Source organism: Trichomycterus rosablanca, chromosome 16, assembly GCF_030014385.1.
Source record: "Trichomycterus rosablanca isolate fTriRos1 chromosome 16, fTriRos1.hap1, whole genome shotgun sequence".
Taxonomy (NCBI): Eukaryota; Metazoa; Chordata; class Actinopteri; order Siluriformes; family Trichomycteridae; genus Trichomycterus; species Trichomycterus rosablanca.
In genome coordinates this window covers 23,898,370-23,958,352 of record NC_086003.1, presented here as the reverse complement: position 1 = coordinate 23,958,352, position 59,983 = coordinate 23,898,370, and the positions used below count along the sequence as shown (strand labels likewise).

Genomic DNA, 59,983 nt, shown 5'->3' with positions numbered 1-59,983 from the left:
CTAACCATATCTGAAATGGGTAATCTTATTAGACTAATTTATCTAATTAGTTTGGAGGTAAATGTTTTTTTAGGTACTGTAAAGAGCCATTGAACATATCTGGATGTTGAGCACATTTATTTCTGGTAATTGTCTTGCATTATCGCAGCAGATCAAGGTAATTATTTTGTATAGTTATTGCCATTTGCCCTAAAAAAACAGCCAAGTTAAAGTAGCTTACATAACTAAAGCATTTGCAATTTGGCTATTTATTGTCCAGCATACTCAGTTAGCTAACTTAGTTGTTAAATGAACAAAGAGAAAGGTTAACATACTTTTTAACTAAGAGTGGAAAGACAATTGTTTGTTCACACCTTAGTGTAGAGCCACTTATGTTTTTACAGCATAATAAAAGGGGTTTGTGGCACCTCTCCAGGTATCATTTGTGTAATCTGGACCCCTCAACCCTACCCACCAAACAGAATAATCCTGGAATAGAATTTTACAGCTGTCTTGCTCCATCACTTTTAGACAGATTCTCTAACTGTTTTTTTTCCCAAATAGTGAATAATATGTATTTTACAACACATGTACCAAACACCATTAAGATCTTATGAATGAAAATATGGATGCTGTAACCCCAGGCAGTCATTTTTCCATTAATTGTACTTTCCTCTCCTTCTGTTGACCTGCTAAACGTACCAGGCTGGTTGTGTAAGATGGAAACTAATGGAGGATGCAGGCAAATTAACTTGATTCGTGCAGTTGATGTTGTGCCTGTGTTATTACACTTCCTCTTATGTCCCTAGGCCTTGCTGTGCTGCTTCTTGGAAGTCTTGGAGTCTTATTTGGATTTTGGCACCATCCTTGTTGCTGTTTATTGTGTCAACAGATTACCTGCTGCCTGCCCTTGTCTCTTTGGCACTAGCACGCGCCATCATGACACCTTATGTACCACTCCCTTCCCTTTGCCCTAGATCCACATTGATCATATCAACAGTAGTCCAACAGATTTACCAAGTGCCAAAGGGAATAAAAACACACAAATTCCTAACTGAATGGGGTCACTGAGGTGTATCAGCTTTTAAAAATAGTTTAAAAATAGTTTTTTTTTTAATAATTGTTGTCTCATCTGACAATAGAACAAGTCATAGAACATAGAGCAGTTACATCCAGTGTTCTAGTAGCTTCTAGTGAGCTCCAGTCACTTTGTCATTGTATATATACCATTGTTTTTAGCTATTGTGTAATTTCTGAGGGTTATTTTATTTGTAATTTATTTGTAATTTTATTTTTGTATTTTTTTACTATTCTGCGTTCTGATAAATAACTGTTCTGTGCTTTCTTACTGAGGTTTGGTGGATTACTAAAGTTTTAGAAATGGCTTTGTACTAGTTTCCGGAGTAATATTTTAATAATACACAATTAATTAGAGACTCAAAATGCAGCAGTTACAGAGATGGTGGGCTTTTGTATTAGACCACTGTGCCATTTGGCTGCCCAGAGTCATTTATTTATAAGTATTAATTATTATTCAAATTAAATCCAGTGGTTTTGATTTGTTGAATTTGTTGAACTGGTTGATGAAATAACTAAAAGGGTGAAAAATAAAGGGAACACTTAATCACCAGAGTATAACACACAGTCAGTTAAACTTCAGGGACTCAGTCTGTTCAGTTGAGCGATTGTCAGTTAATTTACCTGCTTTAGTGTTAATGAAAGTGACAACAGGTGCACAGGAGGGTCAATAGCAAGACAAGCCCTAAAACAGACAAATGGTTTTGCATTTTGCTAGTGTCCTTATCACCACTTAGCATGAGGCCGTACCAGCTGCCCATTCAGGTTGCACAGGAAGTCCAGATTCTCCAGGATGGCACATCCATACATGGCATTGCAAGAAGGTTTGCTGTGTCTTCAGGACTTGAGGACGACCACAAGGAGGACACAAAAACAGCCCTAAAATGACCTGTCTCCATGACCCATGAGGGTTAATGATTAACTGGGTTGGTGAGTTGGTTCTTATAGACCGCTGTTACATCATAGTCAGTTCTTAACAAACTACACAGTTTATATCAGTAAAGATCAATCATTGAGATCCGATGTGTGATTTAAGTGTTTCCTTCATTTTTGAGCAGTGTGTGTTCTCTAGAATGTGATCAGTTTAGGACAAATAAAAACATAAGTGGTAAGTTAATAAACTGATATTTAAAATACTGCTTTACTGACTAAAGTGTGTTCTGTTTTTAACAGAGATAAATAATGTGTTTGTGATTACAGCATGCACAGCACTGCTGTTAAATTGTCCTATAAAACTCATAAAAGTAATTTCTATTGCAAAAAGCTAAAATAGCTGCCTGTCTGAAGAAATAGTACAAGTAACTATAACAACATTTAGCAGATTTGGTGACAAGTCCTCTACACTGTTGGTTGACAGAAGTCTGGCATGCTGATATAGAGAATGCCATCTACATTTCAATTTACCATGCAAATCCCCATTTCTTGTAAAACCCTTTCCTGTAATTTCTAAGTGGGTTGTTTTAGGCTCCCCACATGTTTAATTTTTTTTTTGATAAACTGCCTCTTTTTTTTGGCTTTCTTTCTTCTTATCTGGTGCGGCCTGGTGTACGCATGTTGCAAGCAGGTGCAGTTGATGAAGCAGGTGAAGAGAGAGATTTATTGATTGTAATCATCCACTGTTAAGCAACAATTCTCAGAATAGAATAAGAGAGTCAGGCATGTCCTGTCAGTACACACTCACATGCTCGTTCTGCTGAAAAGTGAAAGGCAAGTAAGTGGCAGTACCACATCGACTCGAATCAATGGAAGAGTTTATGATTGGTACACTAGCAAGGGAGGCTTGTGAGCATGACTAAACATCATGATAAAAATGTTCTGTGGGAATCCAAACTTTTTGACAGTTGCAAAGGTAAATGTTAGTGTCAAACCACTGGCTGACCTTTATTTGCATAAGACTGACATTTAAGTGGTGTGTGTGTGTGAGTGTGACTGCAGGACAGCCTTGGGGCAACGTGTTCTCCTTTCACTGGGGGCTTGTAGGGGCTTGTTCCATAATTTTTACTGCTTTGCAGATCATAAACTCCTGTCAGATCAGGTCTACACTTGAGTGCACTGAAACATTACACTCACCCTCGGAGATCAGCGCAGCAATCTACTGTTGTTCTAACGGAGAGAATGCTACTGATAACTGAAAAACTACTGCTGATGAACCTTGCATCTCTGTGCCCTTACTCACCTCACCTCACTGACAAATTCATTTTCAAACGAAGTCATAGTCTTGCTTTAAATTTAGCATTATGAGATGTACATAGAAAAATGATTTTTTGTGAGAGAGGAGGGAAGTGGCGCATATTAATAACATTTTCTTACTGTATCAGTACATTTTGGAGATATTTTTACATCAGTAATAATGTTCTGTCAAATTTACTAAATTTTTATTTGCAGTGGTTTTTACACAAATGTCTTCAGTTCACATGTTGAAAACAAAACATAAAGAACTGCTTAGACAAGACAGTGTCTTGTCTTAAAAAATGAAATATTAAGTATAAAATGTACTAATTAAACAGTATGGAGTGATTAGTACACTTCTATTGCGTTTGGTACTATGCAGTTCAGAATGTAGCCTAAATTTCACATTTACAAACAGTGGATGTATTAAATGTATTAGTTAAGTTGTTTAACTGATTCTTAGTATTATTTATTGGTTAGAATTTCTAGAAAGAATACTTTAGTGCTGTCCTGTTGGCAAAGGAAAGAACTCAATGTTTGCTGCCTGTCAACCAGCCCAGTCCTGTTAACTGTAATGTTACTTATATTTGTATGATGATATTTGATAAAGCATCTTAACACATACTAAATAAAAACATCAAGTTCAGCTTGTATTAAGCTAAATGCTGCTAGGTACAGACATTTCTTTTACACTATCTACTGGACAAAGAGACACTAGGAAAACTTACTAAGAAAAAATTTGTTTCATTAGTTTGATGTACGTATTTGAGCTAACTGATGTAGCACAACTTATTAGGCATAGCACAGCCAGATACAGTTTAGCTGTAGAGGAACCTCACTGTAATCCTTTCTATGCCTCCTTATCAAAATAATTATCTGTGGTGTGTGATGTCTTAAGGGCACAAGGTTATAACAACATTAATTTGGGATGGTGCCACCAGCAGTGAACAGTAATTCAAGTACTTGTATTCACCACATTCTAATGAGTCATTATGAGGAGGCTAATGAGTCACTTCTCCAGTGAACAGGTACACTAAATGGCCAAAAGTATGTGTTGCCACAAAGATAAATGGATATAATTTGTTTTTATTATTTATCTTATACACCCTTTAGCGATGGGTGTGGTTATAAGACATAAACTAAATATATGGGAGGAGACGTCAGGTAGTTTAAACATATAGTGTATGAATGAAATGCTAGTAGCCAAGAAAAAATGCTTGCAATGATGTTTAAATATTTTTGTTTTTAAATTGGCACCTTTATCACATGTTAGCTAAAAAAAACTACATTTAACTGGGAGCAGTGGTCGTATAATAGTTAAGGTCCTGGACTTTTAATTGGAAGGTCATTATGGCTAAACTTTCACTGTTGGGCAATTGAGCATGGCTGTTAACCATAAGTCATTTGAATTGTATAATGTCAGATTTGTACATTACTTTAGATGAAAGTGGCTAAAAGAATAAAAAAAAGAATTAATAGATTAATAAATAATAAAAAAAACCTACAAGTTTTTAAAAACTGTTATTATAGCTTTTATTGCTTGGTCATGTTTGATTCTGCAATACTTTTTTTTTTTACAAATAATATTGGATACTTACTCATGTGCCACTTAAAAAAGCCATAGCTATAGGCAGAGGGGTTTTAAGTGTAGTAATCACCCCCCTCCCTCCATACAGCTGCAGGCTTTAACTGAAGGTCATAGCCCAGCAGAGTCGGTGCAATCTAAGATGAATGTGTCATCAGCATATGTAAATGTGTGTCTGGAAGCCGGTTAAAACACAGTGTTGTAACTCTGCGGATTATATGTCTATTTAATCAGCTTTCCAAAAACCTGTTCTGTTATTCTTTGCTGTACTTTTTAGTTTGGGCACTGATTCAAGTCTTATTCATATCATATATTTTCATGTGCAGGCCAATTAAAGTGTTTGTACTCTAAACTTAAACTTTTAGAGACCATTAGACCCCTGTTTTTAAAACATTGTATTGGTACTTCTTGTAACCAAAACATCACGACAAAGACAAAAGCAGAGATGTGCCAAAAAAATTGCTAACTTCTTCTTTTTTTGGTCTTTTTGTATTAACTAAATACCTGGAATGATATCAAGGTCATGGTGGGTTTGGCTTTGGGGATCCCCCATTTTTAGACATAGTCAATCATGTCTGTGCTAGCACAGATGAACAAGTCTGTATTTCAGTGATAGTGGTTGATTTATTCTAACATAAATCTGTTCAGATGTTGAAAATATCATGATAGTTAATTCATCAGACATATTAATTTTACATTAATCACAGGTCTGGGTGTTATGATCCTTACACTAAGTTATTTTTTGTATGGTCTTTGACACAATAAATGGCTCATGAAAAAAACAATTTGTATTTATTTTTGTGGTTGTAATTTTGAGGCATTTTGCAGCAACTATTTGACAAAATTGTAAGCCACTTTGGCTAAAAGTTTCTGCTATATCCCATAAATCTGATATTATTTTATTCATTTACAGCATTCAGCAGAGCTACTAACAGAAGTGCTTCCTTAATCAACATGTTGGACATACTTAATCATTCTGTTCACCCTTAAACTATAAATAAATTTTTCTTGACTTGCAGTTCAGACATCCTCTACTTTGCTTTTTTAAAACTCTGTTACGTGTCTCATGTTGCTCACAAATCTAATGAACAAGGTGCTAATTGTCTCTTTTATAGCTGATGTGGTGTTTTGGCAACCAATATAGTAAACCTTACCTGTCTGACTGTGCTTGTACTTGTAATTTACTTATTTTACAAACTTTTTCATGTGCTGTTTTAGCTGTAATCACCCCCCCTTTAACATGGTAAAAAGTTTGCGTAAACATTACATCCTTATGTACTTGTTGAAAAAAAAAAAAAAAACACAACCCGTAGGCAACAACCACGGCCATTACTATTAAGTTTGTTTCTTTTTCATACTATAACTCTCTCCACTTATTTGTAAAGGCTTTTCACTACAATTTAAAATGTGATTGCACCGGTTCACTTCGTGCATTACTACAGCTGGGCACTGATGTTGCCTGTTCACTGTCAGCGTTCCACATTGTGGGCCTTGCTCTGTCTACTGTTATATTCAACCACCAAAGATATTAATCCAAACTGTTATAGTAAAACTTTCTGGATTGTCATTATAATGAGGCAGAATTAAAATGTCTTCTTACAGAAACTAAAGGGGGCATTATGAAAAATTATAAACAGCCCCAGGCTGTTATTTCATTCAATATTACAGATGGCACTTTGCATTTGGGCAGGTAGTCTTCTCGTTAAGTGCCAAATCCACATTCATCCAGTAGATTGCCAGGTGGTAAAATGTGGTTCTTTATTGCCCCATGCTTTCCGAGAACACAGTTCCTTTGCTTTACACGTGGATTTGCACGTGTTGAGTTTAGACCTGCTTATTCATCAATCCATAAAGCACTTGATGAACAATTTATACGAGGGAAATACTTTTATGGCCACTTACATAATAGTAATGAGTATTACAACTAAAGAAAACAAATGTATTGCTAGCTGCTTAAGGATTTGGCAGGTTTGTTCTGTGAGCTGAGCTTGTGCACTTGCATGCGGCTCTAACTATATAAACTATATTAAGCTCTTCAGTGCTACCCAGTGTTTTTCTTCTGATATTTCTACTTGATTTCATTTGTTGCATTTGGTAACAACTGTTACTGTTAAGACTGTTATAATTACATTAGACTGCAAAACTTAAACCACTGCTGAGAATGTAAGCGTGAGGAGCCAGATCTGCTAATATAAATAGGAATGGAATAAGCTGGTCTGAGCTGGTATATGTGTGCTTGATTTGGTTGATTACTTTGTTTGTGCATTTCAGTTCAGGCATCACTGAGAGACCTACTGAACTGTTTCACCTGTGACTTAAATCCGTTGCAGTCTAATCACCTGTCAGTGCAGAGTTCATGGAAAAAGGGGGTTTACAGTCAGTGATCAGTTCTGGATTGTGCTAGTTTTTCTGTGTATTTACTCTGACTTGTTAGGGCACCTTGAGGGAAACCCGTGCGACTGGTAATCAAACATACGGGTAGAGAGCTCAGCTATATAGGGGCTACTGGGCAGGGAGTGAGTGTGAGACAGACTGGGGCCAGAACATATGTGAGACGACAGAAGAGCTGAGGTGACACTCAGTAGCATGTATATTTAGAAGTCACCAACACAGAATCATATTAGTCTACAATGTTTGGCCAAAAGTATGTGGACACAAATGATTTGTGTAAATCCTATTTATTTAAAGTATCCTCCAGTCCACCCAAAGAGGATGGGTCCCTGCTGAGTCTGGTTCCTCTCAAGGTTTCTTCCTGTAATTTTAATGGTTTTTTAAAAGTTTTTCCTTGCCACTGTCACCCTCGACTTGCTCAATAGGGGTTTTTGTCTGTTGGTCCTGGATTCTGTAAAGTTGCTTTGAGACAATGTCCACTGTAAAAAGTGCTATATAAATAAATTTGACTTGACTTGACACCCCTTCCAAAATTAAGTTTATGTGTTTATGCCTCAACCATTACACATTTAAAAATCATAAAATATATAATATACAGTAGACCCTTGAGTTACGAACGGTTTACAATACGAACATTTTGGGTTATGAATGAACTTTTACAACTTAACTTATGAACAAATTTCGGATTACGAACTGAAAAATTGCGAAACACGTGACGTCACGAACAAGTTGGCTTTGACCGTCTCTCTCTATATTTATACAGTGAGCGAACATTTGGACAGCGGACAGTGTTTTTTCGGTGTTTTCTTTATATTTTGTAAAATTCTATATTAAAATGTCCCCAGAGAAGGTGCAGAGAAAGCGTTTTTTGTTGTTGTATATTTACTCCTGCCAGTAGCTGTCACTGTGTATCAGACAGAGGGGACAGTGAGTAAGAGAGAAGAAGGAAGTTATTCTTTCGCGAAATTACACCTACAAAATACAATGCTATTGAAATAAAGAAGGAAATAATAGAGAAATATGAGAGTTGTTGTTTCTGGTAGATACAATGTATTATGGTGTATGGTACAGCACATGTACTGTACTGACATGTGATGTGTGTGTATGTACAGTACAGTACTACTGTGTATTGTTGTTTATTATTGTTTATTACATGAATGTCTATTCTATAATTTAAGATTTAACCTCCTGAGACCTGAGCTTTGATTTTTTCAATGCATTTTTTCTATTCCATTTGTTTTTAACATTATTAGTTGGGCGGCACAGTGGCTCAGTGGGTAGCACTGTCGCACACTGTCACAGCAAGAAGGTCCTGGGTTCGATCCCCAGATGGGGCAGTCTGGGTCCTTTCTCTGTGGAGTTTGCATGTTGTCATGTGGGTTTCCCCCGGGTGCTCTGGTTTCCTCCCACAGTCCAAAGACATGCAAGTGAGGTGAATTGGAGACACTGAATTGTCCATGACTGTGTTTGATATAACCTGAATCTTGTGTAATGAGTAACTACCGTTTCTGTCATGAATGTAACCAAAGTGTAAAACATAATGTTAAAATCTTAATAAAGAAACAAACTTTATTAGTTTTCTAGTACTTTTGCTACCACTAGATGGCAGACAAAAGTGTCCACTAATGGGGACAATCGGTCTAAGTTTAGCAGGTCAAGGAATAAGGCATAACAAAGCCAAAATGTAATGTCCTCATATGTGACCGCAGGGTCTCAAGAGGTTAAGGGCAAATATGCTTGTATTTATAACAAAAAAGACCATTTAAGACATTAGAGAGGTTAGGTAAGGGGGGGTTTGGGAGGTCTGGCACGGATTAATTCTATTTACATTATTTCTTATGGGAAAAATAGGTTTAACTAATGAACATTTTGACTTAAGAATAGCCCTTCGGTACCAAATAAATTCATAAGTCAAGAGTCCACTGTATAATATATGAAGGCAAATTTGGTGTGAAGGAGCTCCATTGGCATGAATCGGAAGATTGCAAGCCAGGTTTTTTTTTAGATAATGAAAGGTTGCACAATAAACACAATAAACAACTTCTTTATGGTGCATTTAACACTTTTATAAAGAAAGTGGATTAAATGTGCTTAATAAAGAGACTGTATATATTAGTTTCACTCAAAACAACTTGCCTATGGTGGATTTAATGTTTTTATAAGTAGACTTTGATCACTGGACAATTGTGCTACAGTTTTGCCAGTATCCATCAAAAGCCTTATTAAACATTTATTTAAATTGTGTTGTTGGTGTTATTCACACAGGAGCATAAAGGGTAAATGGAATCTAATTCAGGTTTATTGGAAACCAGGTATAACGCCTAAATAGGCTTCCACATACTCTGGATAAATATTGCACTTATTCATTTAAGGAGTGAGCTAAAAAGAACATGAATTAAAATATTTAACAGAAATCTAACAGGAATAGAGCTGGTTAAAGCCATGGAATGTGTAACTAATGTTAGGAATGAAATGACACTTTTTTGGTGTAACAAAACATTATTTAGTAATGCTTTTTAATGAAGTTTACTTACATGTTTAGTTTATAAAAGTGGCAGAATGACAGTTTATTTATCAATTGTCAGTCATCCACTAAAATGCCATAATTGCGACAGTTTTATTGTTGGAACTGAAATTAACACAGACCAACACATTGATGACAGACGGTTAAGCCAAAAAAAAAAAAAAAGAAAAAAGAAAAAAAGAAGTAAAGTAGTTAATCGTGAAGTAAAACCTAGATGTCACGTCTCATGACTGTCGCAGATTGATCATTACTATTGACAGGAAAGTTGTTCAGAGTGGATTTTTCAGACAACATCTGCTCCTTTAGATGCAGCCAGTTTTTGCCCACACCTGCACTTGATGGAGCTGCAGGGCATCTTTAATGGAACTGTTGCTATCTCTGCTCCATCAGGTCACGTGTTTACAAACAACTCTGGTTTCTTGATGTGACGTGTGTCAGTAAATACTGAGCACACTTACACTGTTGTTGGAAAATCTCGTAAGAATTTGCAATATTTTATTCTGTAGCCGGCCCAGGCAAGGTTAAAGTTGTTGTATCAATAAAGATAAAAGTGGGAGTGTTGTATTAGGGTTGGGCTACAATGTATGTATCTATGTAGGACCAGCACATGCCACACTTATCAGATTATCAGCAGATCCACAGTGAATTCAGACAGTATTCGAACCCTTTATCCATTAATATACACATAATCACTTAAGTGATGAATTAAAAACATTATTTTACAGTTTTTTAAACATTATTTGTAGCACGACCAACTCTCATGCTTCTATTAACTCAGTACTATTGTGGCCACTGTGGTCCTGGTATCTCTCAAGGGTTTAGATATTGTTAAATGTCCCTGCACTTATCTATGCTATGCTAAGGTTTAGAGGCTGTCATTATTTGTAAAATACACATTGTTAGAGAGCTGGGTCTAACCTTCTAATGAACAGACCTGCTAAAGAAAAATAAATAACCAGACTCAAAAGGGGCACCCATCCCCCACTGGCAATGGAAAGTTTTAGCTCTTCGGTAGTCCTCTGTTTAGCCAAGGGCCCACCCTGATCTTGATCTACATCATTCTGGCAGGCACATGACTATAAACATAAGGCACACTTTCTGTGTTGTTTAGATCCAATCAACTTGATAAGTTGAAATGGAGAGGCCTATTTGATGGTGTGGAGGGTGATGTGTTTTGGAAATAAACAGTACATGGAAGAAGGAGGGCAGGAATGTGTAAAACTGGGGAACCAGTTTTTGATAGGCAGGGAAGACAGCGACACATGCCACTCTTATCTCATCCTCAACACACAATGATTTATGGGCTGATGTTTTAATTTAGCCTTATTATTGGGATATTTAAATAATTAAGCTTTTTACTGGGGTACATTATAATACAACAAAGCTCATCAACATAATGAGTTACTTTAAATCACTGTTTTCTTTAGAACTGGGCTATTAAGTTTTATTCTGGCAAATAATGGTTGATTCAATTCTCTGTATAGCTTCAGTTTAAAAGTTTACATACAGTTGCAGGAGTCACATGCTGTCTGTAATTGTTAATTTTTTATGATGTAATAATTGCAACAATTTTTTTTTAATTAAAATTACTGAAAATATGCTGATACAAAAATATACATACAGAAACTTAAATGATTAAATTTGGTGTAGAAAGATCTGTGCCACAGTGGCATGGCCTTTTGCTTCCATGTCAGTGATTATAAATTAGACTCACAGTTTTGCAATTTGAACTAACTAAACAACATTAGGAAAGGCACACACATGGGTGTATAAGGACCAACAATTTACACTACATTGTCAGAACAAATACCAAGACATGAAGGTACTGTTTGTGGATCTCCACCATCATTACATTGTGGCAAGGCATAGAACTGAGCATAAAACAACATTTAAAACATTTAAACATTTAAACATTTACATTTAAAATGTTCTCAGGACCACTCTGACCAAAATAATTTTTGTCAAACTGGGTACCCTGGCAAGAAGGACCTTGGTCAGCGAGATTAAAAAAAAAGGTCACTATAAAAGAGCTCTAAAAGTTTTGTGCAGATATGGTAAAACCTATTGGATGGACAACCATCTCTGTAGGTCTCTATAAGGCTGGTGTTTATGGCTGTGTAGCAGACATGCATATAAAAGCTTGATGTTTAATTGATGGCACATAAAAGACTCTGGCAGCATGAGGTAAATGATTCTCTGATCAGCTAAAATAAAAAAAATATATGGTGGTGGCAGCATTATGCGAGTAGGGCTTCTCAGCAGTGGGGACAGGGAGTCTGGTAGAAATTAAGTGACAAAAAGCAGGAACACCCTTGAAGAAAACCTCCTCCAGATTACCCTCAGACTCATACTGGGGTGACATTTCACTTTTTAACATGACAATGAGCTAATGGGACAAGTCTCTAAATGTCTTTGAGTGGCTCAGCCAAAGCCCAGACTTAAACCCCATCCCACATCTGTGGAGAGACCTGAATATTGCAGTTTACAGTTGATCACCATCTGATGGAATTGACAGGATCTACTATGAAAAATGGGATAAATTGCCAAAATCTAGTTGTGCAAAGCTTGCAGATAAATATTCAGACCATCAGCTGTAGTTGCTGCAATAGGAGCTTTTACAAAGCACTAAATAAAGGATATACTGTATTATATACTAATACTTTTGTAAACAACAGATTTCAGTTTATTGTGTAGATTGTTGGGTAAAAATTGTAATTACAATAATTTCAAATCGAATCCACCACACAACTGACTGTGCAAAAAGTCAAAGTCTGAATCCTTACCAAATTCACTGTAATTTACTATAGTATTGGTGTGCTGTTTGCCATGTCCCAAGAACACCCAAACCTTACCTTATACTGAGAGGAAATTTAGAACACAGGTATAACTACAATCAAAAACAAGGTTTTTATCAAGCAACGACCTTAAAACCTGTAGCAATGTACACCATGCTGGACTATAGACCACTTTTTGTAGTTGTACTTGTTTCCCCTCAGCATATGGTGACAGTTGGGATTTCTTGTCCACCATAGAGAGAGACCAAAATGTCATGTGTTTTTTATGTTTTTTATGGGTACAGTCAAACTAACCCATGTTATATGAGCACAGAAAAGCCATTAGCTATAGTCTATCATAATTTCTAACAAGGAAGTAAGAGTCAATGCCCTGAAGTTACATTATAGAACCACAAAGTGAATACTAATCCTTATAATTTAGGTGTTATGTGTAATTTCAGCTGTAAAAACATAAGATTTATTACTTGTAATCTGGGAGACACATACACACACACACACACACACACACACACACACTATTATAAAGACAAATGTGTCTTTACTTTGGTCTTTTGTATAACTGTGGCTAAGATTTAAGTCCCAAGCCTCATATCCAAAATGTTTATTTTTAGCACTTTACCTTATAGGAACTAGCCAAATAGTGGTTGGCACTTTGATGCCAAAATTCTTATCTTGTGGCCATATGCTCTTTTTAAAAAGATCCATGCCAATCCATGCCAGTCCATGGCAATAATATATCCACTTATCGTAATAATATATCCACAAATTGTGGATTAAAGTTTGCTATGGCCTACATTGCCAGAGAAAGAAAAGTGACATGATGTTTCCCATGCTAGTTAAATGAAAGTTAGCTAATTAATGACGTCAGCATTTTAGAACAGATTTGTCCCTGGGAATTTTTCAGAACACATGCAAAGAGCCCTTTCTTACATTCATCAGTACGGCAACTGGATACATTTGAAATGTTTCAGTTCAATCTCAACATATTTCGAGATTACCACAATCTTTTTATGTGGAGTAAAGCGTTCAAAGATCATTGATTACTGATCAGAACTATGAATTTTGATTCCAATTATTAGAATATAAGAGTTATGATGACGGCAACGCCTTGTGTGCCATGCCCAAACTATCCATTCTGCTCCCGGTAAGATCATTAACTTTATTAGAGCAGCTGAATGAGGATGCACTGCAGTGAAACCCTGAAGTAAATATAATCTGGTATAGATTTTTCTGTCACAAGCTGTTAGTAAGTGAAGGGACTACACCAAGTACCTGAAAACCCAGAGGAACAAGTTTTGCATCATTTATCTTTTCCTACTGTTCCCCCTATTTAAGCGTGTTATTTAACGGATCTTTTGGCTATCCCCTTCAACCCCCCACCCCCACCCGTCATGTGGATGAGTGACTAGTAAAACAAAGAACTTCTTTCAGCTCCAAGTCATTAAAGCTCAATTATTGGCAATTTTATTTGCATTTTTGAAGTGTATGTTGTTTAGTGTATGTGTCATAATTACAAAGATGTATATTCACTAATAAGAATGTTAATGCAAACAAATAAATAACTGTTTTATGAAGAAAATAAACTAATAAAATCTGACTATAAAATACATTTTGTTTTGTTTTAGTTTATATTAAGTATCTATACAAAAATGTCAGTTTTATCTTTGTTTATTTTTGCACAAATACATATACATACATTATATCACAATAAAAAAATCACAAATACATTAAATTCAGTAAATATACATAAACATTTTTACAGTGAAAATACTTTACACATTCATGCTTAGCTGCAACCTAAAATAGGCAGTTGGAAATGAGAACAGAGCATGTATGGATTCACACAGCGAGTTAAGCAGGGTTCCTCACGTCTGCCTCTGCTCACTCAGGCATCAAGCCACAAGTGCCAGCTGGAAAACACACTTTAGTCCCTTTCAGTCTACACCTCGGTGCCTTCCCGTGGATACACTACGCTGCTGGAGTCCATGCCGGGGTAAAGGTGGCTACTGAACTGACTGAGGATTGAGTCACTGTAAATACCTGTGTAGTGGGAAGGTGAGGTTGAGACGGTGGACTGAGGTGGTGGAGGAACCTGGGCTTCCCACTGTGGCACTGTTGCATTTGGAGAGAATGAGCTGAAGCCCAATGTTGGAGAAACCCTGTGGGGGTCCAGGGACACACCCAGTGGCAAAGAGGGGAGCAGAGTAGACTCCCGCATGTTGCTTGATCCAGAGACCATGTCATTCATATGGGACAAGAAGCCGTTAAGACAGGGGGCTGAGCCGGAGGACACTGGGGGGGATACCCTGTCTGATTCATGGCTGGTGGTACTCTGGTCTTTTGGACTAGATGCAGCAGAGTCTGTTTCTCCATAGCCTTTTGAGTTTTCTTCAAGCTGGGAGTCGGACTTTCTCTTTCTCTTACGACGAAAGTTGCCATTGTCAAACATCTTTTCGCAGTTTGGGTCCAGAGTCCAGTAGTTGCCTTTACCTGAACACAAAATAAGAATATGTTATTACTTTAAGCATTACTTTCTTTGGTTCATGAAATACACTAAAATCCATTAATAATAGCTAAAAATTAGAAACACAATCTCACCTGGATCATCGTCATCCCTTGGCACTTTCATAAAGCAGTCGTTGAGTGACAGATTGTGCCGAATGGAGTTCTGCCAACCAGCCTTGCTCTTATTGTAGAAGGGGAAATTGTCTGCCACATACTGGTAGATTTGACTGAGAGTAAGTCTACGATTTGGAGCCCCATTTATTGCCATGGCAATCAAAGCAGAGTAAGAATATGGAGGCCTGACCATTTTCATCAGGTCCTCTTGAGAAGGGAAAGGAAACCAGCTGAAACCTCCTTCTGTGCCTCCCATTCCTCCTGCTCCAATGTAGGGTCTTTGCATTCCATAGGGTGGAAGTCCTGACCCAAGGTTAGGTGCAGCGTTAAGCCCTGAGCCACCGAACCACAAATAGGGGTTGGGGGCCGAGCTTGCATAGTCCACTAGGTCACAGGCTGCTGGCAGGTTCTGCTGTGGACTCGGCAGAGATGGAGGGCTGTAGAAGTTATCACTGTAAAGGCTGTATTCTTGAGTTTCCTGCCCCATGTTGTGGAACTGAGGTGACAGGACTTGAGGAACAAATGACGTCATGTTCACTCTGGTTCTTTCTGTTGATTTCAGTCTTTCCAGTTGAGTCCCACTGTAACTCCAGCACAGGCTGGTCAGGTGCACCATAACCACCTGTGTCACCTGGGGATTTTATACCTGCTTGGCTACACCCACTCTACTCTGATTGGTCCTCTCAGTACTACCTCACACCTAATTTGTTTGTTGATGAAGTTAGAGGTGTAGTGGAAAACACCTTTGAGATAACATTCCAGTGGTTCTTGGAAGTAAACTTAATTAGAAGTAAAAACCCATAAGTTTTTGAACAGGTGCCAAAAAATTTTTCCAAACCATTTTGAAGAGTTGCTTTTATTGCTTTAATGTAGCTCCAGAAATAGCTCCAGAAAAAAATTAATAGTTTTATTAATAATGTTGTTTAAAGCTGTAGATTTTTCAAGTGAAATAGACCTGTATATAGAAGATATACTTTATTTGTCATATATACATATACAGTTGTACAGTACAATGAAATTCTTTTTTCTCATATCCCAGCTTATTTGGAAGCTGGGGTCAGAGCGCAGGGTCAGCCACCTTACAGCGCCCCTGGAGCAGACAGGGCTAAGGGTCTTGCTCAAGGACCCAACAGTGGCTGCATAGCAGTGCCTGGATTTGAACCGCCAATCTTCCGGTTGATAGCCCAAAGCTCTACCCACTAGGCTACCACTGTCCCTCAGTGTATATAACAATAACTTTAAACACAAACTATTTTTTCAGTAATCAAGTTAGAAATTATTCCAATAATCTTTCAATTTGAGTTATTCTATTATGGTTGCTTTTAGTTTTTTATACCTAATTGTTTAAAAGGATTTTTTTACTTATATGGGCACTACCCTTGGTTAAACTATTTATTTACACCATTTAAACATGCACATAATTTTAGCATATAATATATAACAATAACCTAAATGTCAGACATTTTGTTAAATAAAAGCTACAATTTTGTTCATGTAATATATTTTATGGATGATATACTGTAGACACAAGTAAATTTTAGATAATTTTTAGTGTATAATTGAAGTACTTCATGAAATCTTCACAGTACCACTTGAAATAAAATAAATGAACTATTGTTGTTGCTATTATTATTATTTGTATTTTATTGTGATCATTATTATTAATATTATGTCTTTGAGGAGCAAAGATGGGCAGAGGGTCTCCAGTCATGTCAACAAATGCATAAGAAAGTTATTGAAATGTTCATCAAAGCAAGATTGAAAGAGATTTACACAGTTCTCCCTTTACTGTGCATAATGGAAAATATTAAAATAAAACAAATTAACAAAGACAACTGTTACAGTTAAGATGTGTTAGGGGCGACTTTTACTTTTACTTGTGTGTAGCCTATTATTATGTGGTTCCAAGTTCACTGCCTTGCCATTTTATCATTGGTTGTACAGGTATGCTAATTATTTTCATGTTGAGCAACAGAGCCCAGACAGGTTATATACCACAAACTAATTACATTACCAAAGTTAGGGGGAAAGTGTGATTAATTATTAATGTTTGTTGATTTCTTGTTTAAATAAATCTACTAGAAATGATTGTATACTGAAAAATGTAATTACCAAATATATAATGATTATGATTAGAATATGTAGGGTAAAATACTGATACTGATGATAGTTATATAGGTAAATTAGGTTTGATTAGCATTAATACATTAATAAAGGCATTATTTAAAAAGTCTAATCTGATAAACAAAATGCTTTGGTTTCTATTCAATCAAACATTTTATTTATCCTATTCAGGGTTGCGGTGGTTCAATTCACTGGGCAAATGGTAAGTAACACCCTGTACAGACTCCAGTCCATCACAGGGCAAACACACACAAATGCACAATTTTGAGTTGCTCTATTTAACCTGCCTGCATGTTTGGGATAAAACCAGAGCACCTGGAGGAAACCCACACAGAAAGGACCTAGACTGTTCCACCTGAAATGCAAATCCAGAACCTTCTTAATGTGAAGCAACAGTGTTACTGCAGTTGTAGCCTAGTGGTTAAGGTACTGGACAAGTAATTGAAAGGTCGCTGGTTCAAACCCCACCACTGCCAGGTTGCCACTGTTGGGCTCCTGAGCAAGGCCCTTAAGCCTTAATTGCTTAGACAGTATACTGTCACAGTACTGTAAGTTGCTTTGGATAAAAGCATTTGCTAAATGCCAAAAATGTAAAATGTAAATGTACTGCACCACCCTTGTTCTTTTTCTTCTTTGTCATTATTATTATTATTATTATTATTATTAGTTATACTTACAACAATGAAACAATATGGAAACAATATAAACAATAAAACAATATAAAAGCTGTTGTTAGTAATATAATATAAAGGTCTGATTGTTAAATCTACACAATGTTGCCTTCATGTGAATGATTCTCTTTATGTTAAAATAATGTACACATTTAAAATTCATACATTTAAGGTAACGCTTTTTAAGTTTAAATCTTTATCTCATGCCACGTGTCAGAATAGGCATGTAATGACCAGTTAGCGGGGACTTGAATTCATCCCTTCATTTAATTGTCATTCATTTATTTCTTTCATATACAGTAACCTGCTTATCTGTGAACTGAACTCCCGAGGTAATAGACACGTTGACGACATGCCCACCCCCAGCGACGGTGGCGCGCCAGGGCTCGTGCGCGCACATACAGACAAACAAACACGCGGGAGCTCCGTTCACCTGCTCGTGGAGGTGGCGCGCGACAGTGAGCGCGCAGGCGACGCGGATCCCGGAGCACCTGCAGATCCACGCGACGAGTACACATCAACACATCAACAGGTCATCTACAGACTCGGACACACAACAAGAATGTCGCGTTTGCAAATAATTCAGAATAATTTCCATAAAGCATTTTTGTCTTGTGTTGTTTTTATCCTTTCCGACGATTTGTATAATAAATCCGAAGTCGAACATCAAAAGAGCAGCGTGGTTTGCTAGCATGTGGATCATATCAATTACAAGTTAATACTAAACCGATGGGATATTTACATGGCCCCCAGCAAATGTTCTATTCTACCTGTTGATCGCAAATCTCATATGACGTTCTCATTTTATTTTGCTGACATGTTTAACAAATCACTTGTAACTGAATCGGCTTTGTGCAGACTGAGCGCCCAAACCCTGATGACAGTTTGATGGTTTCTCTGCAGGTCGTTTTCAACTGTCGAGATATAAACTGTAATAAGAAAAAAACTGAAATATTTAGCTTGCCAGCAGAGTCTTAGCAGTGCCTATCAAAAGCAATACCACCTAATAATTTTAACCCCTAATATTTTACTTCACTTTCCGTAAGTTCTGTAATGAATAACTTTACAACATTTTGACACCAGTACATTTATATTAAGTATATTTTTTGACATTTTGATATTTAGATTTTCAGAAAACCCACAATAAACTTGAGATGTCAATGAATTCTGTAATAAATTATTTTTCTTCAACTGAATGATTGGAACCAGGGGCGTAACTACCGGGGGGATGGGGGCAGGTGCCCTCCACGACATGAACTCAACCCCCCACCGCACTGCCCAATTGCTGCACATTGCTTTTATATATATGAAATTTGTTGAGGGGGCTCAAATGTTTTTTTTGCACCGGGGCCCATGAGCTCCTAGTTACACTACTGATTGGAACACATGCTACTTTAAAAATTCACAATTTAAAATATATAAATAACTAACTAAATAAAATGTATTGTATAGATTTTTTAAAAATATCCAGTCTTCTTAACCAGAAAAGTAACACAGAACCCCTTGTATGCAGTGCACTGGTAGATCAGTGGTTAAGGTGCTGCTGCTATAAGCCTCACCACTACCAAGCTGCCACTTAACCCTCAATTTCTTGCAACTGTAATTTGCTTTAGATAAAAGCATATGCTCAATTTTATCTAAAGCGGCTGCCGTAAATGTATTTTTATGTCCTTTGCTCTTTTCACCTCAATCAGCTGTTTTAATCACCCAGTTTTTTAATCACCCTGCCTTTGGTTGGATATTTGACCATTCTACTAGAATTGGTACAGTTTAGTTAATATTGGTGATTTTCTGGCATAGACTAAACTTTAACTTTTGGCTGCTCACATATTTAAGGGTCGTCATCACTGGATCATTCTGGACTGAATACCTGATTTGGCACAGTTTCATGTTCTTAATAGGGTTCAGGCCAAAACTCACCAGTCATACTTCATACTCCCTATCCCAAACACATTTAGTGTCAATGCAAAAATGGCAAAAGTTTAATAAACAGTAACACAAATTGTATACACATTTTGCATCCTACAAATATATCTCAAAGAGATATATCTCACATTATATATAATACATCTCACATTGCTCAGTGAGGTCAAAAGGAACCTAAGAGTGACAGCAAAAATGACCCACAAATATCAGTAAAATCACCACAGAGAAAATAAAAGGACAACCAGGCTTCAAAAGCCATGACTAGTATGGGGTGTGTTATTGGCATGGGTAATTAAGCATTTTGGAAAGAAATATGCTTGTTATATTAAGCCAATGCCAAGCCACATTGTACATGTGTTACAACAACTGGTTTATCTGTTCCTGCATGCATACAAAACAGAACAAAACAGATAACATCATGTCCTTGTTCTATTTTTTTTGCGGCCATCATATGTACAGTAGAATAAGCTTTTATATACAAAAACAAAAACAACCTTTGTTCTGTTGTCAATTTAAGCCATTTCAGAAATGGTTTCCTCCTATTGATTACTGCATTACAGCATTTAGAGATCCTGCACACCAATGCCTGATCCTCATCCCAGCTTTGAGACATGGTGAAGATAGCATCATATTTTGGGCCCCAGGGTCTGGACAGCTGGCAGAATTTTAGAGAAGAAATAGAGAAAAGTCATTTTTCTCCTGCGCTGCACACCAACATTTAAACCAGCTGTAAATCAGGGTGGTGGAAGGATCAGTTAGAAATTTTACTGGAGAAATAAATTTTCACAGTGGAACAACTCTTTTGGACATGTACATGTGTTTTACCATTAATGTAACAAGTGTTCACACACTTATAATCAATGTAGTATAATTCCTTGTTTTATTATTATTATTAGGTGTGTAGAACTAATTGTTATTGTTAATAATTTTGTTGTAATCAAGCATATAATGATACAGATGTCACTGTTAAAATGTCTGATTGAAAACAAACAATATGTGCATATCTATTTAGGTCACTGACACAATAGTTGCTGAAAAGTGTAAAAATAGGTTTAATGAGTTTCAAATTAGTAATCTAATAAAATATTGAATTAATGAAAAGAAGAAACATTTTTGTATCCACATAAATCAATTTATTGATTGTTTTATTTAGCTTTCAAAAAGGCAATTTTTTAGAACAAGATAATCAGTTTTGCCATTCAGAAAATGTCAAGCTGTGCAACTACACATGAATAATACTCATTTTATACTTATTTTAAAAATATATACAACTACTAAAAAACCTAAAACTTGTATCCGTACTTGCTGCACTGCATAAAATGTTGTGTTTATAATTTTATATGATTCTATTCACATGCTCAAGTTTTCTACCTTTTTTTCAATATTTTGGAGGTCAAACCACCTGAAATAGTAAACAAGCCTCACTGCCATTTAAAACATTTTTAAAGAAATTGTAAAAGTGTTGCTGACCTTAATGTCACTGTACCGTAAATGTCACTTAAAGTTATCTTTATAGCTCAAAATACTGCTCTTTAAAGAAAACAAACAAAAACTTACTTTAGAGGTCGTACCACATTATGCATATCAGTAGTTCAGGCAAAATGTTGTTAGTAATAATAATAATAATAATAATAATAATAATAATAAATATAATAATAATGTTTTAAAAGCCGTTTTGCACAGAAAGTCTTTTTTTCTTTTTTGAATATACAATTAAAACATTTTCCAAGTCATTCTCTGTAATGCCAAAATGCCTAAAATGAATTTTATTTAGCTGCTTTGAAAATTATTTTAGATTTTAAAAAGGGTTCTATAACAAAAGAAATTAAATATTCAGTTATTATAATAAAATAGAATTGGAAACAAAACAATCCATCTATATGTACAAACCTTTAATATTTACCTTTAAAACCTAATTAATATATGAGAATATAAACCAGATTTGTTTATGACTCCATACATGCAAAGTTTATATACACTTGTAGAAAACATGTACTGTATGTCATGGCATGTTCAGTGATTTCTTTAACAGTGATATAAAACAAATACTTCTTTGTCCATTTTCATTTATGAAGTTTGTTGTGGGTGAAGTGGATTATTTTTGTACAGTTAAAGCTCATGATCATGTCTTTCTTGTGCGAGAGTTTAGAAGTCCATGGCTATTTAAAGCTTGCTTAACTGTAGACACTGTAACATAATTTAAACCTGTTTTTTGTGACATCCTACCATCCATATACATTTTCTTCAGCATAGGATGACAGATTAGGTTTTTTTCTTGACTCTAGCAAAGAAACCACTGTTCCATTTACTTTTTAATGGGTGTAGTCAAACTAACCCTATTTACATGGGAACAGAGAAGTCTAATGCTATCATAATCCCTAATTAGAAGGGCGATGTCCCTTAGTTAAATACCATTAAAGGATTTTTACATCGCTAAATAAACAATCAAATTTGATGCATGTAATTTTGACCCAGCACATATTCAGAACAGACCTACATTATTAAGACAGCCATGTTCTTCATGTTTTTGTTCCACAAATGTATGTAAACCTTTGAGTTCAGCTGTATGTAAGCAGATGTAAACAGAGGCTTTTTGTTTTTTCTATTGTTTTATGCTAGGTGCAGTGACTGTGGTAGATGGTTAAAACCCAGCAGGGTAAGTCAAAGCACACTGGTTCTGCTGACATGAGCCACGGTTCTTAGCATCGATCAACAGCAAGGGCATCTGGGTGTGTTGCTTGATGATGTCACTGACCCTTGAAAAGTCCTGTCAAAGAATAATGAAATGCATTTGACTTTTACTGTGTATATAATATAGTATAACATAGTAAAAGTGGAGAATTGATGGCGGGATCAAATCACCACCTTTGTGTTAGCGAATACTGCGATACCTCACAAGATTTAAGACCAGTTCCAAGCTGAAAGCCATTTTCCTTTTTGCGGATCTGAATGTTGAACACCTTGTCCTGGTAGAGCACCATGAGTGTGTACGGCTGGGTCTCTGAGCCCTTTGAGCTGTCTCGTACTAAAAATGCACCATCCTAAAGCAGGTAAGATTAAAACACAAAATTTACAAACGTGTACCTGAGTATAAGAATAAAAATCTGGTGGGGATAGAGTTGATGAATTTAAATGAAAATGACTCACCCTGTTCACCTGTCTCAGATTGCTCTCAGCCTGACCTCGAGTAACCTGTCCCACATACCAAGAAGAGTCCATATCCTACAGAGAGACAAAACCATGGAATCATAAATACCTCATATACAACGATGAGGTATAACATTATGACCACCTTCCTAATATTGTGTTGGTCCCCCTGACCCATCAAGGCATGGAGTCTGACACCTTTCTATCAGAACCAGCATTAACTTCTTCAGCAATTTGAGCTACAGTAGCTCGTTTGTTGGATTGGACCACATGGGACAGCTTTTGCTCCCCACGTGCATCAATGAGTCTTGGCTGCCCATGAACCTGTCGCCGATTTACCAGGAACACCCCACAAGAGCTGCAGTTTTGGAGATGCTCTGACCCAGTTGTCTAGCCACCACAATTTGGCCCTTGTCAAACTCGCTCAAATCCTTATGCTTGCCTGTTTTTCCTGCTTCTAACAACAACAGCTTTGAGGATAAAATGTTCACTTGCTGCCTGATATATCCCCCCCACTAACAGGTGTCATGATGAAGATAATCAGTGTTATTCACTTCACCTGTCAGTGCTCATAATGTTATGCCTGGTCAGTGTATGTATTTATACAGTAGTTATTAACCCGTGTTTCAAGCTGCTAGACTGATGCTTCCTGATGCAACCCCACCACGCATAGATTTAAATTACTATTACTAATAATTACATAATTAAGAATTACTGTAGTTCGTGACTAATTACTCACTCCTTTATTATAAATAATATTAATAATCATCTTCATAATCATAATCATCATCATCATCATCATCATCATCAGGCACGTGCACAGATAGACCTCTAGTGGTGCTCAAGCACCTGCCCTTTTGCCCTGGATGAGAAAAGTGCCCTTTCTGCTGGAGCCCAATTTTTTTCAACATTCATCAATATTTAAAAATAAAAATTACCCTCTTTGTCATTATCAATTCCCCCCAAAAGTGTTTTGATATCTAAGGGGCATTTATTTGAGTTCTTGTGAGAATTCTGCCCCGATCTGATCCCCGCCCCCTGCCCCCCTCCTCCTCCTCCCTCCTCCTCCTCCGGTTAGCACTCATGCAGTGCTGAGCGCCAGGTCAAACCGCTGCTACACACTTACTACAGACAGGTAATGGCAGTGTTTCATACAAAGAGCATCCATGCATAACGCATAGCCTACATGTTCTGTACTCATGAGTCATAAAAAACAAAGCCTTGTCCAGCTGTTTACTGACGTTTGTCATGTTTAATGAAGGGGGACAAACTGCAGCGGACAGACAGAGAATTTAAAGACAGTTTTACTGATTAGACAAGTTCACTAGTTTTGTTTAATTTAAAATCTTACTTATTTTGATGTGAAAGCCTGAAGGAAAAAAAGCATGAGCACAAACATTTTGCAGGAGAATGTCAAGTTTAATATTCAACATTCGTTTAACATTCGCTATTCCGATCTATATAAATGGTTGAAAAAACACCTAACACCTACTTATTTTACAAATTCTTACACAGATTCAAGTAGGCTACATACTACAAAAACTATTTTATAATAATTTTAAGGTTAAATGTATTTATTTAAAGAAAGATTAAAAAGAAACCGCTGATCAAAACGCCAACTTTAGCCAACGCGTTAGGGAGCGTCATAAAACTAACAGAAAAACGTAGGAAACATTTACTCTGCACTTATTACAGAGAAATAAATCCATTCCAGTCTTGTACTGTATTGATGGATTCATGTCAAACTATTTTTTATAAACACATAATAATATCCCTCACAACCTACAAACCTTGTTTTGTAATTACTGCTTTTATTTTTAATTTATTTTAATTTATACTTAAGATCAATGAATAAATAACAAGTGTATATCAGGGATAAATCGATTAAACTCTGATGTAATTTAATATAATAAAGTCAAACTATTTTTAATATACACATATTAATATTCCTCACAACCTACAAACCTTGTTTTATAGATAATGCTTTTATTTTAATTTTATTTTAATTTGTAGTTAAAATCAGTAAATCCATAATACTTGTATATTGTAACTAAAATAATCTATTAAACTCTGATATGATTTAATATAATAAACTTAAACTATTTTTTATATACACATATTAATGTTCCACACAACCTACAAACCTTGTTTTATAGATAATACCTTTATTTTTATTTTATTTTTATTTAGAGTTAAGATCAATAAATCCATAATATTTTTATATTGGAGACAAATAAATCTATTAAACTCTAATATAATTTATTATAATAATGTCAAACTATTTTTAATATACACTTATTAATGTCCCTCACAACCTACAAACTTTGTTTTATAAATACTGCTTTTATTTCAAGTCAAGTAGCTCTCACAGTAAAGTGTTGAAAATAGATACAAACATACAGTATTATATAATTACAGCATCCTGGCCAAAACGCTGTGTAGGAAAAGTCACCTTTAGTCAAGGAGTTATTTTCATGCAAGCATTTATACTTCAACAGTTGAGGTTTACAAATGAGGAATAATTACCATTACAAACTAATATATGTAGAAGGCTAAATATAATGCTCTATGATATAGAACAGCATACAAAAAATGATGAAAAAATAGGAAAATGTTATTTAGCTGTCTATTTGATTTTATTGGCATAATAATAGGCCCATTGTTAACATTAAGTACCCAAAGTGGGTTTCTGATTTGAAATCAAAGGTAGGTCTTAAGTTGAGCTACATGACAGTCTGGTGAGGTAAATTGATACCAGTAATGGTATATTATTAGTGTAATGCTTCAACTCTGTCAGAAAACAGTAAAATGATGTATACTGTGTTCTCCCCTTTATGGAGATTCAGTAAGTCACTCTTGATTATTATGCACAACATTCATTGATCTTATTTACAAATTTTGCAGCATAATGCCAAGAAAAGAAAGGTTACAAAAGCAGAAAGAAAAGGAACTACAGCAAGCAGCTCAGGGTAGCAACTCTCTTTTATCCTGGATTAGGCCATCTACCAGTAAAGCAAATGAGGGTGATGTATCAGTATCAGCTGTTTGGTTATTAAATAGCGTGCACAATATGGCCTTGTTTTTGCCTGTTTTTCATTTATTTATGCAATTTAATAATTTGATTAGATGTGTATTGATTGTGTTAACAAAATAAATATATAAGTTAAATATCATACTGTTTTTTTTTTTATTAATAATTTTGGCAATGGGTGCCCTTTTTTTTGGCTTGAGCACCTGCCCCCAAAAATGTCTGTGCACGTGCCTGATCATCATCATCATCATCATCATCATCCTCCTTATCGTCATCAGTATAACTACAGTAGTGTGCACGGTACACCCTGTGCAGAGCTTAAGTGTGTGTGGTGTAACAGCACCACCTGCTGTTTCCTCCACATACCAACAGCTGTCCACACTCGACTCACCTGATCCTGGCTCAGTTCCACCTCAGAGGGTCTCATTGGATGTGGTGGCATTCTTGAGCTGGCCCTCTGGCTGGTTATTGCTGCTATTTCACACAAAAAAATATTAGTCAGTGTATTAATCACCGCTTATTGGAATGATAAAATATTCCTGTAATTGTTAAGACTTTTTAATGACACTTACTATTCGGCAGTTTTATGGGCAAAGACGCAGTTTTACTAACACTGTAAAACAGTATAAGAAATGATCATTAATATGAATAAAATACACTCCCTCCCTTCATTTCATATTAATCATGTTAAATGACAAAAAAGTCACAAGACATTTTGTAAAACATAATTTTATAAAAAAAAAAAAACAAGGTAATCCAACACCTATTTTACCCCTGTAAAACTATTCAATTTTTCTTATCTTAATAACGAGTTGCATCACCTTTAGCATCACTGTGATGGTATTTTCTCTCCCACAGAGCATGAACAGTTTATTTAATGTTACACAACAGCAGTTGATTTTACTATAGCAGCCCTGTTGGGTTTGATCCACTCTTTGATTAGCCCATTCTTAAGTTTTTTTTTTTCATATCTATTTTATTGTGATATTGCTGTTGTATTTAATTTAATTACTGGTCCATTATCCAGTTTTGCCACAGCTTTAGCTCACAGACAGAAGACCTTACATTCGTTCAGCTTTTAGACACAGCAAAGCAGCTCCAAATCATTACATTACTACTGCTATGTTTGACTGCTGGTTTAACATTCTTGCTATGAAATATTGTATTTTTTATACACAGACGTAATGAGACCCTTGTCCGAAAAGTTATTTTTTCATTGTCTTGGTTTGGGGATCATTCAAGTGTTTTTTGGCAAACATCGGACAAGCAGAAATATGTATTTGGTCAGCAAAATACTGGAGTTTTTCATACTGTAGATTCATGAAAACTGACCTTAGTTGAGGGTAAAACTATTTGCAGTTCTGTCTGTGTTTTCACAGTTCTTTCCTTGTTTTTCTGAGATATTTACTGACCTCTTAGTCAAATTTTTGCTGAGCATTTAGAAATCATAGCATGTCTCTCACTGTGGTAATGTGCAGTCCTTAAGCCTTAGAAATGACATTATTTTAGGTGTATCTGACTTTTTTTTGATAACTATTTAACTTAAATGGTAAAATAAAAAAATAAACATTCTGTATTTTACAGTGCTGGCTGAATTTAAGTCTGGTTGTGTATAATTAGCTAAACTGGATCTGGTGAATTAGTTAATTGAGTAACCAATTGTAAAACTGCTACTTTGCTTCTTTTTGGGTAATACAGTGTTTTGCTGAATGGTTTTAAAATCATCCAATACATGAAATATTTTAGTTAAAATAAGTATTTTTAGAGCATTGCTTTATGTGTCAAAATTAAAAAGCTACCTTTCAGTTTGACCACTGTGCCCATGTGGACCTGGTCTTGGTGATGGATTTCTGGCGTGATTGGTATGTGGAAAAGTGTTGGACAAGCTTGGTCTGGCATCTGGTAAATGGAGTCAGACACACAACAGAAGAATATTTATGCCCATGCAAGGATCGAGTATATTAAAAACCATAAGAAAAACATGTAGCTACAGATGTATGCAGTCTGATAATGTGAAAAACAATAAAAAATCTTACGGTCATCAAAAATCTGTTGAGGCTGAAAAAAGAAAAGAAGATGGTCACTGAGAGAAATAGTTGTAATGGCTAAATAATGGCTACAGTAAGAAACAGTTATAATATTTGTATGCATTTAAATGTATGCTATTATACACTGATCAGGCGTAACATTATGACCACCTTCCTAATATTGTGTTGGTCCCCCTTTTACTGCCAAAACAGCCCTGACCCGTCGAGGCATGGAGTCTGATACCTTTCTATCAGAACCAGCATTAACTTCTTCAGCAGTTTGAGCTACAGTAGCTCGTCTGTTGGATCGGACCACATGGGCCAGCCTTCGCTCCCCACGTGCATCAATGAGCCTTGGCTGCCCATGACCCTGTCGCCGGTTTACCACTGTTCTTTCCTTGGATCACTTTTGATAGATACTGACCACTGCAGACCGGGAACACCCCACAAGAGCTGCAGTTTTGGAGATGCTCTGCCCCAGTCATCTAGCCGTCACAATTTGGCCCTTGTCAAACTTGCTCAAATTCTTACGCTCGCCCATTTCTCCTGCTTCTAACACATGAACTTTGAGGATAAAATGTCCACTTGCTGCCTAATATATCCCACCCCACTAACAGGTGCTGTGATGAAGAGATAATCAGTGTTATTCATTTCACGCTTCAGTGGTCATAATGTTATACTTAGTCGGTGTATTTTATAGATATTATATTTATTTCTTATCAACCCCAAATCCATAAATGTTACGACAGTGGAAAAATGGGTGAAAAAAAAGTATTTGGTTCTAGTTTGGATAAAATGCTAAATGGTATAAATGTAAATGTAACTCTCGTCATTAAACTCCTTTCATTGCTGCATCTTAAATAAAACATCAGTGTATATTTAAAAAAGCAAATATTTGACAAGGTGAAACATCAAATATCTCTTCTTTGTGCAATTACAATCTAAAGAAATATAGAAAGAACCTTACCTCATTTCTGGGATCAGGTCTGTCAAAAGAAATCAAACAGATTAGGTCACATTTTTTGTTAGTGGCACAATATTTGTGATCACCAGTTAACGTCATTTTCATTTGATTTACACAATATAAGAAGTGAGTTATTGGTCACAGTTGAAGCTAAAATAATAATAATGACTTAATAATTGATGTTTGCACATATGCAACATATGCACATACAGTATACACCAATTAGGCATAACATTATGACCACCTCCTTGTTTCTACACTCACTGTCCATTTTATCAGCTCAACTTACCATATAGAAGCACTTTGTAGTTCTCCAATTACTGACTGTAGCCTATCTATTTCTTTACATACTTTTTTAGCCTGTTTTCACATTGTTCTTCAATGGTCAGGACCCCCACAGGACCACTACAGAGCAGGCATTATTTGGGTGGTGGATCATTCTCAGCACTGCAGTGACACTGACATGGTGGTGGTGTGTTAGTGTGTGTTGTGCTGGTATGAGTGGATAAGACACAGCAATGTTGATGGAGTTTTTAAACACCTCACTGTCATTGCTGGACTGAGAATAGTCCACCAACCAAAAATATCCAGCCAACAGCGCCCCATGGGCAGCGTCCTGTGACCACTGATGAAGGTCTAGAAGGTGACCAACTCAAACAGCAGCAATAGATGAGCGATCGTCTCTGACTTTACATCTACAAGGTGGAACAACTAGGTAGGAGTGTGTAATAGAGTGGACAGTGAGTGGACACGGTATTTAAAAACTCCATCAGCGCTGCTGTGTCTGATCCACTCATACCAGCACAACACACACTAACACACCACCACCATGTCAGTGTCACTGCAGTGCTGAGAATGATCCACCACCTAAATAATACCTGCTCTGTGGAGGTCCTGTGGGGGTCCTGATCATTGAAGAACAGGGTGAAAACAGGCTAAAAGGTATGTAGAGAAACAGATGGACTACAGTCATTAATTGGAGAACTACAAAGTGCTTCTATATGGTAAGTGGAGCTGATAAAATGGACAGTGAGTGTAGAAACAAGGAGGTGGTCATAATGTTATGGCTGATTGGTGGTTAAAGGAAAAATTAATAGAGGAAAAATGTGATCAAGACAATGAACTCAAACAAAGAAGAAAAAAAAAAAGCCTTGTTTCTTAAAAAAGAAAGTGCTACATATCCGATCTTCTCCTCACTTAAACCCTACTGAACAGTTATGAAAGGTTTTAAAAGTGTGAGTCATAACCCAAACGATGTTTTGCCAAGAGCAGTTTGTCAAAATTAAACCACAATGCTAATTACACCTTACTCAAGATCTTCTAAAATGTGTCAAAACTCAGTAGTGTTATTAAGTTGTACTGACTGAAAAAGTCTTTCACTATCAATTAGTTTTTTTAAACATACACAAGCCAAAAGTATGTGGACACATAATCATAAGCTAGTTGGACATCCCATTCCAAAACCATGGTCATAAGTATAGTGTAGGCTTCCACTGTGTGAATGTCAAAGCCTACTCTATTCTGGGAGGACTTTCTACAACATTTTTAAGTGTGTCTGTAGGAATTTGTTCCCATGAGGTTAGACACTGATGCTGGACAAAAAGGTCTGGCCCACATTTGATGAGGTCAGGGCTTTATGCAAGCCACTGAAGTTCCCTCTCATCCAAACTATTAAACCATGTCTTTAGTAACCTTGCTTGGTGCACAGGGGCACATTCAAACTGGAGCAGGAAGGGCCTTCCTCAAACTGTTGCCACAATGTTGAAAGAATAAAATACATTTTCTGCCAATAATTTTTATACATCAAATAGCAAAGAGCGTGGCTGGAACTCACTAGTTAGGAGAGGTATCACATCGGTCATATAGAGTATTTGTTTAGACTATTAAAAATACACTTTTTTTGTTCATCAAACATCAAAAGTCAAAGTCAAAAGATGTGTGGAAATATGAAGCAGATTTAGGCACTGGAAGTAATTTAAATGATTAAAACAGGGTTAGTTAAATATTTCTTTCCCTGCCCTGTGTATTCATGTCTGTATCATATGTTAATAACATCACTGCTTGCTTTAACACAGTGTACCTGTTATGCGAGGGACTGGGGGTGACAGAGGAAGCACTCCTGCGCACTCCTGTCAGAGGTGGAGGTTTAAGCATTCTTGAAGGCTCTGGAACCTTCTCCAGTCCAACATTTCTACCACTGACAAAACACAAAACAGTTAACATTCATTCAGTTCTGCACAAGTCAAAGCCTTTTATTTCAGCTAAAATAAATGTTTTATGGGATTGAGGTACACATGGACCTAAATGGTGTACAATTGTACAATTATACAAAATATGTTTCCTTTTCTTTTAAGCAAATCAAATATTTTAAAATTGATTTTTACAAATGCAATAGAGAAAAGTGACATTTCCATCTGCAAATGGAAATGTTAATAAGTTCCCAGTTGCTCGTTCATCAAAAAGCCCACACATGGCTGGCAGTGATGCTTCTGCCGAGTCACTTTCACAGTTTTTAGTCACATCAAACCTTTTTTCTTGCATCTAATTATTTCTGGTTCCTGTGTTATTGTTAAACTGGCTTTTTTTTCACTGAGCAGAGCATTTACTGTTAGTACCTAACCTACAACTACAAAATATCCAAATCATATTAGCACTGAAATCTAAACCTCCAGAAAATCAATTAGTCTTTTATCTCAATTATATTATTTAGTTTTATTTTTGTATGAGTGTGATGAAATTGTACTAGACTTTGTTTAGAGACTGTAATTATCCTATCAACCAAAATATTAGTGTAACTAATGCAGTGTTAGGCAAGTCAAATAATGTAACTTGTTTTTAGATTGTTTGTCTAAGTCAAATTAATTGTGGTATGAAACAGTGAAAGGAAACTATGACAAAGAATACTGTTTAAAAGTCAGAAGAAGAAACAAACTATACCTTCTTGGCATTGAGGCAATCTATGTAGGATGTATAATGATGTTCAATGAAAAAGAAGAAAATATGCATTAGTATAATAACTGCAATTCAGATCAATTTAATGACAAAAAGCTCACAGTAAATAAATAGCAAGAAAACCTGTGTGCTTATGTCATTAACAAACCAAGTTGTGGTCAACTTCTTGTCAGTATGAACCAATAAGTGCTTTTTGGAGCAAAGTCATAGAAGAACCACAGGTCACACAGGTCAGTTTCAGCTATTGGTTCCTTGCATTTGAGTAGCACAATTATCTACTTATTCTAGCCTCAGTAATACAGTTACAAAACCAGCATCACGATTAGTAGATAAAAGCCTCCTAGTTTACAGTTAAAAAAGCTTACACTAGCTGCCATATGCATTACCATTTTTATCCAATAATTATTTGCATGTCATTGGTCATGTGACATATTCAGCGACTTTATTTTGTGCTGAAATCTGTTTAAAATTGAACTTTGTTATGTTTGCACTATGATTAACGATTGGACCTCAAACTTGGATATGAGATAACATTACATTTTAAGTGAATAAAGAGCAGTAAATGTACCTGTATGTAATTTTTAAATGGAGTACAAATGGACCTTACCCTTTCGTTTGGGGCACTGGCATTTCCACCTTTGAATACAAAAATTAGACAGGCATTAATATACATACAGTCAGTTCAAGGATGCTTGCCACCCATTATTAACCCTAATTGTTCAGTAAAGACATATGTTTATGATATATAAATTAAAGTACAATTAAGTACATTCAAAAGTGAAGTAAATGTACTCTAAATGTAAGAAAACATTACAACTACATAACTCACAAATCAGTAATTAATGAGTTATTAATTGTTTGTGCATTTTGCCCCCCCACAGTACTCTAAATTTAAGAAAACATTACAACTACATAACTCACAAATCAGTAATTAATGAGTTATTAATTGTTTGTGCATTTTGCCCCCCCACAGTACTCTAAATTTAAGAAAACATTACAACTACATAACTCACAAATCAGTAATTAATGAGTTATTAATTGTTTGTGCATTTTGCCCCCTCCCCCTGCACAATGATGAGTATATAGTACAGAGGTAACCATTTTTGCAAAGAACACAGTATGAGATTTGCACAAGACTGAAATATTGTTTTCAACACTCCCCAATGTATATTGTCAAGTTAAATCAGAACATTTGTAAAGTTACTTTAGCTTAATTAAACAATTTACCTGGCTTTTTACTGCGATCAGGAGCTAAGGATGAAAAACAGTGAATACATTTAGGACTAAATGAATAAATAAAAAAATACAAAAAGCCTTGCCAAACACCAAACAAACAAGAATGCATTTCTTACTAGGAGGCCTTAGAGTGGACTGTTCTTGCTTTGGAAATGTGCCACCAATCTACAAGAAAAAAAGAATAAATTTAATAATAAAAAGATGAATAACCAGCTTTGTGATGACCGGCAATGCACTGCTCCTTTGTGATGCAGCTTTGTGATGACCGGCAAAGTCCATCCACAGATTTTCTATTGGATTTAGGTCAGGCCTCCAGTGTCTATCAGCCAGTGAAGGACATTCATCATCCTATCCTGAAGTCACTGCTTTGTTTTTTTGGTGGTGTGTTTAGGGTCACTGTCATGCTGAAAGGCGAACCTCCTGCCCATCTTCAGCTGGATTACTTACACTTGGGCGTCCTGGAGCTGGAGGTGGAGGACCAGAACCAGGCCCAGGTCGTGCAGGAGGCATTGGTGGTTGGCTGGTTTTGACTGAAGACCGGTCTAAAAACAAAACAAACAGATAACAAACAAATATTAAAAATATTAGTATTTGCAATGATATGAATAAACTAAAAGAGTATAACTGAAGGGTCTGTGGTTCTCTTTACCGATGTAGTCACTGTTGCTCATGGGCTTGGCAGGACAGATCTGGTGATGGTGAAGGTCTTCAGGTGGTTCACTTGGTGGAGGCTCGTAGTCATTATCACTCTCTCCTCCTCCATCATCTGCTGCTTCATAATCTGGCATATTATTACTGCCATCATCATCATCGTCTGAGTTTGGATTCTCATAGTCCTCCTCGCTGTCCTTAAAATCAACAGTGATGCACAAGAATTATTTTACTTGAAGTCCTTCAAAAACTGAATTATTGCTCGACTACTTCTAGTTCTAGGTTGTTTCTCTGAATAATACAGATGTTAAACCTGTAGCACTGGTACTTTCCAGCCTGCATTGTAAAAAAGTTATGGTTTTGTGTTCTGTTTAATTCATTTTTTGATTTTCATAATAATTGGTTTAATTTTTATTCATACTTTTTTTTCTTTCAGCTGCACCCAAACATATGGGTTGCCACAGTAGATCTGGTCTGCATACTAGACTTGACTTGTTTACACCGAATGCTCTTCCTGACACAACCCTCTTATTAACGAGTTTCTTTACATAACAAGTCATGTCAATATTGTGTAAAAAACTGTAATAATAAAATCAGTCTAAAATTTTAAGGATACTTGGTCAAAATAAAAAAGTAATAAACAGTTTGGGGAGGCACAGTAGAACAGATGGTTGTGTGAGTATCACACAGCAACATGGTTCTTAAAGTCCAGGGTTTGAGCCTTCGGTCACTGATTATAAGGAGTTATAATTGTTCAGATGTTCTTCCTGACACAACCTTACTGTTTCTACCCAGCCTTGGGACCGGCACCGCAAGGCTTTTCTGGGCATCCTTTCCCCCTTGAACATTAGCCAATCATTTCCATGCAGATGCCCGACCGAATTTAAAATAATGTAAATGCTTTGATTACCCTTAGCAAACAGAATGTTGTTGTCTGTTTGAGCCATGGTCCTTGGACCTTAGTGCTGCGTGGCACCCACAGTACCTGCCACTGCACTGCATGTAAATATCTAATACAGATGACAAATAAAACCAAACTCACAAACTCTCCAGAATCCCATCCTTGATCATCCTGGGGCACATCCACTGCAAATGATAATAAAAAATACAGTTTCAGTTAGCTTAAACTTAAAATAACCAGGTTTACTAGGTTAGATAAGAGCAAATTTATATTTCAGAATAACCTTATATTAGCAGTTAACATTGCATGTCAACTGCTAATATAAGGTTACTAGTACACATGGCTAAGGTTAACAGTTAATATGTTTGTATGTTGACAATTCATTTCATTTTCATTAACGGCTTTATCCTGGTCAGGGTTGCGACGGACCTGGAAACACATGGTGCAGGGCGCCAATCCATCGCAGGGCTTCGGCCATTCCTGCCAAACATAGCCAATCATGTCTGTGTAGATGCCTGGCTGGCCGATATCACTGCTGATCTTAGTAGTGGTGGACTGGCATAATTTCAGCATTTTTGTACACAAATATATTTTAAAACAAACAATTGGGACAAATCAGAAATGCTTTCCTCATTCTGTTCACCACATACGTAGGCTGTAACATATGACAGTTGTGCAACCTACATAGTGCGCATGATGTCAATTGGGATTTTGTCAGAAAGAAAAATAGAGAATGAGATCCAGCAAAAGAGAAAGTAGAGAAAGTGACCTCAAATAAAATCTCTACATTTTAATTGCTCACTGCATGTTTATAACCACTTACAGATCTGCATTATGTGTAACTTGTTTTCACATTATTTACTGTTGAACGGTCAGTATTTCTAACTGTTACAGCTTTGTGCTCTCCAATCACCTGTACCTCAATGTTCTTTTCACTAAATTATTCATTTTAGATTTCTGTCATCAGTATAGTCTGTTAGCAGCAGTTTTGTCTATGTTATTATAGTAACTGTCCAGCGGCATGTTGGGACTTGAGTATAACAGACAATGTTCATTTCACACGTAAGTGTTCATTAATGAGAAAGCATTTCCCCCGGGGTGAAGCTTAACAAATCTTTTGCAAGTATGCCAATGGAAAATTAATCACTTGAAAACAAATTTAGAGCACCAACACCCCCCCCCCCCCCCTTGAGATCATTGACAAGCTCCTCCCGTGTAATTCTGGACTGACCTCACCTTTCTCAGAATCATTCTTACCCCACCAGGTGAGATCTTGCATGGAGCTCCAGAGTGAGGGTGATTGACTGTGATCTTGTATTTCTTCCATTTTCGAATTATCGCACCAACAGTGGTCTCTTTCTCACCAAGCTTCTTGCTGATGGTCTTGTAGCCCATTCCAGCCTTGTGCAGGTCTACAATCTTGTCCCTGACGTCCTTTGATAGCTCTTTGGTCTTGCCCATGGTGGTCGAGAGATTTGAACGGAAGAAACTGATTCTGTGACAGGAGTCTTTTCTACAGGGACAGGACTAATTTGTGTGCCTAATGGGCACATAACCGGTCTGTGGGGGTCAGAATTCTTGCTGGTTGGTAGGGGATCAAATACTTATTTCCCTTAATTAAATACAAATTAATTTATAACTTTTATTTAATGTTTTTTTGTTGATATTCTGTCTCTCTCTGTTAAAATAAACCTTCCATAAAAATTATAGACTGTTCAAGTCTTTGTAAGGGGGTAAACTTACAAAATCAGCAGGGGATCAAATACTTATTTTCCCCACTGTAAGCACTATAGGTGAAAAATTGCTTTGTATATTAAGCCAAAAATGTTTTTGATATCATTTTTAAAATGTTTAATGAGCCTAGTTTCTAAGGAAAGAAATAACACTTGTAATATTCCAACCTGTCATGCTCATTTTGGTCTGGTATGTAGAGGGGATGCAGTTGGACTGAAATTGGATGGACAGTGCTATTGGAAACCCTGGACTCAGCTCTCAGGTCCTCTAACTCAGGGGTTTTTCAACCTGTGGGGCGTGCCCCCCCCCTTTTTTTAAACTAAAGCAATGAATTTTTCACCCACAGGAGTTAATTTGATTAGTCTCGCTGACCACGCACACACGCACGTTTAATGTTATCCAGTTCAGTCTGAAAAAAAGGACCGTTGGCTACCAAAACTTAAAAATAGGGCTAACAGTGAAGATAAATCGGTGACAAAAACAATGACTGCTGTTATACTGTAGAACATGAGTGTGTATGTGTCTTTAAGAGAGGTGTATAGTGGGAGATGCTCTGTTCACAGTATCGCTTAAGTGATTCAGGAGTCGATTTGTTAAAGCGAAGCGTAAGTTTCTCTTCGTAAGTCATCTCTTCATTTTTACTGTTATTAATGAATGCTGCAGTTTCAGATAAACGCCAGCTACTGAAGCATTTTGTGTGACTCACTTTTCTTACAGGTGGGAGGCTAAATGAAATTGGCTATTACCACAGAGCGGTAGCCAAATCGTTCTGCCCGTGGAGCTAAAAGTTAGCTCCCCTGAGTTTTCTGTCAGTCAAAGCAGAGAATCCTGAACTAGCAAACTCAGCAGTTGATGTACTTTTACCTCTGCTTGGCTCTGTGAAGTTAAGTTTTCTGCTCTCATCTACATCAAGAGCAAGTACTGCTTACGATTTACGACTAGTCGAATTTCTATAATGTTCTCGCAGAATATGTTCAGCCGTCGCATTAAATAAGATCAGGCTTTCAATATTTCAGTTAGCAAACATGTATCGTATGTATGATGCACAGAACGTTTTAGCTTGCCAAGAGCTTTCGCAATGGTTTCTGGGCAAGGGTTGATGGGGGAAGAGGTGATTGGGGGTGATGGCACAAGTTCAAGGTCGGCACACGAAAGGGGGTGCATGTTCAAAAAGGTTGAAAACGTACTGACTGCCCTCTTTTGTTGGATCTCATGCTGGCATTTTTTAGCTTTGGTTACAGGCAACTCAGTTGGTAAACTGTAGTGGCATTCTGCTTCTATAGCTGTGACAGACACACTGTTATTTTCCCACTGTTTTCCCATGGGTGGCAGGGCCAGCTTTCTGGTTGTTTTACTGCTACCAGTTTGGTTCCGCTGTCTGGTTTCTGTAATTCTATAATTTTAAAACAATTTTTGAACTATTAAACTGCCTCCAAAATATTGTGATTTTAACATGTGCAACACTGATAGATATTTTTTGCTAAATGCTAAAGGTGTGCTTACTGCATGTCTGATTCATTAAATATGAACAATACCTGTTTCTGGAAATTTGTTTGTAGAAGATCTGTAAAAAAAAAGACAGGCAAAAACGTCAAAAATAACTCATAAATTGTAAAAAAAAATATATAATTATAAATATATAATTTGTAACTGCTTACCTTAGTGGGAAAAAACTCCTTTTGTCCTCTTTCTTGTTGATTTCCCGACAGATTTTGGAGATCAACCTAGAAATATTTGTGAATACAAAGTATAAAACTAGTTAATTGTGATTTTTAGGCAGGGGCATAATGTGGGTTTATTGACTGACCATGCAGTAAAGAAAGCTGGCTTACATTATCACACTTAAACTAGAAATAACAGTATAGATACAGTTAAAATTAAATGTTTGTAAATGCTTTGAAACATGATCTGCCTAAACAAATAAGTACTATTAATTTCTTTATGTATTTTACATATGAATTAATGAAGATGCTTGAAGATGATATAAACTATTACACTTTTTACAAAACTTTACTTATTACAACTTTTTCTAAAAAAAAGGCTGGAGTAATGTACAAATAACTTGTTTACTAGGTTAGACAGGATCAAATTTATATTTTATAATAACAAATGAAGATACTGGTAATAAAATCAAAGCCCTTTTAAGACCTCGTGTCTGAAAAATGCTACGTATGTATTTTCGATTAACGATTTATTTTATTTTCATTAACTGCTTTATATTCTGGTCATATATGTACGTATCTAAATGTATATATTGTTATATATTGTTATTGTTATGTCATAAGTGTACTATTATGATTTTAAACACTTAAAAAACGTAATATTATATAAAGTATTCTGTGATTAGTATATATATTTTTGTAAGGAGGTTATATTGCCCACCGACAGTGCACATAATTCAGATTAATTAAGACTACATCATTTTCTAAACCATGTATGATAACTTGCTGATAGCATAGCTCATGCTGTATAATGTGTTGTAACTCAGTGTAGACAGGATGTGGTAACTGATAGTTCTCCTTTATTCTGTTTGCATTTCAAAATGCTCTATAAATCAGTTTTTCCAGTGTGGTATTACCATTATCATATTTTATGCGTTATGATTTTCAGCAGGCTTTAACACTTGTAGCACAGGTTTCTGTTCCATAAACGCATGCATATTCAGCTTATGTGTATTTTAATGTACTGAAGAGTTCATGATTCTGTGGTGCAGTGGTTACAGCCCCATCTGCATTCGTTGCACTATCTTCATCTAGCAGCACTTCCTCTTATTGTCATTTGCACAAAAAACATAGCTCGAATCCTTTGTACCAAATTTAAACATTGTGACCCAAATTCTTGGCTGAACAGGCAAATTAGTTTTCTCCTTTTTTCTTACTTTTCGCTGTAAACGGCTAAACTAATCTACAGTATGTGTTTACTATGTACAGTTCTGGTCTGTTTACATATCCATACATCAGTACAGCAGCAAATGCCAAAAATAAAAGGAAATAATAATCGTGCCATGTGCAAAGAATTGGACCACCAAGTCCCAAGTAACACCCACTATTAAAAGCTTACAAACACTTTTTTGTAACCAGGCCGTAGTCTTTTTATTCTTGTTTTAGAATTTTTTAACCACAGAACATTTTTAATTTTTAGATATGCACTGGCTGTTCCACAGAGACTGAAACAACCCTTGTAAGGGCAAAAGCTTCAGTTCTTGAAGTAGTTCATGTTCATTGTTGTGTTAAAAAAACTGTTTTTAGCTTCAGTAACTTGACTTCTATAACTTAATAATAATTTGTAGATCCATACTTTTATCCACCCATGCAGTGTTTTCTGTGCCAGTGGCCGCCACACAACCCCAAAGTATAGTCCAGAGAAGGGAACTACTGCAGTAGTAGGCACTAGCTTCTACAATACATTGTGTAGAACAACTATTTTCTAAGTTTATTTCTTCTTCTACTACTTTCTCAAACTTGTACCAGTAACAAAGAAGTACATTGCTTACATTTATTTATTTATTTTAATTAATGTATATGGGGAAGTTTGTTCAATTAATATATAATTCCCACCTGATCTACAGGGTGTCCCTTAAATCTGGACAAATAGGCAAAATGCAATATGCAACATTTTGCCTATTGATAGCCAGTGATAGCTCAGTGGTTAAGGTACTGGACTAGTAAACAGAAGGTTCCCGGTTCAAGCCCCGCTTACCACCAAGTTGCCACTGTTGGGTCCCTGAGCAAGGCCCTTAATCCTCAATTGCTCATTGTGTAAGTCGCTTTGGATAAAAGCGTCTGCTAAATGCTGAAAATGTAAATGTAAATGTAAATGCAACATTTCATTAAAATATTAATCATCTTTAATGAGTTTTGCACTATTAGTGATGCAATATGTATGTGTGTATTTTAGTCAACAACTATATCGTCAACAAAAATAAGAAACAAGATAAAAATCAATAAAGCAGCAATACTCACGGGGCATGAAGTTTGGGAAATTTCTGAAGGTCATTATCTGACATGTTCTAAAAAGACAAAAAAGACAGAGTTAAACATGAAACTGGAAACAAAAAAGAAATAAGGAACACAAGCAATTTTCTCTTAAAATCTTCATTTGTTGTTCAATCTACTGTTGTGCCATGTACGTATGTGATGTGTAGAGTTTTATGTTCTATACTGTAATGATCCTATTTCTGTTGAGAGTAATAAAGGCCTATTTGTATGTTTGTCAGACTGTCCTTCCCTATCCATCCATCAATCTATCCATTAATCTATCCATCCATCAATCTATCCATCAATCTATCCATCCATCAATATTTCCATCAATCTATCCATCAATCTATCCATCTGATCACTACTGCACTGTCCATGACATCTAAACATCTTAGCTATTCGACTTAATAAATTGTGTTGACAACTCTTACATTAGGTCTTATTAAAGCCCACAGCCCACACATTTATACTCTAGGCCTGTTATTGCTATCCATTATTGCATTCGTGCACACGGCACAAAAACAACTCAAATTATTGTGTTTGATGGTCAGTGGTCATCTTTGTCTTTCTACATTTTCTGGTCATTTTAGTTCCCCCAGCCCTACATTTTGTATTATTTAATAATTATTCACGTGTTTCTATGCACAGAATAATAAAATATCTGAAATATTTATATACACCGACTAGGCATAACATTATGACCAACGACAGGTGAAGTGAATAACACTGATTATCTCTTCATCACGGCATCTGTTAGTGAATGGGATATATCAGGCAGCAAGTGAACATTTTATCCTCAAAGCTGATGTGTTAGAAGCAGAAAAAATGGGCAAGTGTAAAGATTTAAGCGAGTTTGACAAGGGCCAAATTGTGATGGCTAGACGACTGGGTCAGAGCATCTCCAAAACTGCAGCTCTTGTGGGGTGTATATACTGTATGTATATGTGTTATGTACGGTGGCCGAGAAGTGCAAAACAAATTTACATTTCAGAAAACAAAATTACAAAAAAACCAAAACAAATTTACAACAAAAGCAAAAACAAATTTACAAGTGCTCGGGTACCCAGTGTTTGTAAATTTGTTTTGGCATATGTAAAAGTGTTTCAGCACTTGTAAATTTATTTTCGGCATATGTAATTTTGTTTTCTAAAATGTATATTTGTTTTGCACTTCCCGGCCGCACATTTCTGACGGAAAAGGTAGGTACAATAACACCGGAAGTGCGTGTTGCTTACCTGCTGTCAATCAAACTGTTTCTCAGCGATAAAGTGAACGGAGTTTGTGATGGTGACGATAAACAAGGTTTTGTCTAGTTTGTGGAAATCATTTTATCCAGTTGACCTGCTATTGTTTTTCTTGTGGAAAGTTATTAGATAGTTTGTGCAGATGTTTAGACGTGGCGTGTGCATCTCTATTTACCGTCCGCTCTTCTAAACATCTAAGGAATTCCCACAAGAACAACAAAAGCGAAATAATGAAAATAATTAACACAAAATGGACAAAACATTGTTTATTAGGGACGGAACATTTGATACCGAGGCTTTAAAACTTGTTTCACTTTTGTAACACTGGACTCAGTGTATCGGAGCTTATATTAAAGCAGCATGTGCGGGACTGATGAAGCTTTGTGCTGAGTTTTATCTCACTCACTATATAAGAGACAATCAAACCAGGGTTACCCACCGTCCTGTAACATACACAATCCTTCTTTATCTGGAGACTAAACACCGCGTTCAGTACTGAACTGATACAGGACGCTTTGTTCCGTATTTTTATCAGTGGGAGACGGTGTGGTGTATAAAACAGAAGGAAACTGCTGCTTAATTCATTATATTAAGTAGTGTTCACTTTTATTCTTAGTAACGTGACATAACCTGTTTAATACACCGCTGTATGAGTAGCACAGTGGGCGGAGTGCGTTGTTTTGCCTAAAATATGGTTCTGACTTATTATAAAGAATGAAAATAATAAATTTTAAACACCATAAATAAAACCTTTGTTCTCATGACTGTGTAAGGTCCCCCCCTGCTGCTATAACCAGCGCACACACACCGTTACTAAGAATAAAAGTGAATACTACTTAATATAATTCCCACCGTCTCCCATTGATAAAAATACGGAACAAAGCGTCCTGTATCAGTTCAGTACTGAACGCGGTGTTTAGTCTCCAGATAAAGAAGGATTCTGTATGTTACAGGACGGTGGGTAACCCTGGTTTGATTGTCTCTTATATAGTGAGTGTGATAAAACACAGCACCAAAGCTTCATCAGTCCCGCACATGCTGCTTTAATATAAGCTCCGATACACTGAGTCCAGTGTTACAAAAGTGAAACAAGTTTTAAAGCCTCGGTATCAGATGTTCCGTCCCTAATAAACAATGTTTTGTCCATTTTGTGTTAATTATTTTCATTATTTCGCTTTTGTTGTTCTTGTGGGAATTTCTTAGATGTTTAGAAGAGCGGACGGTAAATAGAGATGCACACGCCACGTCTAAACATCTGCACAAAACTTTCCACAAGAAAAACAATAGCGGATCAACTGGATAAAATGATTTCCACAAACTAGACAAAACCTTGTTTATCGTCACCATCACAAACTCCGTTCACTTTATCGCTGAGAAACAGTTTGATTGACAGCAGGTAAGCAACACGCACTTCCGGTTTATTGTCCCTGCCTTTTCCGTCAGAAATGTGCGGCCGGGAAGTGCAAAACAAATATACATTTTAGAAAACAAAATTACAATTTGTTTTGGTTTTTTTGTAATTTTGTTTTCTGAAATGTAAATTTGTTTTGCACTTCTCGGCCACCGTAGGTTATGACATCTAGTGAATTTTTACTTTCCAGTAATGTAAGATTTTTATTTATCAAATAAAGTAACATTTGTTTATAATTAAACTAGTGGTGCAACATTATATATTAAACTGTACAGGTTCTTCTAAAAAAATTAGCATATTGTGATAAAGTTCATTATTTTCCATAATGTAATGATAAAAATTAAACTTTCATATATTTTAGATTCATTGCACACCAACTGAAATATTTCAGGTCTTTTATTGTTTTAATACTGATGATTTTGGCATACAGCTCATGAAAACCCAAAAAATTAGCATATTTCATCCGACCAATAAAAGAAAAGTGTTTTTAATACAAAAAAAGTCAACCTTCAAATAATTATGTTCAGTTATGCACTCAATACTTGGTCGGGAATCCTTTTGCAGAAATGACTGCTTCAATGCGGCGTGGCATGGAGGCAATCAGCCTGTGGCACTGCTGAGGTGTTATGGAGGCCCAGGATGCTTCGATAGCGGCCTTAAGCTCATCCAGAGTGTTGGGTCTTGTGTCTCTCAACTTTCTCTTCACAATATCCCACAGATTCTCTATGGGGTTCAGGTCAGGAGAGTTGGCAGGCCAATTGAGCACAGTAATACCATGGTCAGTAAACCATTCACCAGTGGTTTTGGCACTGTGAGCAGGTGCCAGGTCGTGCTGAAAAATGAAATCTTCATCTCCATAAAGCTTTTCAGCAGATGGAAGCATGAAGTGCTCCAAAATCTCCTGATAGCTAGCTGCATTGACCCTGCCCTTAATAAAACCCAGTGGACCAACACCAGCAGCTGACATGGCACCCCAGACCATCACTGACTGTGGGTACTTGACACTGGACTTCAGGCATTTTGGCATTTCCTTCTCCCCAGTCTTCCTCCAGACTCTGGCACCTTGATTTCCGAATGACATGCAAAATTAGCTTTCATCCGAAAACAGTACTTTGGACCACTGAGCAACAGTCCAGTGCTGCTTCTCTGTAGCCCAGGTCAGGCGCTTCTGCCGCTGTTTCTGGTTCAAAAGTGGCTTGACCTGGGGAATGCGGCACCTGTAGCCCATTTCCTGCACACGCCTGTGCACGGTGGCTCTGGATGTTTCTACTCCAGACTCAGTCCACTGCTTCCGCAGGTCCCCCAAGGTCTGGAATCGGCCCTTCTCCACATCTTCCTCAGGGTCCGGTCACCTCTTCTCGTTGTGCAGCGTTTTCTGCCACACTTTTTCCTTCCCACAGACTTCCCACTGAGGTGCCTTGATACAGCACTCTGGGAACAGCCTATTCGTTCAGAAATTTCTTTCTGTGTCTTACCCTCTTGCTTGAGGGTGTCAATGATGGCCTTCTGGACAGCAGTCAGGTCGGCAGTCTTACCCATGATTGCAGTTTTGAGTAATGAACCAGGCTGGGAGTTTTTAAAAGCCTCAGGAATCTTTTGCAGGTGTTTAGAGTTAATTCGTTGATTCAGATGATTAGGTTAATAGCTCGTTTAGAGAACCTTTTCATGATATGCTAATTTTTTGAGATAGGAATTTTGGGTTTTCATGAGCTGTATGCCAAAATCATCAGTATTAAAACAATAAAAGACCTGAAATATTTCAGTTGGTGTGCAATGAATCTAAAATATATGAAAGTTTAATTTTTATCATTACATTATGGAAAATAATGAACTTTATCACAATATGCTAATTTTTTGAGAAGGACCTGTATATACCAGTGGCTCTAATGTATAATGTGACTTTATTTTTGGAAAGTGTAGTGAAGTTTCACGGATAGACACCACATCATTTTTTGTTTAACATTATACATTTATAATCTATTACATTGGGTATTTCTTGCTGTTTATCTGTCAAGTCAGATGGTTTATGATTAAAACAGTTCATAGTGCCACAAGGCTTTAATATGCCTGGACAAACACAGAATCTCAAATCACACAGAAGTGCACTACATAGTATATCAGCAGGTAACTCACTGACCCCTGTTATTTTAATTATCCATTACTGTTTGTATACCCTGACCTCTTCTAATTCAATATTTGTGTTCATTGAAGTACTTCTATTCCTCATAACTAGAGTTTCATAATCATTTGTGTACCACTGTCAAACCAGTCTGCTGTTTCAGAGTAAATTAACTTGTCACATAAACTGAAGATGCCTTAACTTTTTAAAACCAAATTGTATTACAAACAAATGTATTTTTAAAATGATTAAATAGGTAGGTTCAATATTCAGTGCCACAGCAGATCATTTGTCTACATTTTGCAATGTCCTGAACGTCCTACTCTTTCACACCAATCACCTGCATGTCCTCCCTCACCGAATTAATAATCCTCCTCTTTGGCCTTTCTCTTCTCCTCCTGCTCTGCAGCACCTTCCTCAGCACCTTCACCTGATAGAACTCTAATCCCACTTCTGCACATCCCCAAACTATCTCAATCTCACTGTCCTAACTTTGTCTCCAACCTGCACCATCCCCCTGATAACCTTGTTCCTAATCTTGTCAGTTGTTGACAATTCAAATTGACAATCCTTGTTGGGATCCCTCAAGCCTCACTGCTGTCTCGTAAACTTTCCCTTTCACTTTGACCTAAACCTAAAAATTACCACACTATGTGGATCTAAATAACAACCCTAAATTTGCCATAGCTGTAATGTGTTGTATAAACACCACCCAGAGATTCAAGTGTTCAAACTAAGGAGCTGTCACAACAGAGAGAGGAGATCATTTCATTGCACAGAAATGCAATGGGTATAAGAAGATTCCCAAAACCTTGAACAGTCCTATAGACAACACTGTGAGTATTGCCATAAGATCCAAACTTGCCGCATTAGCAAACCTGCCTGACCATAGTACAAAGCCCAAAATTTTGTCCCAAGGACATCCTCACCAGGACAACGAAGAAAACCCTGTGTTACTGCAAAAAGTTTACAGGATTGCCTGATGAAGGATGGGACAATGTGCCAATGGCAACCATAGGAAGATATCCTAACTAATGACTTCATGGCTGGACTTCAATGCCATGTTTAACCAAGAAGCACAGGAGAAGTTGACTGGAATATGCCAAAAGGATTTGGATAGGCATGCAGAGTTCTAGTACACATTGCTGTAGGGTGACAAATCAAAACTAAAAACTGCTAGGTTGTGTGTAAGAAGGGCAAGGCTTATGACCAGAAGAATATTATTCCCATGGTCAAGCATGAAGGTGGGTCAGTAATGATGTGGGGATGTTTTCTGTTGCAGGAACTTGCAGTCCTGACCATGTGACCTGTGTCACTGATTCAGAATTCACAGAAATACCAAGACATCTTGAGAAGTGATGTCATGTCTTCCATGGTGAAACTGAACCTTGGTGATAGTTGGACTTTCCAGCAAGACAATGATTTACACCCTATGGGGCAAACACTCCCAGATCACCAGATTCAAACATATCCATCTCTTTCAGCTGTTAAAATTCATTCAAGACTTGTATGAGAGCGTATAGACTTCCCTTATAAACCAACCCTGTCCCGTTAGAGAAAACTGTTCCTGAATGTTCTTGAAATGCATACTTACCAGAAATCTCTTTCCATTCATGTTGCATTTCACAACCACTTTGTCACATCCTGAAAAGTTTTGCTGTTTATAAAAAAATAAAAATAAATTACATATAATTCACTTCACATTAGTTAGTGTTACAAGCCTACAATACAGTAAAACCCACACAATCCAGTTAAAATCCAAAGGGTCCACTTGTAGGGGACTTGTGTTCCATGGCTGTCTTGGAATTTTGCAACTATCCCTTTTTCATGACCAAGTGACTAAAACAATTGTTACAAAAATGTGTATTTAAACAGGGTTCATTTAAATGTTCCCATTACAAAGTAAATAGATAATCATAATAATCAATCATATGCTGAGAGGAAATTTGTCAGGATGGTCAGATGTTATCCAAGAATCACCAAAACATAGCTGTCCACAATCAAGCAAGATTTACACTGCCATGGGTTTGAGGCATCCATGCTAAATAGAAGATCTTTTAAAGCTAAAATAAGCTGGTAGTGATGTAAAGCTTGGCTGTTAAAAGTGTCATAAATATTTCAGCAGTTTCTCATTTTATGCTTGATTTTTGGTGGTTCTGAGTATCCAGACAAATTTTCTTTTAGCAGTAGATGACACTATAGGTTTTCTTTCCAACATTGACCAAGAGGTCACTGTTTCATGGATCACCAACTGGAAATTAGTAGGCCATGCAAGAAAGGCAAATGATTACTGAACCTTTTACAACAACAAAAATAGTAGTCTAATTTGCTGTATTTATTTATTTTACCCAGTATATGTTATCATATTTTCTGAAAAAACAACAATACATTTATGAAAGAACTCAAGTTCCAACTGATTTTTAACAGTTATATTCCAGGACTACTATGACATACTGTACACAGTGTATGAAAACCTTTAACTTCAGCTATATTTTTATTCTAAATTAATCTCCAAGTTTACTAACAATAACATCAACAAAATGGCTCTACATTTCTAAGTTCCTGTGCATGTGACAGCTAAATGTATGGTAGATTAAACTTACCCTTTTAAAAAAGTCAGCAAGGTGGTGTGAGTCCCAACGCATCACCTCTGATTTTGAAGGAATGTTATCAAAGCTCATGGTTTCAAAAAATAAGAATGTAATATTATATAAATAACACAGTTCTTGAAACAGTAGCAGCTTCTCCGACTGACTTTCACAATCCACCAGACATGACAGCTGAGAAACCGAAAAGACTTTTCACTCTGATATGTCACGATTCAGTTGAGAGATGTCTGTCTGTAAAGGCCAGCAAAGCTAGAATCCAAACTTTCACAAAAAAGAGGAAAAATAAAAAAATAGACTGGATGGAGGATGTATTATGCAAAGTTCATTAAGTAAAATACAGATGAAAGTATTAAACAGCTAGGTGTAAAATAAAATAAACATTGCAAAAATATAAAAAAAGTCCATAATCGATTTGTAAATCAACCAACACCCAGGATTCGCCTGAGTATGCTGTGAGAAGAAAGAATGACAGTACTTCCTTCTCAGTTTCCTGTTGATCACATTGGTAACAAATAGGGGAAGTACAAGCAGAAGAAAAATGCACGCTTTTTCTGTACACCCACACTGTTTTACCCAGAAATCTATTTTATTACGCATCCCTCTTTATATGAAAGATTGGATTTTTTTTGTCAATCACATACAGGAACCATAATACAACCAAAATACGGAAAAGATGGGTCAGTAAGAAATGGTTTGTGATTAATTAGCTAAATTAGTCTTTAAAGTACATTTATGTTATGAAAAAACATACAAAATTATTGTAGAAACAATTTTTGGTACAAATTCCTACAAATTTTTATTAGCAAACTGTAAATTTTCCTGTATTTTTAGGAACGCTTATGCAGACATACATGACCTCCTGAGTTCCTAGAGGAAGTGGCAAACCAAACCGAATGAACTACACAAACCTAAACCATTGGTAGATCTCACCTTTGCAACTTCCACTCGAATAAGAAGTCATTGTGTTATATTTCATATGAGGTTTTAAGTTTTTCAGTGTACATGAAACACTCGTCTCGCTAGCTGTGTCATTTTAGTTAGCTGTGTTCATGTTAGCTAAATGTCTAATAACATATATTTTATCATAAAATTAGGTTCCGTTAATTGTCACCACCTAGCTGGTTAACAGGTAACCTGTGGTCAAGAGTCGTGTGAGCAGGCTTTCAGTTTGTTTCAAATTTAGAAGTGAAAGAAGTGCATTGCAGCAGCATACACAACAAACCTAAAAATATCCCATGGAGACTTTGAAAGTTGTTGAATAAGCTGTTGCAAAAAAATTATGGTTCAAGTCCCACCACTGCCAGGTAAATCTCAGGACTACAATGTCATACATGTCCCTCATATGTCTAAACACTCGGCTGCAAGGCAGAAACTTTCTGGACAGGGCAGTGATCCACTGCAGGGCCTCAGCCACCAGCAAGAAATAGCCAATCATTCTTGTGTAGATGCCCGGTAGGCCGAGGACCCCTGACATTCAAACCCAGATCTTAGTGTTGGTGGACCAGTGAAATAAACCGCTGCACTACCTGAGCACAAGTGTAAACATTCAAAATCAAATTTAAAACCTTTAACCAGTGGTAGAACATAAAGAATGCATTGTAATAATTCTAATTCTGAGTTCCTAACATTTATGCTTATATAATAATTTTCATTTTCAACATTTAGCAGACACTTTTATCCAAAGCGATTTACAGTACTGGGATAGTAGACCGTCTGAGCAATTAAGGGTTAAGGGCCTTGCTCAGGGGCCCAACAGCAGCAACCTGGCTCGAACCAGCAACCTTAGGATTATTAGTCTAGTACCTTAGCCGCTAGGCTACAACAGTCTGTAATAATGTTTTACGTACGTAGGTTTTACAAAAATAAAGAATGCAAATTTTGATTTCTGGTATCTTAACAAACTGCACTTACAACATTGTTTAAGTAATCTGTGACATTTGATGAAGAAAGGTTCTGACACCCACAAGTGGAAATTGTAAGATTTATTTTTTCCCTTTACGCCTCTAGTCTGTTGGATTCATCTTACTGTTAAGCTTGATCTAGATTCAGTATGTGCTAAACTAAAATAAACTAAACTAAACTATGATATTTTTTTAACCCCAGAACTCTGCATTTCCACTAAGGGGTAGAGTGTGTGGGTGTCAGTAACACAAGCATATCAAACATTGTGTCACCAAGTGCTGATAAGAACAGTTTCCTTTTTCTACCTTAGAAATAGAATCTGACTTCTTCATGTAAAAATATGCCCCTAACATATTTGGTCAAAAGTATGTGGACACCCCATATTATTATTGAGTTCCATGTCTCAGCCAAACCTACTGCTAAAAGGTGCATAAAATCAGTATAATATAAACTAAACTTTACAAGGCTTTAGCATGCCTGCAACAGTTTAAGGAAGGCCCTTTCCTGTTTCTGGTTGCATGATTTGGTTGCTGTGGTAGCTGTTGAAGCTGAGTTGAATCTGACTATTTGTTTACTGTAGGCATTTTTACAGATGTTAAGGTCAGGATCTAGACAAATTACAAAATGTTAAAAGGCTATTTGTAATGGGGGGGGGGGGGGGGGGTGTATGCTTTGTTTTCTAAGTAACTGATATGTGTCTGTTATGTCATGTTGTCACTCTAAAATGTTAATAAAGACTTATGCAAAAGTCTGGAAATCCCTGGTTGGATTTTATGCTTTCATGATGATTTTCAATGTAAAAATAAACTATACATAATATACCACCTGCCGTGGGCTCTGATCGCAAAATCATGCCCATCTGTTCTGCCACTAATAGCTGGCAGTGAGCCTTGGAGGGACAGATGACTCATCAATGGTAACGCTGCACCAGGCAGAGCCCTTAAAATACTAGTCTTGCTGGGCTTTTAATCGCTGACTTATTTACGAGGCTGGTTTCTATTTTTTCTGCCAGCTCATATACCGGCATTTTTTCATTTATCGATATATTGCTCTTTATACATGCAACTGTACTTATTCTCCATGGTAAAGATAAAAAATAAACAGTACTTGTACATTAAAATGCACCATAGTTTGTACCTCATAAAGAATGTAATTTATTTTCACTATATATATTTTTAAATGTACTGGGGTGTTTAACACTGATTGGATGAAATAGATGATTGAGCTCTGGTTCTGGTTCAGAAAAATGTACGCTGGGAATCTTGCACATTACTTCATCAAGTGTGCCATCTAGGGGCCAATTTTCTTGTGGGGATGTGAAATAAAGAAATTCCAAATATAAAAAAAACCTCCCACCCTTTTATTTATGTTCTCACCTAATATATCTGAAGATGCCATAACCTTCATGACAACAACAACTCATTGTTTTGGAAATACTTCAACAGTCATCTGGCAGTGAGTTGGCCAAATAACCTGGCTAATACCATTCCTACTATGAAACATGGTGAGGAGAGGAAGACATGTCTGGAGAGGAAGACTGGTAAGAATTGAGGGATGGATGGATGCAGCTAAATACAGAAACCTCCTAGAATAAAATCTTCTCCAGTGCGCAGACAAACTCAGACATGGGCAACATTCACCTTTAAACATGACTGAATGACCGAACAAAGCCCAACCAAAGCCCAGCCTTAAACCCCATCACAAATCAGTAAAGAGACCTGAATAAGCAGTTTATAAACACTGCCATGAAGAGTAGAATAAACTGCCAAGTTGGTTAGAGTCTTACACGGGACTGTTCAAATGATTAAATTACAGGTAAAGCAAATAAAGGATTCAAATGTGTTTTAATATTACTTACACACAAAATAAAAAGGTACATTACGCAATGTAAAATGAACATAAAAGACAAGTTATTTGCATAACCACAATCAAGTCTTAAAAAAGAAAAAAAAACCACCACTGTCCTTGCATGACACCTGTCCTCACTGTGACAGCCTAAATCCTAGTTGATTACTTCTTGCAAATGTGGAAAGACAAGGTCGTGTCAATAAAAATATTTATTTACTATAAAGCCATATTGCTTTAGTTAACTGTGACTCCAAGGTTACAGGAGAGACTAAATAAACAACTGGAACAATTAAGCCATATTTACACACTATGATGTCACAAGTTATTTACAGTAGTTGGAAAAAAAACATGTAGGCCATTCAAGAGTTCTCTCACTGTTTGCAGTAAAAAGAAAGGCTTAGCACAGGTATGAATGGTAGGGGTACGAATTCAGTGGCCTTTTTTTGAAGACCCAAACCCTGAGAATCCCATTACAGCAGCCATCTCATCGTCCTCTTCAAAATTAAGTTCTTCCTCTGCCTTTCTCTTCTTCTCTTTTAGCTTCTCTTTTTTGTATGCCTTTGCTTTTTCCTCCTAAAAAACAAAATGTAAATAATTAAATAATTTATGTAATGTAAATAATTTCCAAGATGGTGCCACGGAGGTGGCTGCCTGTTGCAACAGTTCCTACTCATGTTTGAGTTTTTCTTACTTTTTCCTTTCTTGTGAATTTCCCCACTGTGGGACTAATAAAGGATTATCTTATCTAAAAAACTAATCAGCATTAAGGCTGGAAGACTGCATTAAGATGGATAAGCCCACTATTGCTAATTACTTATATGAGGGGCAGGTGCTTTAGCGGTAATGTGTGTATATTTATTTATTAGGACCATCTTGCTGTGAGGCGACAGTGCTACCCACTGAGCCGCCCGTGATGTGTTGTATAAGCACCACCCAGAGACTAATCAAAACTGGAGATGTTTGGCCATATGGATCAGCAGTTTGCCTGGTTCATGAACGGCGAGCTGTATGGATAGTGTTTCTCTAGTCTCCTGTTTGGATCTCAGTTCCCCTAACCGTATCCATTCATCTTGATGGTGGCCATGTTCTTCTGATATCTGAACAGTGTATCTGACACTTTATGCATGACCGCTCATTACATTTGATACACTTTGCGCACCACATTTTCACTTGTATTATACAAAAGATGCACGAAAGGACAGGGTGTAAGTAGAGCGTTAACAAATGTATGACACTTTATAAACTTAAGTCAAACAACAAACCCATCTGCTTATTACAAACCTCTTCTCGTAACTCCTTCATTCGCTCCTCAAAATCATACTCCTTCTGTTTCTCCTCCAACTTCTTCTTATTAACCTCAAATCGCTTTTTAACTTGATCCAACGAGGAGCGTTCCACTCGCATCGACATTCCTAAGTTTCTCTGGTCTAAAGAACGAGAGCAAATGCTTTATCGTTTGCATTACACATTAAATTTGGTAGAATAATCCAAGAGAATTAAGCTCAATACTTACGCTTTTTTCCGTTAATATGATCCAAAAAGTTAATCGAATCTTTTACGACACAATCACAAACATTGCAGTAGTACCTGAAGAAAAATTAAGAAAAGATAAAATGTTTTAGTTTATTAAATTTGACTAATAAGTCACAAAAGAAATCTAATTAAAACAGCTGGATTTCTGCCCTTCAGCTTTTTCAGTGCATGTATACACAAGTTTCAGGTTTTTACAAATGCACATGTACAGAAACGGCCTGCATGCTTCAGGCTGTGTTCTAACAAAGTCATTACATGGCATGCAGGGCACGAACATTACTAATGGTTTCATTTCATCAGATTGCTGAAGTGCAGACAGGTCTATATCAGGTCCCAGACCAGTATCAGAAAATAAGAGGAACCAACGTTTTTAAATTAAATCTTTAAAAAAATATATTAGGAACTAATGGAGGGTTTGGGCAATAAATAAAATATGTAAAATATCACAAGCACTGAAGCAGTATAATTATGGGAAGTTTAAGTGCATTAATGACCCACCCGCCCATCTCAGCCTGTGGTGTGGTCTTTGTGATGACAATGGTCTTGCCAAGTTTGGATTCCAAATCCACCTTGTAGTCTCTGTGACGGAGGAGCTCTCGTTTAACGGGTGGCGTGGGTTTGCCTGGAGAATTAGAGGAAAGTAAAAATCAGTGCTAAACATATTACTAAAACATTAAAATCAGTAATAAGATTAGAATAAGAAAATAGTTGAAACTAACTCAAATAATAATAGGTATTTAGCCACTTTGTAATACAATTATATAATTTCTGTTTACTCTAATGAGTTACTTTCAAGGCAGGAAAGGTATAGGTATACATTCACAGCATTTATCTAAAGCAACTCTCAATTGTAAACGATTACAAGGCAAGCAATTGAGGGTTAAGAGCTTTGCTCAAGGGCCTAACAGTGGCAATTCAAACTCAACCAGTGAGCTACCACTGCTCAATGTCTAGAATGTACTTACCATCTTTTCTCTCCCTTTCTTCTGTAAGTCGCTTTTGGGCCAATTGTTCATACTCATCTTTGTCCCACTTGCGTCGAAAATCATTTTTTGCCTATATATATATATATATATATGAAAAAAAAGAAATGAAAATGTTAACAAGCACGTAGTAGAAAATTTTTGGTTTTTATATCAAAATATGTGCACTGCTATTAATATTGACCCCAATAACAATAAGAAGTATTAAATCTTTATATGTTTACATAGTGCATCCAAAACATATACAGACCTCTTGATTTTTGTGCACATTATTGGGTTTGATTGATGGTTAGAGTTGCCTTTTTACCTCTCAATTTAGACTTAATCACCCAAAATGAAGAGAAAGCATGTTTTATAGCAATTACAGATGGAAGTCTTTTTGGATGTTTTTACAAGTGTTGCAAACCTGGATTTGGGCATTTTTCATGGCAGGTCCTTTCAAGCTCTGGCAGACTGGATATCCAGCATCTGTAAACTGCCATGTTCAGAGGTTTAAGGTTGGGCTCTGGCCAGGCCACTTGAGGACATTTAGAGACTTGCCCCAAAGCCACTCAAGTGTTTTTTGTTCACTAAAAGCTGAACTGTTGTCCAACTGAGTTAACACACATTCTGGATGAGGTTTTCTTTAAGGATATTTTTTATTTGGCTGCATTCATCATTACAATTATTCATGAACTCTGTGTGAAAAGCACACTTTATTCCAATGCATTTGGACTCAGAGACAGAGTGGGTGCTGCACATCAGCATGGTCTATGGATACCTGGGTTCAGTTAAACCTTCGCCATATTTATTTGCCCACCTCTAAGGTGTTCCTGGGTGTGAGTAAGTAAGCGAATATATAAATGCGTGGTGCCCTGTCTATAGTGCATTCCTGCCTTGCACTCAGTGTCTTCGAGGGCCGCCGGACACACCTCGACCCTGTTTGTATATATGTCACGTATTTGGTTAATTTTAAGTTGACAAACTGAATCCAATTCTTAATGCAATTATTAAAATCCTGAAATATTTAATTATAATGTGCTGTATCTTCTTTGTCGTAGAGTTTTTTTTCTCCAAATAATTAAAAGAGCAAACAAAACGCTAGCTAGCTAACACCAGTATTGTGTTTACACCCATGATACTTTTATAAGGGCTGTAAATATAGAAACCAAACACTGCTGGGCTATATAAATTTAAACATGTATTTATGTGATATAAAGACTTTGTTATATTTATTGTATAGTTCACTAATAGTACACAACTAGCCAACCAGTTGATATGTGTGTGTGGCTAGTTGCACAATTAAGCATATATTTTTAATTAACACTACATATACAAATCACATTGTATTTTATATGATATTACAATTATAAACAAAGTATCACTCCAAAATAATACATACCCCACTGCTGGACGCCATGTTGCTACACAGATATTGCTCTCTGGCAGTAAACGATGGAAGACTGTTTACTTCAAAATAAAAGCCTTTATGTGCAAACATAAGCCAAAGCAATTTGTTCCTTTTTTATTCTCTTTTCAGTGTAAGATAAATACATTTTGATCTGGCTTAAACATTAATTCTTTAAACTAGTTAAAGTTACATATTAATGGGATCTTAAAGCTCTAGTTTTCTGTTATTAGGATTAGTCAAGTATGCACCTGGAATATATCGTTCTTTATCGTTCTATATCGTTTTCATCATTCCACAGACAAACACTGATTTTAATCAAATGTTTCCGTCACAGTTTAAATAAACGACAAATAATTTAATGTTGCTTTTTAAACACGTCTTTAAAACCCTGTACTAGGTATTATGCAAACAACAAGTATGTTTTTTTTATGCTAAAGATACCCAAATTACATTTTACTTTGGCAAATTTTGCAGTATGCTGCCAGAACTATTTGGTATTATATATTTCATTTTCAAAATGAGGACTTAAGTGGGAACAGTGGCATTTAGCTTTAATCCATAAACCATATTATTTATGTGCAATCTTATTTACATAAAATTAACTGTAATCAGAAATGAATTAACTAATAGTCTATATTAGTAGCTATAATTAGCTACTAATCACATAATGCATATCATCATCTAACAGTCACATGACAGTGTAGCACACCAAATAATAATTCTCAAATACTACATGCAATCAGGTAGTATTTAATAGATGGTTTGCTTTTAAACACATCCATACTAAATACTGCTAACATGTTTTTCCTGAACCCTCAGAGTAATTGATGATGATTTGCTGCTGTGATTGTGTAGCTCCGCCCTTGCTGCACCTGATGCTGATTTAAAGCTTTTTCAAACTATGCGGCCTACTAGGTGCCACGTTCAGCATGACAACACACATTGAAACTCTACTACAAAGCCCTTTGGAATCAAGGTCTATTTCTTAACTGTGCATTATTGTTAGGTGCAAGTAAATGTGTGTGCAATACTTACTTTTTTATTTTTAGGGGTTTGTCCTTTCCCCTTTGGCCTAACTCCCAAGACCTACCCCAAGACATGAGGATCAGAGCACCTCTTCCCCCTGGTAGCCCAGAGCCCTGGCTTCTCCCAGGCTGCAGCTCGGTATATGATAGCCTGGTAAGGTAAGAAGGTAAAGATCTAAGCTGTTTGCAGCAAGATCAAATAGATAGTATAGTCATATGTTGTGTTGTTTGAGAGTAAGCCTTAGTGTCTTGTCTGTAATGATGTTTTTCCATATTTACATGTATGTAGCTGTAGAACACCTCAGTCATCACACTTGACTGAAGAACGGAGCTTTTCCACCATAAACAAGCCTCGCAGGTCTTAACTTGTATATAGTTCTGCACTTATTAAAAAATCTAAACTTGTATTTATAGCAACAGCCTGTTGACTTATGCTTTTTGGTTTAATCAGATCATCTATTCTTGAGAGATGTATCCTCAAGATTTCTACAGCTAATGTTGCTGTTGGGACCGAGGATATAGATAAGAGGTCAGGTTTTTATCAAAATTTACATTATTATTAGTATTGTTTGTTGGAATTTAGTTGCTTTCTCCATATTTCCTTCATCTCCATTAGATCCCCGTCAAGGCAACGGTGGTATTCTCACAATGCTGACTCTTCCAATTGTGAGACTAATGAGTCAGTACTGAAGCGCAGACAGAAGCAGATTCAATATGGAAAGAACACATGTGGCTACCAGAACTATCTGAAGCAGGTGCCAAAGTAAGACTGAATTACTTCAGCTTCTCTGAAATGTAACGTGCATCAAAAACAATATTTCATTCTGCATATCTTGAATCTATGAGGACTTCATCTCTAGTGGAATAGAGCGACTACTTGGTGTTCAAACTACCTGATTATAGTGATCCAGTTTGAGTGCTTAGATGTGTATATTTTACTGTGCATGCACATGTAGAACGTTTACACTTGTTTTTATATTTTACCCAAATGTGAATCTGCATAATCTGTACTTGTCGTTTTCTCTATTTTTTTCCACGGTCATTAAATATTTAAAACAGACTCTGTTTGGATAGATTTTTGTAGATTAGTATGGTATAAATTCTATAGTGTGTGTGAGAGCTAATCAGATGTATTAGTCCATTTAGATCAGTTATTTGAAAGTAACAATTAGTTCAATAAATTTACATGAGTATAGAGCGTTCTGAATGTTAATGCAAACATCTGCAGGATTACCATATCCTGCCTTTTTTTCAAAACCGTATTTAACTCTTTCCAATAAAACTGTTATTTTAGGCGTCTTCGGATCCCTGGTTTTCACCCATCCACTCCCAACAAATATCGAAAATACAGCCGACGATCTTGGGACATGCAAGTCAGGCTTTGGAGGAGAGCACTGCATGCTTGGGATCCACCTTCAGCAATGCAAGGGAACCCTGAAGAAAATGATCCAGTCGATCATCTGTATGTATGTTAGCATAGGACTATAATGAAACTTAAAATTTGTGGGCTTTTATTTCACATTACATGATGAGATTAATGTTGTATGAAGTGATATTGAGTGCTTAATCGATTTAAATGTATATTTGTGTCAGATCTTTGTCCAGTCTATGGTACTCTAGCTTTATTTGAATAGTGATTGTTTATTAGTAAATTTATTCTGTTGCTTTTAGGCAAGGTTTGCTTGAGCAGATGAATACTGATTTGGGTGACGAAGGCCGAGGAAAAAAGGAAAGGATGAATACATCTGGACATTCTCAACTACCAGCAGGTTCAACCAATGGCTTCTGGAAGCCTCTTGCTCAGGTGACCTGTGTCTTATATTTGTAACATGTATATATTGTGTGTGTGTGTGTGTGTGTGTGTGAGATAAATAAAACTACAAATGTGGAACTACATTGTCCTAAAGCATGTTCTTTTTTTTTGTCCATGTAGGCTGACTCACCGGGTCAACAGAGCCAGACTTCTGGATTAGCCTATACATTTAACAGTCACTTAACTGCTGAGGAGAATGTTCTAGGATGGCTAAGATTTCTTTTGGAGACTGACAGCACATGCCATGATGCTGCCCCACAGCCACTCTGGAGTTTTTACTGACATTTCTGCAGAACATATATAAAGCATGGTTTCAAGTAAAATAAGTGTCCTTTTTTGTTTTGGTCAGACATCTTTCGAAGCATATGATGAATGCATTTGACTCTCACTTCATGGCACAGAGCACTTTATTGGTCGTTCTATGTCCCGAAGCACCTGTTTAACAATTTCAAGGTCATTAAGGTCGTTAAAGCATTGAAGTTGTTAAACCCACTGCTAACCATCACTTTTATGTTTTCACCATGTTCAAGTTTTAATTTGTTAATTTTGTCATTTCACTGGTTGTATTCAATAGTGTAGTTTACTGATCACCTTCAATGAAAACATATTTTGGTGTTCCCTGTCTTAAAGCACTGTTTTGGTTTACAGTTCACCATTTGCAGCTGTTAGTCTCCCCCCCCCCATTTTTGCACTTTTGTCAGACTTGGTTGCTGGTAAATGTTTATCTTCTTTTCTACTTGGAGTATTTTTGTATACCCTAGTAGTTGAAAACTAATAAAGGTGTGTTCAATGTTTGACCTTGTATAGTCTGCAATCCTGATTGTATGAGGGGTGGGAAAGCTACAGTACTTCAGTGCAGTTTACATATGGTGCAAAATACTTGCAAACTAGATTCAAAATATCTTAAATGTTTTAAGTGGTTAAGTTTGACTTGCTGTGATTATGTACATTTTGTCACATTTGTTACCATGTAGTTTTGTCAGATCGATTACATGTGTATGGTAGCTAAACATACAGTAGTTTGTATATAGTTGGATGTATATTGAGTGTACTTGTGTACCTGTATATGTAAATAAGTTGGCTATACTTAATGTAGTTGTTGACAATGTTTTCTATGTTAATATTGCCTCTTCCATATTTTGTTCTGGTTCAAATAGTAGCACCATAGTATATGAAGCTGGCTGTACTAGTATTTGATGTGAACAGCCAAAATATTGCATGTTCTCTTTGCACAAAGTCAAACTATTTTACAGATTTTGCAACTGTTAAGTCTATGTGACTGACATCTCAGCTAACCTAATATTGTAGATGGTACATAGACATGAATAAAAGTGCAGCTTTGTCTACTTTTGAAACAATGTATAGAAATGTGTATTTAAAATTTACTGACGATTTGTGTCTGTGTTTTACTTAACTTATATTAATTAAATTTAACTTTTCTGTGTGGAGTTTGCATGTTTTCACCGTGTCTGTGTGGCTTTCCTCCGGGAGCTCCAGTTTACTCCCACAGTACAAAGACGTGCAAGTGAGGTGAATTGAAGATACTAAATTGTCCATCAGCTGTAAACTGATGAATCTTGTGTTACGAGTAACTACTGTTTCTGTCATGAATGTAACCAAAGTTTG

The 59,983-nt window shown here is 36.5% G+C and overlaps 4 protein-coding genes across 6 annotated transcripts; 1 reads left to right on the top strand and 3 right to left on the bottom strand.

The window, feature by feature from the left end:
- Positions 1-14,459: 14,459 nt before the first annotated feature.
- foxi3a (forkhead box I3a) lies at positions 14,460-15,671 on the bottom strand. The gene is made up of 2 exons (XM_063011897.1): positions 15,119-15,671; positions 14,460-15,010 (listed from the first exon to the last, which is right to left on the bottom strand). The coding sequence occupies exons 1-2, from the start codon at positions 15,669-15,671 to the stop codon at positions 14,460-14,462; spliced, it is 1,104 nt and encodes a 367-aa protein (XP_062867967.1).
- A 5,315-nt stretch (positions 15,672-20,986) lies between these two features.
- lcp2a (lymphocyte cytosolic protein 2a) lies at positions 20,987-48,045 on the bottom strand. Of its 3 annotated transcripts, none has more exons than XM_063011871.1 (21): positions 47,858-48,045; positions 46,849-46,911; positions 40,466-40,512; positions 38,162-38,227; positions 38,039-38,067; positions 34,911-34,954; positions 33,867-34,065; positions 33,665-33,759; positions 33,334-33,382; positions 33,209-33,232; positions 32,589-32,617; positions 31,967-31,986; positions 31,110-31,226; positions 29,033-29,051; positions 28,075-28,096; positions 27,838-27,937; positions 26,611-26,651; positions 26,430-26,509; positions 23,008-23,082; positions 22,752-22,901; positions 20,987-22,627 (listed from the first exon to the last, which is right to left on the bottom strand). In XM_063011871.1, the coding sequence occupies exons 1-21, from the start codon at positions 47,933-47,935 to the stop codon at positions 22,502-22,504; spliced, it is 1,473 nt and encodes a 490-aa protein (XP_062867941.1). In that variant the 5' UTR covers positions 47,936-48,045; the 3' UTR covers positions 20,987-22,501. The 3 variants fall into 3 exon arrangements, with proteins under 3 accessions (XP_062867941.1, XP_062867940.1, XP_062867942.1); XM_063011870.1 differs by having other exon boundaries at positions 26,430-26,512; positions 47,858-48,043; XM_063011872.1 differs by lacking the exons at positions 38,039-38,067; positions 38,162-38,227; positions 40,466-40,512; positions 46,849-46,911; positions 47,858-48,045 and adding an exon at positions 35,199-35,922 and having other exon boundaries at positions 26,430-26,512.
- Positions 48,046-51,590: 3,545 nt separating this feature from the next.
- Positions 51,591-55,557, bottom strand: zmat2 (zinc finger, matrin-type 2). Its single transcript, XM_063011580.1, has 6 exons — positions 55,511-55,557; positions 54,112-54,202; positions 53,645-53,768; positions 53,127-53,200; positions 52,895-53,040; positions 51,591-52,186 (listed from the first exon to the last, which is right to left on the bottom strand). The coding sequence occupies exons 1-6, from the start codon at positions 55,526-55,528 to the stop codon at positions 52,043-52,045; spliced, it is 597 nt and encodes a 198-aa protein (XP_062867650.1). The 5' UTR covers positions 55,529-55,557; the 3' UTR covers positions 51,591-52,042.
- Positions 55,558-56,617: 1,060 nt separating this feature from the next.
- Positions 56,618-58,639, top strand: slbp2 (stem-loop binding protein 2). The gene is made up of 7 exons (XM_063012152.1): positions 56,618-56,703; positions 56,834-56,902; positions 56,996-57,073; positions 57,161-57,307; positions 57,839-58,006; positions 58,216-58,348; positions 58,478-58,639. Exons 1-7 carry the CDS (start codon positions 56,618-56,620, stop codon positions 58,637-58,639), a joined length of 843 nt encoding a protein of 280 aa, XP_062868222.1.
- The last annotated feature ends 1,344 nt before the right edge of the window (positions 58,640-59,983 follow it).

What these genes read in the sequence shown, in the direction of transcription:
- foxi3a (XM_063011897.1), bottom strand. Translation starts at nt 15,671, where the DNA reads ATGACGTCATTTGTTCCTCAAGTCCTGTCACCTCAGTTCCACAACATG. An exon ending in AAGGGATGACGATGATCCAG is followed by an intron (nt 15,011 to 15,118) that starts GTGAGATTGTGT and finishes TTTTGTGTTCAG; the next exon opens with GTAAAGGCAACTACTGGACT.
- lcp2a (XM_063011870.1), bottom strand. Translation starts at nt 47,935, where the DNA reads ATGAGCTTTGATAACATTCCTTCAAAATCAGAGGTGATGCGTTGGGAC. An exon ending in CCAGTGCCCCAAACGAAAGG is followed by an intron (nt 31,987 to 32,588) that starts GTAAGGTCCATT and finishes CATCCTACATAG; the next exon opens with ATTGCCTCAATGCCAAGAAG. An exon ending in ATCTGAGACAGGTGAACAGG is followed by an intron (nt 22,902 to 23,007) that starts GTGAGTCATTTT and finishes TACCTGCTTTAG; the next exon opens with GATGGTGCATTTTTAGTACG.
- zmat2 (XM_063011580.1), bottom strand. An exon ending in AGAAAGGGAGAGAAAAGATG is followed by an intron (nt 53,769 to 54,111) that starts GTAAGTACATTC and finishes CTAATTCTCCAG; the next exon opens with GCAAACCCACGCCACCCGTT. An exon ending in TGAAGGAGTTACGAGAAGAG is followed by an intron (nt 52,187 to 52,894) that starts GTTTGTAATAAG and finishes TTTGTTTTTTAG; the next exon opens with GAGGAAAAAGCAAAGGCATA.
- slbp2 (XM_063012152.1), top strand. Translation starts at nt 56,618, where the DNA reads ATGAGGATCAGAGCACCTCTTCCCCCTGGTAGCCCAGAGCCCTGGCTT. An exon ending in ACCATAAACAAGCCTCGCAG is followed by an intron (nt 56,903 to 56,995) that starts GTCTTAACTTGT and finishes TGGTTTAATCAG; the next exon opens with ATCATCTATTCTTGAGAGAT. An exon ending in AATGATCCAGTCGATCATCT is followed by an intron (nt 58,007 to 58,215) that starts GTATGTATGTTA and finishes TGTTGCTTTTAG; the next exon opens with GCAAGGTTTGCTTGAGCAGA.